The sequence below is a fragment of the Ambystoma mexicanum genome, chromosome 2p (genome assembly GCF_040938575.1).
Source record: "Ambystoma mexicanum isolate Mex_15411 chromosome 2p, UKY_AmexF1_1, whole genome shotgun sequence".
Classification (NCBI taxonomy): Eukaryota; Metazoa; Chordata; class Amphibia; order Caudata; family Ambystomatidae; genus Ambystoma; species Ambystoma mexicanum.
In genome coordinates, this window is record NC_090923.1 from 592807388 (window position 1) to 592879476 (window position 72089).

The 72089-nt window shown below is 46.8% G+C and overlaps 1 protein-coding gene across 1 annotated transcript; it reads left to right on the forward strand.

Annotated features, from left to right (window-relative positions):
* The first annotated feature begins 15787 nt into the window (after positions 1-15787).
* On the forward strand, positions 15788-53444 carry MANF (mesencephalic astrocyte derived neurotrophic factor). Its single transcript, XM_069644101.1, has 4 exons — positions 15788-16047; positions 21497-21624; positions 27742-27883; positions 52935-53444. Exons 1-4 carry the CDS (start codon positions 15954-15956, stop codon positions 53117-53119), a joined length of 549 nt encoding a protein of 182 aa, XP_069500202.1. The 5' UTR covers positions 15788-15953; the 3' UTR covers positions 53120-53444.
* Positions 53445-72089: the final 18645 nt, after the last annotated feature.

Below are 72089 nucleotides of genomic sequence, written 5' to 3' on the forward strand. Positions count from 1 at the left end.
TGCGTGAAAAGGGAGTATTACCAACTGTGGAACAATGCTCAAGCCTCCCACTCCCTTCCAACCCTCCACGATACCTCCTCCACGATTCCCCGTGAAGCCTCACCTTAGGGTTTGGAAGGATGAGCTCTCCATCCTGCTTCTGATGCAGGGGCGCGTTGAAACCCAGTTACTTCACTGGATTGAGGATTGATGGGAGTTCAGGTAAGCTTGACTGTTCAGGTAAGGCGCTGTAAAAGTTCTGTTCAAAAGTTCAAGCTTAATAATAATGTTCGTTGTCTAATTGCAACAAGCGCTAATGCTTATGTCTTTTTCCCCTTAGGGGCCGGGGTTCAGAGTGCCGGAGATATGGCGCCGACCCGAAGTGAAACAGTTCTGGATGAGCGCTCAGGTAATGTCTTTGCATTCGCTCATTCAATGTCTTTGTCTTTTTTCCCCATAGGGGCCGGGGTCCGGAGATGCCAGGAAGCGGCAGGACCCGAAATGCAGTGGGAATAATCCAACAGGTAAGACTTAAAAGGAAACTGAGCTTTCCTTATTCCTTTTCTCCCTCACCTTTGTTCTTGTCTTTTTTCCTCTAGGCGCCGGGGCGTAGCTGAATCCGGAAGATCGCTGCTGAAGATGGAAGCGCCTTGCAAAGGTGAGTAAAATGCAGCGCTGCAGCGATCGAAACGAAATGCCTTTAAAATGATGTCTTCCTTTTCAGGGCCGTTGGAGAAATGACTCCGGGATGCAGATTTAGCAGGTAAGGGCTTTTCTTCTCCTATTCTCTTCCTTTCTCCCCTTGCAGGTGTTCCAGGGTGCTGGCAGGCGTGGCTGAAGTCAGGATGCAGGAGCTGACACGGTGAGCGTCCAGCTGCTAGGTGCAGAACAACGCGAAGCATGTGTGGCTGTTCGGGTGGGGTTTAAATAGCCTTGGAAGAAGTTCCTGGTATGTATCCTTCCACCAATCAGGTATGTATCCTTCCCCGACCACACCCGGGTGGTGAAGTAGTCCTACAGGTTAAGTAGTCCCATTCAGGCCTCAAGAGGGCCTGGATGAAGCAGCAAGGTCTGCATCAGGTAAGTGTGCACCCAAGCACTTAAACACATATCCTCTTCTATGAGCCTGGCGCCTAAGGCGCCAGGACTGAGTCCAAAGGGCCCCGACTTGGGCAAGCTGAGACTTCCCTGGGGAAAATGATGTCTGCCTCTGGGGTTGCTGGGCCCGGCCTGGCTCCTTAGAGGTAGGCATCATGACAGTACCCCCCCTCAAGGCCCCTCCCAAGGTCTTTTCCTCCGGGGGTTTTGGTTTGTGCGGGAATCTTCGATGGAATCTTTGAATTAATTGTGGTGCGTGAACATAGTTACTGGGTTCCCAAGATCTTTCCTGAGGTCCATATCCTTTCCAATCAACAAGATAGAAGAGTTTCGACTTAACTATCTTGGAATCTAAAATGTCTTTCACTTCGAATTCTAATTCTCCATCAATTTGGACAGGGCCTGGGGGCTCAGACAGTCTGGTACCAGGTTGTACTGGTTTTAGAAGAGATGCGTGAAAAACGGGATGAATCCGCACGTTGGATGGTAAATCGAGTTTAAAGGCCACTGGGTTGATAATAGCTTTGATGGGGTAAGGCCCAATGAATCTGGGATTAAAAGTTTGCTGACCCTTGAGGGGTAGATGTTTAGTTGCTAGCCATACCTGATCTCCTAATTGGTAAGGAGGAGTTTTACTTCGGTGCAAATCAGCGTTTTCTTTATACTTTATCTTGGATTGCTGTAAGTGGGTTGTAGCTTCTTTGAAGGCTTGGGTTATTGTGGAATGTAGGTGATTTACTGCAGGCATCTCCAGGGTCAGAGGTGGATCTAGGTCAGAGGTCCGAGGATGGTGACCATACAGGGTATAAAAAGGAGTCTGTCCGGTTCCAGAATGCACTGAATTGTTGTATGCATATTCTGCAATCCAAAGGATGTCCTTCCAATTCAACTCGGATTGGTGTAACATGCACCGCAGATATTGCTCGAGAGTCTGATTGGTTCTCTCGGTTTGTCCGTCGGTCTGGGGGTGGTGGCTGGTGGATAACCGCACGTCTATTTGTGCTAGTTGGCAACATTTCTTCCAAAAGTGGGAGATAAATTGACTTCCACGGTCTGAGACTAATATGGAAGGGAAACCATGTAACCGCACTATATTTTCCATAAATTCCTTGGCCAAGGTGGAAGCTGACGGCAATCCTTTTAAAGGGATAAAATGGGCCATTTTGGAGAATAGATCCACTATTACGAGAATCATGTTGTAACCACCACAAGGAGGCAGGTCAGTTATAAAGTCCATTGACAAGGTGTGCCAAGGTGCTGGTGGAATGTCCAAAGGTTGAAGTAGGCCGGCTGGCCTTTTCTTTTGACTCTTATTTTGGGCACAGATTCCGCAAGACAACACAAATGACTTTATGTCTTTTCTCCAAGAAGGCCACCAGAAGTGGCGTTTGATCTTTTCTTCTGTTTTCGCGATACCGGGGTGTCCTTCCATTAATGATTCATGATGACGGGTAATGACAAGTTCCTGCAATTCTTTACTTGGCAGAAATAACCGCTCTTGGAAGTAGGGTAAATCATCCTTAACGGTGTAGTGAGGACCCTTTTGACTCCATTCCAGTAAGGCAGAAGAGTCAAAAAGCTGTTTTACTTGAGCTTGGATGTCTTCAATGGTTTGCAATGAAGTCAAGCCCAGAATTCTTTGTTCCGGTATGATTGGCACAGGTTCTAAACTCGAATTGGGTTCTTCCATGCCTATCCGGGATAAGGCATCTGTGTCACGGCTCGGGGAGCCTGGAAGCTCTGGAATAGGTGGAAGCGGCGTACGGATATCCCGATCACGCTTCCTCTACCCAGTGCAGCGGTCTAGTCTTTTCAGCAACGTATCCCGACACAGGTTATAGCCCGCCCCTTCCTGTGTTCGGGTGCGTTGCAACGCTCCTGTTTTCGGCTGCTACTTGTCTTTCGTGCTCGTGTCCCCTGCTACCGTTTTGTTTTCCGTACTCTTACCCCCCTTTCCTTGTTAGTTTTCTTGTACCCTCTCCGGTCACCCCGCTCCGGCTCTAGGTACTCTCCTTCCCAGGTTTCTCTTTCCGGAGCTCGCTCCGATTCTTGATTCCTCCCTCTCCCCCTTTCCTCGCTCCCGTTCTCCATTCCCTTCCCGTCCTACTGCCTAACTTACTTCCCTCTATTACTTCGTTCCCGTTTCCTTACCTCCCCTTCCGCCCGCCTTTGTTTACTATTCTTGCCTTTCCGTCTTTTCTATCCTTCCGCCTTTCTTACTTACCTTCCTCCACTCGCCTTTTCTTGTTTATTGGCTCCTTCCGTGTACCGTACCCAGGAATACACTTCGGATTTGCCTTGCCTAGCCCTCTTACCTTGTTGCTGATACTTTGGACTTCCGATTTCTTACCTGCCTCTGCTATTCCTCCTTGGAGGCCTGCTGCCCAGTTCTGGAAGGGTGTGTGCCTCTTCTCCAGCAGATACTCAGCTCCTGCAAGTGTCAAGTGCTTCCTACTACAGACGATTCATCTACAGATCTCTGGGGTTTTTTCAGCCTCTGGCTTTTTTCCCCCCAACTCCGCGGCCGCGGAGGGTCACCACCGCTCACCCTTGGGGTGTCGCGGTGGCGGCCTCCTTCGGCCGCTCTCATCTACAAAAAAGAGGGAAAGCCAAGCCTAAGGAGAACCAGACCCTGAACCTACGCCGGGGAATACGAGGTGAGGAGGAAAGGGAAGTAAGGGAGGCCGAGATCCTACAGGATCAAGAGGAGATTCTCGATACCCTTGACAGTTTGCAACGCCCCAATACCGCCATGGCCTCCCCTCAACAGATCCAAGAACTGATAGCCGCAGTTCAAAACCTCAACCTAGAAGTGCAAAATCTTAAAGGGGCCAATGCTACACTACAGCAACGGATCGCAGAACGAGATCTTCCGTTCACCGACCTGCCTCCCTTACCTCTTGTGTCGGGGAAATTTGATGGAACCCCCAAGAAACTCCAGGAATTTTTGGATGCATGTCATCTGCATTTTTCATTCCGTACACATACTTTCTCCTCTGGTCACGCCAAGGTGGGGTTTATGATTACCCATATGTCCAGTAACGCCTTGGCCTGGGCCACTCCTCTAGTGAACAGATCTGATCCCGTCCTCCTAGATTACGAGGCCTTCAAGACTTTGATGAAACAGACGTTTCTACGTACCGAGAGTACCTACTTGGCATCCGAAGATCTGCTAGACATCAGACAAGGAAACAATGATGTTATGTCATATATCACCTCCTTCAAGCAAATCGCTGCGGAAGCAGGATGGCAAGAACAAGCACAGTATGCCATCTTTAGAAGGGGGCTGCGTGAGGAGTTGAAGGACGAACTAGCCAGGATAGAACGTCCTCTTACCTTTGCTGACCTGATCTCGGCTACTCTCCGGATAGATTTCCGACTGGCAGAACGTCGAGCAGAACGCCGCAAGACTAAGAGCAGTACATCAATACCCCCTGGTCCTTCTCTTTCCTTCCCCCCTACCTCCACTCGTCTCACAAGAGAAGAGCCTATGCAGATCGGAACCACACGTTCCCCTCTCACCGCAGAGGAACGTAGAAGAAGACGAGAAGGGAACCTGTGCATGTATTGCGGATCGCCGCTTCACCTGCTCAGGGATTGCCCCGACGTTCCACCCAGGCGTTCGGGAAACGAACACCCTCGGTAAAGCTGGGGACGCATTACCGAGGGAGCGAAGCTAGTCCCTTTGTCACCCTGTCTGTTACTTCTCCAGAGTGCACCGAAGACCACCGTCTTATGGTTATGGCTGTCACCTTGATCATCAACAAGACTACCATTCAGACACAAGCCCTGTTGGACTGCGGAGCCGCAGGCAACTTCATGGACACTCTCTGGGCCGAAAGGCAAGGCATTTCCCGTGTTGCCAAGGCCGAAGACCAAAAGGTAGAAGGCGTGGACGGAAGGCCTTTGAGCTCGGGTCTCATCACGCACACTACAGAAGTCCTTGCCTTACACATCATGCAACATTCTGAACGTTTGTCTTTCGACTTGATCAGGGCTGCTCACTTCCCATTAATCCTCGGGATTGGGTGGTTACGAAGACACAATCCTACCATTCTCTGGTCCGAGAACGTTTTGAGTTTCCAATCCACCTTTTGCAAGACCAACTGTCTACCTCAAACAGAATTCTCTACAGTACACACCTTTTGTGGTGAAGATCCCAAAACTATCCATTGTTTGCCTGCTTATCTCGCTGAGTATGCCGACGTAGTTACAGAGAAGATCCCCCTGGATCTTCCTCCGCATAGGCCAGAAGACTGTGCCATTGATCTTCATCCAGGGTCCTTGGTTCCGTTTGGTCGCCTGTACCCGCTAACCCTCCAGGAAAAACACCATTTGAAGGAATACCTGGACAAGAACCTAGCCAACGAACTCATTAGACCTTCTAAATCCCCTGCCGGTGCATCATTGTTTTTCATCCCCAAGAAGGACACCAAAGAACTTCGTCCTTGTATTGACTACAGGGGTCTCAACAAGGTCACCATCAAAGATCGCTATCCCATGCCCCTCATCTCCGAGATCATTCAGGCCGTACATTCTGCCACTGTCTTTACTAAACTGGACCTGCGCAATGCGTATCACCTGCTCAGGGTACAAACCGGAGACGAGTGGAAGACGGCTTTTAGGACACCTTTTGGGTTGTACGAGTACCAGGTGATGCCGTTTGGGTTAGTCAACGCTCCATCTATCTTCCAGCGCTTTATGGATAGGCTCTTCTCGGATCTCCTAGGCAACTCGGTCATCGTCTATCTCGATGATATTTTGGTTTACTCTCGCATCCAAGAAGAACACTGTCTACACATAGGGGAAGTTTTTCACAGACTCCAGGACCATCAACTCTCAGTTAAGTTGGAGAAATGTGTTTTCTCAGCATCAACTATACCCTATTTGGGATACATTCTTTCTTCGGCAGGGATAGCCGTTGATCCACGCAAGGTCAGTTCTATTTTGGAGTGGCCATCCCCTGCTTCTGTGAAGGACATTCAGAGATTCTTAGGACTCTCGAACTTTTATCGGAAGTTCGTTCCGAACTTCTCCCAATTGGTGCTCCCGATGACCTCTCTCCTCAAAAAGACCTCTTCGCCATTCCGGTGGACTACCGAAGCAGAAAGAAACTTTCAGCTGCTAAAACAATCCTTCTGTGTGGCTCCTATATTACGTCAACCCAATCAAAACCTTCCCTTTGTGGTGGAAACTGATGCCTCTTCAGCCGCTGTGGGAGCCGTCCTACTTCAGGAATTCCAAGGGAAGGAACACCCGGTATCATACTATTCCAAGACTTTGAATCTCAGTCAACGTAACTACTCTGTGATTGAGAAAGAACTGCTGGCAATGAAATTGGCCTGTATAGAGTGGCGTCATCTACTCCAAGGGGGAATGCACCCGTTCACTCTCCGAACGGACCAAAAGAATCTCCAGGTGTTACGCCAGTTTGAATGCTACAACACCAGACAAGCAAGATGGGCGCATTTCTTCGCGCAGTTTGACTTTAACATCACATACATTCCGGGCAACCAGAATGTTGTAGCCGATGCCCTATCACGACGTAGTGACTATCTTATGGAACTGGAGACCAAGCCTGAGCTAATGTTTCCTGAGTCCCGTACCATAGGAACGTTATCCGCGTTCCTACAACAAGTCAAGGAAGACTCTACTGGAAGGTTTGAGGCCGATACCGGTCTAAAGAAGAAGAAGAACTATGTTATCCAAGACGGCCTATACATTGTGGACAAGAGATTGTATCTACCAACCCCTTCTCTCCGGGAAAAAGCTCTTTCCTGGTGCCACGATGCCAAGGTGGCAGGTCATCGTGGCATCTACAACACTCAGGAACTCCTACTGCGCCATTTCTTCTGGCCTCGAATAAGGGAAGAAGCCAGGCTATACGTCCAGTCATGTATTACCTGCCTACGCAATAAAGCCTCCACTCAAAGACCTTTAGGTCTGCTTGAACCGGATTCTATACCTACCGGTCCATGGACCACTGTCTCTACCGATTTCATCGTAGAGTTACCTGAATCCAGTGGTTGTACCTGTATCATGGTTGTCGTTGACTCATTCACCAAGATGGCCCATTTTTCCCTCTACCAGGCATACCATCCGCTTCAAGTATGGCCGAGGTGTTCCTAAAAGACATTTTCAAACTGCACGGGATTCCTACTAAGATCATCTCTGATCGTGGCAGCCAATATACTTCCCGATTTTGGTCCTCTCTCTGCGAAAGACTAGGCATCGAGAGGGCTTTAACGTCTGGGTACCATCCCCAATCAAACGGCCAGACTGAACGTCTAAATGGTACACTTGAGCAATACCTAAGGTGTTTCGTCAATCAACGCCAAGATAACTGGGTTCAACTGTTGCCGACGGCCGAATTCTCGTACAACAACTCTTGTCATTCAGCCCTCGGTATGAGTCCTTTTTTCTGCACCTACGGTTACCATCCCCGTGCCTTACTTCCTTTGACCGGCATTGAATCCACAGTCCCTTCTGTAGAATCCATTGCGGAAAGCCTCCAAGAAGCTCATCGTAAGGCCAAACTAGGGCTCCAGGAAGCTCAAAACAGACACCGTTACCAGGCGAACAAACATCGGAGATCAGTTCCTGAATGGGACGTGGATTCCAAGGTTCTACTATCAACCAAATATTTGCCAAGGTGGGTGCGCCCTTCTAAGTTGTCTCCCAGATACATAGGGCCTTATAAGATAACCCAGATAATTAATCCAGTGGCCTTCCGCTTACAATTACCCTCTCAATTACATCGTATACATCCCGTTTTCCACTCTTCTCAGCTTAAAGACTTTCATGAGGACAAATGGTCTCGTAGGAAAACTGCCTCTCCTGTGCCAAAGAGTCCAAAGACCGACATCTTTGAAGTCTCTCAGATATGCGATTCACGTTATCACAAGGGTCGTCTAGAGTATCTGGTCCACTGGAAAGGATACCCACGATCTGAAGACTCCTGGGAACCTAAAGGACATCTGGACTCGCCCCTCTTGTTACGCAAATATCATCGTAGTCACCCTGGCAAGCCAGGAGGGGTGGACCATAGGAGGGGGCATACTGTCACGGCTCGGGGAGCCTGGAAGCTCTGGAATAGGTGGAAGCGGCGTACGGATATCCCGATCACGCTTCCTCTACCCAGTGCAGCGGTCTAGTCTTTTCAGCAACGTATCCCGACACAGGTTATAGCCCGCCCCTTCCTGTGTTCGGGTGCGTTGCAACGCTCCTGTTTTCGGCTGCTGCTTGTCTTTCGTGCTCGTGTCCCCTGCTACCGTTTTGTTTTCCGTACTCTTACCCCCCTTTCCTTGTTAGTTTTCTTGTACCCTCTCCGGTCACCCCGCTCCGGCTCTAGGTACTCTCCTTCCCAGGTTTCTCTTTCCGGAGCTCGCTCCGATTCTTGATTCCTCCCTCTCCCCCTTTCCTCGCTCCCGTTCTCCATTCCCTTCCCGTCCTACCGCCTAACTTACTTCCCTCTATTACTTCGTTCCCGTTTCCTTACCTCCCCTTCCGCCCGCCTTTGTTTACTATTCTTGCCTTTCCGTCTTTTCTATCCTTCCGCCTTTCTTACTTACCTTCCTCCACTCGCCTTTTCTTGTTTATTGGCTCCTTCCGTGTACCGTACCCAGGAATACACTTCGGATTTGCCTTGCCTAGCCCTCTTACCTTGTTGCTGATACTTTGGACTTCCGATTTCTTACCTGCCTCTGCTATTCCTCCTTGGAGGCCTGCTGCCCAGTTCTGGAAGGGTGTGTGCCTCTTCTCCAGCAGATACTCAGCTCCTGCAAGTGTCAAGTGCTTCCTACTACAGACGATTCATCTACAGATCTCTGGGGTTTTTTCAGCCTCTGGCTTTTTTCCCCCCAACTCCGCGGCCGCGGAGGGTCACCACCGCTCACCCTTGGGGTGTCGCGGTGGCGGCCTCCTTCGGCCGCTCTCATCTACAAAAAAGAGGGAAAGCCAAGCCTAAGGAGAACCAGACCCTGAACCTACGCCGGGGAATACGAGGTGAGGAGGAAAGGGAAGTAAGGGAGGCCGAGATCCTACAGGATCAAGAGGAGATTCTCGATACCCTTGACAATCTGCCTTACCATTCTTGCAGCCAGGGCGATAGGTAATTACAAAATCAAATTCCGCAAAGAATAAAGCCCATCGGAGTTGTCGCGAAGATTGAGCTTTGGCCGTCTTTAAATACGGCAAATTTCTGTGGTCCGTAATTATGGTGATAGTGTGTCTTGCACCGAGAAGATAGTGACACCAAGCCTTGAAAGCTGATTTAATAGCCAGTAGTTCTTTGTCGGTAATTGCGTAATTGAGTTCAGGTGGAGAGAATTTTCTGGACCAAAAGGCTACAGGGTGTAGTTGGTTAGTTTCTGGGTCTCTTTGCGACAGGACAGCTCCCATGGTCGAACTGGATGCATCGGTTTCCACGATGTAAGGGAGATCTGGGCGCGGGTGCTTCAATACAGGTGCAGAGGTGAATTTGGTTTTCAGGTCCTGAAAGGCTTGTTCAGCCTCAAGAGTCCATTCAAAGCGTTTATTTTTCTTTAGGAGAGCTGTGATGGGTTGAACAGTTCGAGAAAATTCCGGGATGAACCTTCGATAGAAATTGGCAAAGCCAAGCATGCTTTGCACTCCCTTCACAGAGCTAGGAGATGGCCATTTGAGAATGGCGTCCACTTTCCGCGAGTCCATTCGGATTCCTTGAGGTGTCAGGATGAATCCGAGAAACTCCACTTCTGTGGTATGAAAAACGCATTTTTCGAGCTTGGCAAATAATTTGTGCTGGCGCAATTTCTCAAGAACTGCCCTAACATGGTTTCTGTGATCAGATTCTGAGGAGGAATACACCAGGATGTCGTCAACATAAACGATGACACAAACATCGATAAGTTCCCGAAGAACATCATTCATGAAGTACTGAAAGGCGGCAGGTGCGTTGCAGAAACCGAAGGGCATTACTTGATATTCGAAGAGCCCAAATTTGGTGCGGAATGCAGTCTTCCACTCGTCGCCCTCTTTTATACGTACCAGGTGGTAAGCTCCTCGGAGATCTAGCTTGGTGTACACACAAGCATCTTTTACTTGGTCGATAAGCTCAGGTATCAGGGGCAAAGGGTAACGATTCTTAATCGTTATCTGATTTAGGGCGCAGTAGTCAATACAGGCCCTAAGGTCTCCTTCCTTTTTAGGTACGAAGAACAAAGCGGAAGAGACTGGTGACTTTGATGGGCGAATGAAACCATTGGCCAGGTATTGATCCAAATACTGGCGCAAATGCAGGTTCTCAGGTTCAGTAAGAGCATAAATCCTACTACAAGGTAGTTGTGCATTGGGTACCAAGTCGATTTGGAAATCGTAAGATCGATGGGGAGGTAAGGTGTTAGCCTGCTCTTTCTGAAAAACGTCTTGGAATTCTTGGTATTCAGATGGTAGCTGTACAGGGGTGGAAGGTACAGAGGCTAGACCCATAGCTGGATTCCTTGGGTAACAGGTTGGTTCACAATCAGGAAAAGTTATCTTCTTTGCTCGCCAGTCTATTCTCGGATTATGTGTTTCTAACCAAGGGATTCCAAGAAGTACTTGAAATTGTGGGGCCTTGATCACATCAAACACGATTGCTTCCCGATGTCCGTCCTGACCCACCAGAGTGATTTCAACTGTGGAATGCGTTACAGGCCCTGAGGCTATTTCGGTTCCATCAACTGTAGTAATTACATCTTGGGTTACTTTCGGGCGGAGAGGAAGCTTAATCCTGGAAGCCAATTCACGGTCTATGTAATTTCCAATAGCTCCCCTGTCTATGTATGCTTTTATAGCATGCAACTGCTGAGGCTGTTTTGGGTTCACAAGCACCATTGGCATGACAAAATGCGAGGTCAAAGGGTTTGTTTTCAAGCTCGGCAAGCGGACCCCTACGCTTGTCAGGCTAGGTCGTTTCCCGAACCAGGTGTCAATAACTCGTTATCAGTGGCTCCAACCACCTTCTTGGGTGGTTTAACTGGACAACTTTGAAGAAAGTGACCGGAAGTTCCGCAATACAGACAAAGTTGCATTTGTCGCCTTCTCTCTCGTTCCTTCTGCGTTAATGGTCCTTTAACACTGCCAATTTGCATAGGTTCGGAAACGTCAGTACTCTTGGAGTTAACGTGGGTCTTGATAGGTACTCTGGTTTCATACTTGAGCCGATCTGCTTTTCTATTTTGAAGTCTGTGATCAAGTTGAACCACTAAGTCTATGTAGTCTGCGCAGGCCTGGGGTGGATCTACTATCTGAGCTATAACATCTTTAAGCTCTCCGCGCAGGCCTCGATGAAACAATGTGATGCTTATATTTTCAGGCCATCCGGTTTCCACAACTAGTCTATTAAAGGTGGCGATATAGGACAAAAGATCCTGATTACCTTGTCGTAAGGATAGCAGTTTGTTGTCAAGGGCCTGTCCCTGCGAGTGTCGAGCGAACAATCTTTCCATGCTGGCCTGGAAGCCCTGGAAATCCCGGAGGATGGGATCATCCTGATTTACCAATGGAATAGACCAATCGGCAGCACAGCCACTGAGGTAAGATAGTACAAAGGCTACTTTGGTCTGGTCGTTGGGGAAGGCCCCGGGCCTGCATAAAAAGTGTAAACGGCATTGGTTCATAAAAACGGCATATTTCTTGGGATCCCCCGCAAAACGTTCCGGCGGGGCCAAAGGCATGTGTCCAGGTAGATTGATTTGTACCGGGTTATTCGAACCCATTGTTGTAGAAATATCTCCAGAAACAGGTAAAGGAGTGTGCTCTGCCTGGCCCTGCAATAACCTTTTGGCCAGATCATCAGTTCTTTCCTTGGATAGGATTAGTTACCTTCTGAGAGCATTAGTCTCCTGGCGGGCTGAGTGCACTTCTGCCCGTAATTCCCCTAAAAGATGGGCCAGCTGATCTGTCTCGGAAGTCTCCATAGCGCCCAGGTGGGAAATTGTGGTGAGGCTTCGCGTTCTGTAACGCTCACCTGGTTCCCACGGAGGCGCGGCGTCGAAGGTGCAGAACTCTGAAGATGGACAGGAAGGGCCCCTCTATTCTGGCTTCCCTGGCTCGTTGGATACCCTCCTGTGTGTGAAAAGGGAGTATTACCAACTGTGGAACAATGCTCAAGCCTCCCACTCCCTTCCAACCCTCCACAATACCTCCTCCACGATTCCCCGTGAAGCCTCACCTTAGGGTTTGGAAGGATGAGCTCTCCATCCTGCTTCTGATGCAGGGGCGCGTTGAAACCCAGTTACTTCACTGGATTGAGGATTGATGGGAGTTCAGGTAAGCTTGACTGTTCAGGTAAGGCGCTGTAAAAGTTCTGTTCAAAAGTTCAAGCTTAATAATAATGTTCGTTGTCTAATTGCAACAAGCGCTAATACTTATGTCTTTTTCCCCTTAGGGTCCGGGGTTCAGAGTGCCGGAGATATGGCGCCGATCCGAAGTGAAACAGTTCTGGATGAGCGCTCAGGTAATGTCTTTGCATTCGCTCATTCAATGTCTTTGTCTTTTTTCCCCATAGGGGCCGGGGTCTGGAGATGCCAGGAAGCGGCAGGACCCGAAATGCAGTGGGAATAATCCAACAGGTAAGACTTAAAAGGAAACTGAGCTTTCCTTATTCCTTTTCTCCCTCTCACCTTTGTTCTTGTCTTTTTTCCTCTAGGTGCCGGGGAGTAGCTGAATCCGGAAGATTGCTGCTGAAGATGGAAGCGCCTTGCAAAGGTGAGTAAAATGCAGCGCTGCAGCGATCGAAACGAAATGCCTTTAAAATGATGTCTTCCTTTTCAGGGCCGTTGGAGAAATGACTCTGGGATGCAGATTTAGCAGGTAAGGGCTTTTCTTCTCCTATTCTCTTCCTTTCTCCCCTTGCAGGTGTTCCAGGGTGCTGGCAGGCGTGGCTGAAGTCAGGATGCAGGAGCTGACACGGTGAGCGTCCAGCTGCTAGGTGCAGAACAACGCGAAGCATGTGTGGCTGTTCGGGTGGGGTTTAAATAGCCTTGGAAGAAGTTCCTGGTATGTATCCTTCCACCAATCAGGTATGTATCCTTCCCCGACCACACCCGGGTGGTGAAGTAGTCCTACAGGTTAAGTAGTCCCATTCAGGCCTCAAGAGGGCCTGGATGAAGCACCAAGGTCTGCATCAGGTAAGTGTGCACCCAAGCACTTAAACACATATTCTCTTCTATGAGCCTGGCGCCTAAGGCGCCAGGACTGGGGTCCGCTATGAGCCTGGCGCCTAAGGCGCCAGGACTGAGTCCAAAGGGCCACGACTTGGGCAAGCTGAGACTTCCCTGGGGAAAATGATGTCTGCCTCTGGGGTTGCTGGGCCCAGCCTGGCTCCTTAGAGGTAGGCATCATGACAGATGGAGAGTATTTAACCTATCCTTATGGGGGAATGTGAATGCCTTAAAAATGATTTCAACACCCAGGATAAACTACGTGCTTAGTATGCTACCGGTTAAAAAAAACACACGATATTGGAAAGAGTTTGATGGGTTTATGCAGAGTTTTATTTGGGACAACAAGCCTCCGCGACTAAAGCTTTGGAAATTACAATTAACTCCTGAAAAAGGTGGTATGGGGGTCCCCAACTTCTATGCTTACCATTTAGCGTTTATGGCTCTTTTTTTGTTCCATTCTTCTAAAACGAACAAAATGATTGGGTGACAGCAGAAGCTGGTTTTGTGGGACCATTGACGCCAAGGGCTATTTTGTCAACACCACCAAGAACCGGAAGTAAGGTGAATCCTATCGCTGAGTTTTTGCGATGTTCTTGTTTTTAGGTGGGATTAAATGGATTGGAGATTTACAAAAAGATGGGAAATGGTTAACGGTGAATTAAGTAAAGAATAAATGGAACACAGTACATTTTTTGTCCGTGGATTACAGGCGATTAAAAAAAAGCTATAGGAGTAATTGATTTTGAAAATGGGTTGGATTTTGATATCTTTTCAATTAATACCAAGACAGGTGAAAGAGGTTTGGCTAGTCGCATTTATAAACAAATAGTTTCAAGGTATAAGGAGAATGGTTTGCTGAAAGAGGATTGGAGTAGAAGACTCCAATGTGAAATATCTTCAGAACAGTGGTTGACCATGTACAGAAATGTCAATCTGTGCTCGATTAGTCTGAGTGAAAGGTCCCGGCAAGTCAACATTTTAAATAGAGTCTATTGGACCCCAGAGCGCTTACACAAATGGGGTATTTCGGACAGAAATGACTTTTGGGGGTGCATACACCAGATTGGAACTTTAGAACATATGTTATGGAACTGTGTGAGAGGGCACAATTTCTGGCTGAATATTTGAGGAAATCCTTGGAGAAAAGATTATTTATGACTTTAAAACCCTAATCTTGGGGAATGATGAGATATTGGAGGACTTAAACACAAACCAAAAGAAATGCTTATTTAGGGGAGCGGCAATTGGAAAGAAAATGATTTTGTGGGGATGGAAACCTAGGATAACTCCTGATGTGAAAGATTGGATTGAGGAAATGTACAAATTAGCTGAAATGGAGAGAAATATTTATGGTAGAGAAAAGAAAAACTCTTTTTGAGAAGATTTGGGGGAAATTCATGGATTTATATTAGTCTCTGTCAATTACTGTAGATGCATAGGGGAGGTGCAGGTGGGGGATTAGTTGTATATATGATGTTATGTATACAGTTAGGGCAACTGTTTTTGTTATTTGGTTATTTATATATTATTAATTTCAAATGTACTGATTTGTGATTAATTCATGCACTGTATTCATATATTGTAATGTGTGTTGCTAGAGATTGGGCCTTAAGGAGGACACGCAGCCGGAGGGATAATTCCAACCTTCTTTATTCTCTCATAACGGTAACTGGCGCCAACCGCACCTTCCCCCGAACTGCCCCCAACCGTGCGTCACCAGTCCAACCCCTTGTGGGCGGTACCACCTCTTAAGGTGTTGTGGCTGGTAACAATGTGCTATTTTTAAAATGAAAATAAAGAATTTAAAAAAAAAATAACTAGAAGTTTATGCAAAGTAGTGATCAATAGATCCTTCCAGTCTGTACATCTATAGATCTACTGCACTACCATACACTGTAGTTTGCCTCCAGAGGTCGTTTTACTCTATGATTATGATTGCATTATATATTAGCACCTGTGGAAGAGCACTGGACCAACTGTTTTCTGAGCCTTTTATCAAATCTTCTGCCAGGCTTGGGCAGCATGATAAAAGGATAAGGATAAGAAAACTAACAGTGTCGAGGGGACATCCTTCAATATAGAAATTCTCACGTTGTTAATAACCGCAGCTTCTCCTCTCCCCATGGGCCCTCTCCAAATGTGTAGACTTCAAATGGCAAGGACTTGCATTGGTATGTTAGTATTGTTATTTGAGTCTGCAGCTTTCACGGCCTTCCACTCACGTCTCTGCGAGCAAGTAGTACCAATGGTAATGCTTTCTTCTCTCGTCCAATTGGAACCTAATGGCGCCAAAGAGGTGACGAGGCAGGACAGGAGCCTCAGCGTTGTAAAGACAAGAGCGTTAAATTTAAAACTTGACGTTTGCCTGGTCCATTATGGCCCCTTTCAGAAATGTGCCCCATCCTCGCACACTGTCTAGTTTTCGAAATGCTTCTCTCCTCGTCCAACCACTACGCGACAACGAAGCCCGGACTCGACAGCCGGTGTCCAAAACTTGCCAATCTGAGAGCGTGTCGTGGAGTATCCTGAATACGTCAACCAATCGGTGAGCAGATCGTGTAGCTGTCTGGTGACGGCACCCAATGGTAGTTTACGCCGAGGGCGGGTGGTGTGGCCTGCGTGGATGTTGAGGATTCCGAAGCCGGCGTAGAGTTTCACTTTGCGGCAGGTGTGAATGCGTTTAGCAAGATGGTGAACCTACGGTGGATAGTGGCCCTGCTGCCCGCTCTGTTGACTCTGGTGCCTGAAGGAGACTGCGCGCTGAGGACGGGAGACTGCGAAGGTGAGCGGCGGCAATGCATGCTGGAAAGTGCGGTGCGTTGTCTCCTCCTCCCCCCCCCCCCATCCTTGATGGGATCCAACTGCATCGTTTCCCATAGAACCCCCCTACCTCGGTGTTCGCCTGCGGGAGGCCTTCAACACCCCCACACACAGTCATTCACAGTCACCCATTCCTAGCTCTCGGCAGATCCAGACTTACCTGTTGTGAGACTCCTCACAAGCTTACCTTCTACGAGAGGCAACTCCAAATTTCAACTCTAGAGACCCTGTACACAATCCCTCTTATGGCTAGTTACCCCCCTCCTTCCAATCGCACCTGCCGCGACAGACCCACATCCCTGCCACGATAGACCCCCTCTGCCTGCTCTCTCGTCCTGTCTGCCACTGCGCCCGCTCTCTCGTCCGTCCTGCCTGCCATGACGGACTCCGGCCCTCGTCCGGCCTGCCACAACAGATCTCTGCCCCCCCCCTCTCGTGTCTGCCGCGACTGACCTCCATCCTCGTCATGCCTCCCTTATCACATCTGCCACGACGGAACCTCTTCCGTCTTCGTGGGTCATGACAGACGACCTCCACCCCCAATCGAAGCTTCAGATAAGAGTTTGAGATGACGTTTGTTTTGACCCTTATTTTGGGAAGATGGGATTAAGGGATGTTTTTTGGAGTAAAACAATTTGCCTTTCCTGTTTGTGTTTTGAGAGAAGTACACATACGTTTTAATGTTTAATAGGCATATTGCTTTCCTTGTTGCTACAATTAGATGTGAAGCTTTAGATACATGCAGTCTACATATTGACAGCAGTGGCGGGTCTTTTGCAGAGATATGTGTTGTGTAACGTGTACAGGCGTGTTATGAATGTTAAATCATGTGCTGCTATTCAATAAACGAATTAGTACAAGTCGCTTAAAGGGACACACTGACGTGTATTTGTTGCTTCCTATTTGCATTTAGAGTATTGGCCTGGATTTAAGGCGTGAAATATGCAGGCATGCTGCTTGTCCCTGTCCCCTCCTTTCTGCCCCGACAAACCGTATTTCCCTCATGTTTGCAATAGGAGACACTTTGCACTTCTTGCTTTGACCACGTAATGTAAGTGAACCTACCAAGAACACCTGAGGTGACCCTCACCTGCCTCCCTAATCCCCTTAGTACAAGGCATCTTCCAGCTATGCCTGACCACCTGGTACTAGAGATCTTATGCCCCCCTGCCACCTCGCCACCCCAGTTTATGTACTTATCTGATCTGAAGAGCTCTTGCACCTCCATGATGTGAGGCCGCATACTATTTTCTATGAAATATGTCTCCAAGCCTACCTGGCATGAGGCACGCAGCAGTCTTCTGCAGGTTCGGCATTCCTGTCCGTTTTGGCCCCCACAGGCAGAGGTGCTGCATATAGCCAGGACTACACTGGCATTCAAGATGAGTGTTTCCAAGAAAGGGCGCGATCACGCACAAGAAGCATAATGGATATTGCTGGGATAAAAGGTACTTGCAGATATTTAGCTCCGGCTTCAAAGGAGCTTGGTTAGCTTGCCACCAGCAGCTACTTTTCTCTCCAGGCCAAGTAGTGCCATACAAATCTGTGTGACTTAAGTGTTGTGGGATGTCTGTATTAAAAGCTTAATGTATCCTACATAACAGACACAATATTATATTTTGCGCCTCATTTGGGAATTTGCTGCATGATGCATACTGGTTAATTCCCCCCACCCCCATAGGTATCGCCTGATTACTGGGTCATGTGGGTCAGGTGATATTAGTTCCTGCTCGAAAGTATTTATTTTGACCTGACATTGTTTCACTCTGTATTCATAAACCTACTTTCTGCTCCGTAAATCCGCTGTGGAGGACTTGCTGAGTAGTTTCTAGCTATGATGGTGGACATAAGCGAAGTACCACCACTCGCATTTGAAATATTTAGATTTAACTTATTCTACCGAGTTACCACACCATGGGGAGGGTTTAAGTCCCTATTCAAACAACTTTCCAATTAAGATGCTCATGAAGGCGTAATGCTTCCACTAATGTCTCTAGAAAGTGGAGCTGGCTACGTCTGATATCGGCTTTCGTCGTTGTTCATGTGATTCTTGCAGATTGTTGGCATTATAGGTCTGTTTTCTTCCCGACAAAAGTGGATTTATTCAAAATAATTAATTTTGTGTGTTGTAAGTGTTAACCATACGTTTTAATTGGTAGTTGAGACATAAGAGAGGCCTAATGGGTCTATTGAATGTTGTATCACTTACTAGTGGCGATTCGTTGCTTTGAGGGATGGGGCTGTCCCTGGGCACGCAAGCCTGTACTTGTGGCCGCAAATAGGCATTGAGGAGAGGGTGTATTATGACATACAAGGCTGCATGCATATGTGGCTGGGATATATTCTGAGTTCTACATTGGAAACATAAGCAAGCAGCAGTAGCATTATCTCCTCTTCCCCTAGAGTGCAGTCTGTTCTACACACATTTGTCCTTAATTGGGACGCTGAGGAGGAGTTGTGCATCTTGCTCTCCATTGGCTTTTGCCATAAGACCATTGCATGGTCTATGGTCTGTCTGGTCTCTCCTCTTTGTACTTGGCCTTTGCAGGAAGAAAGTTGCAGCTGTCGGTCCTCCAGCTGCGCCCCCTCCTCCCGTTGTCCATGCACTGATATTTGTATGTTCAGACATCATTGGTACAATTGGCTGTTCTTTTAGGTTTATCTGATTTTAAGAGTGCATCCATGGTATTTGAAACAAAACCGATCTTTTTCAGTTGTGGTAAATATTGGCCAGTTATGTATTGGATGCATGGCTTACAATTGCACGCATCGTTTTAGGCCCCTGCTAGTAGCCTAGAAAAAACAAAACTTGACACCAGCAGCTACCAAGCATGGATCCAGACGGGTATATCGTATATCTGTTTATCTTACACCCTAACATCCGGCTAATGCTCTACAAAGTAATGAAAGAAGTCTACTCCTTCTATGAAGTCTATACTGCTCGAGCAATGTCTTCATACCAGTGGTGTAAATGGCATGTTCATCCAAAAAAGACCTCTTCCATAGAGCGGCGTGATGTGAAGAGTCCCTGTATGATAACGTGTTTTTTGTTTACCATAATTGGTTACAAATAGTTTGGGTTGTAAAAAAATGTATATATTGCTACTTACCTATATATGCTCCATGCACTAAGTTGAGTATCCAGTTCCATAGGAAACCCAAAAATGGAGTTGTGCATGATGGATTTGGCTGATATTTTGCAAACAACAATGCTGTCACCGTCTGACTGGAAATGCTGGGAAAGATTTGTTAAAACATAAAACGGTTATTACAAAAGTGAAAAAAAAATGCTGTTTTCAGCCTACCCCCATTTCATTTCCCCATGGAGGAGGGGGCGGCAGGCGAGTGAAGTCCCAAAAACGCTGGACAGAATTGGACCAGGTATGAAACAGATTGGACATGAAGCGTTTGACTCTATTTTCGGGAGAGGTCTTGGTTTATTCCGTCCAGTAGTTGTTAAAATATTTGATGGCTAATGGGGTGCCCATTCTCCCAAATTATAGGTACAGATTTGTCTGAGAATGCCTCAGCGATGCTTTCAGAAATGAAAACGAGAAGTGGAAAAAATGCCATTTGGAGGTGGGAAAAGAATGAAATGACATCCGGTTAGAGGTGGGAGGGGGAAAGAGTACACTGTGTGAAGTTGGGGGTATTAGGCTGGGGATTAAGTTCAGAGCTCAAACGTTTTCGCATAACCTGGGTTATAGTAGAAAATCGGATCTGGGTTGAAAGTGCATCAAATGAAAATAACTGTGGCAGTTTGCAGGCATTTACAGATAACCAGGGCTATTTGTTGTACAATGCAAATATAATCCCGGTTATGGAAAATTTTAAAAGTTGCAAAATTAGCTTAATACAAAAAAGGGGTATTTTACAGCTACAATGAGGTGGGGGGTAATGATTGTGGCTGAAGGGTATGGGTACTGGGTTACTTTAAGGAACCAAATGCTGAAATTTGGAAAGTGGGCACGTCTGAAGGCCATGGCTAGTGGTCCGGCCCTGGCCATTGAGCCTAAAACATGTTTAGTGGCCACGGCCAAATGCAGGGGACACCTTGTGGGTCCAAAAGAAACCTAGTGGGGGAACATGTACAGTGGACATAGCCACTGGCCATGGCTAGTGGGCCAAAAAACCGATATAACAAAACTCTTACAATTCTCAGAAAAATCTTTAAGCTACAGATTTAACACAGCAAATCCCTTGAAATTCACCGGATGTGGGTAGTCATGACCATCTTAACTCTGCATATTCCTGTTGCAAAGCCCATGAGAAGGTACATATTGTAAGAGAAGGGATTCGCAATGACATCCAAAATGGCATTATGGTGGATATCCACGGGAGCATGCCGACTTAAACCGGCCATGGCGTCCCACATCTGCAGATTAATATTTTATTTTTTTGTAGCATTAAATCTGAGCGTCTCAACTGCACCATATCTACAGTGAAAAAATATATATTGGCTAGTGATATTTGACTCTTGGTGAGCAAGAATGGTGTGCTGTGTCTATAACATTGAGGTGGCAAGAGACTTTTATGGCTGGCTAGTAGCTTGCAACTTCAATTTTTGTGTGCGTGTACAACACCCTCCCACACGCTCCCCAAAAGTTATGGTGGGATTAAAAAGGCTTGAAGGAAGAAAAAAAACTTTCACCTAAAATGTGAAAGTAAGATAGTCAGTCCATTTGAGCCAAGTCACACATTTCGGAATGCCACCTAGTGGCCATTGCTGGAAGTTCATCTCCAGTTACAAGCCACATCAGCAAGGCATTGTGGGTATGCTAATTATCCCAAAATGCAACTTTTTATTAATTTTTTTAATTTTTTTTTCTCTCCAGGAAATTGCCTTTGTCTTGGGCAATGCTAATATTTACATAGCTTAATCATCCCTATACGGACAGTTTGCAAGGCTGTCCGGACAACCAACTTCATACCTGGTTTCGCCCTGTATTGCGAATCGTCAGTGCGTATAGTGCTGACAGCCTAACGAATTTGGCAGGGTATTCAGTTAATGAGATTTGTGATTTAAAGAAATTAAGCTTATGTTATAACTAGAAAGGGGTGAACAGTGTATTTGCTTGTTGAATTGGGATAATAAATATTCAAGTTGAATTTGATACATGTTTAATGTAATATACTGCTGACACATGTATATGTATGTATGTAGGTTTATCCATGTAATGGAGAATTCGTATTGTTTAGCAAGTAATGCATACAATGCAGGTGATTTGATGCTTTTCCCATGTAAAATTATTTTAACTAGCACACATAAGAATAACACAAAATCCAACTATAAATTAATTGCCATCTGTTCTGAACGCCAACATTATTTTTACTAGCTCACTGGTTTGTGTTCTGAGGCGTATTGTGCGGAGAGAAGTGCTGATTACTTTTTCTTTTGCTTTCCTTGACAGTATGTGTCTCTTTCCTGACGAGGTTCTATCAGTCCCTGAAGGATAAAGATGTGGAGTTCACCTCAGCCAGTATTGAGAAAGAGCTTCTGAAAGCTTGCAACGAAGCTAAAGGGAAAGAAAACAGACTGGTGAGTACTGCCCAGCTGTAAACTTAATTTAATGTTCATTTGGGAAGCCTAGGCCGATTTTTACTAGACTAACATTTGGGTGCAGGCACTTGAAGTTTGTTGTGTTCTCAAGCCCCTAGTGATTTTATGTAGCAAGGCATGCTGTACTTAGTTTCTGAAAGTAATTGGGGCAATATCTCAGCCTTCCTCATCCCTGTCCTTCCCTTTGAGCGCATAATGAGAAGTTGTCCTTTATTAATATTCAAGGAATACAATTAGCGGTGTTGCATAGCAAATTGCTATGGAAGTGTTCAGATTTGCTAATTAAAGTGTGGCACAGCTAGCTTTTTATATTGACCTGTTCAGTGAAAGCACAGCTTGGCATGCATTCCTCTTGCTCTCGGGACACTCCACCCTTTTTTCTCTATTCACTGGAATGACTTGGGAGTGCTAGACAACAAAAGTTCTTCCTTTTTCAAATAATTGCAAACCAGAAATCATTGGAATAATACTTTTTATTAAGCAAACTGTATCCTCTTTGGCAAAGACCAGTATGTGTTAACTTTTATTTTTTAAGGTAGTTCTGCAATTACATTCCAAAAAATTAAAAAAAAAATTATGCCTGTTTTGCCATAGTAAAACACTGCATTGTTTCCATGTTTTTCAGTAAGGTTTAGTGTATATAGATCCCATTTTGTTGGGAAGGCGCATCATATTGACAAGTGCATACTTTTGAAATGTGCATATTACACAGCAACATGATGTTTTACCTAGTTTATCAAGATTTCTGCCTGCTGCGCCATCTGCCCTGCTTAATCTGTTACTTTATTTCCTTTAACATAACTATTACACAAAGCTAACGAGATGTTTACGCAAAGTAGTGATCAATAGTTTCATCCAGCCTGCACATAGACAGATCTGCAACAATAGCATACACTGTAGCTAGCCTCCATAGTTTGCTTTGCTCTACTATTTATGAATGCATTATATAAGCACCTGGGGGAGGGAACTGGCCAATCCAGAAGCCAGGATCGCAAGTTACTGTCCTAATTTCATACTGGCCAGCTTTGCTTCTGTCCAGCCTTCACCCTTTCCCTTGAGGCGGTGCCCCAGGCCGAGTCTTCACTGGAATGCCACATCTCTAACCCCCTGTCCACTCACCTGTGCACCACCTGACCACCTGCAGGTCCTGAAAGTAGTTATTTCCAATCGCGTAGGTGTGTAGTTACTTTTTAAGGGAAGCATGAATTGTGCAAAGTCTGGTTCTCTTAAAAACAGCACCCGGATTGCAGCTCCCGAGGGCCTATAGTGATAAATGCTGCTTTCATGGATGCACAGAACTGGAAAGCTTCACTTGTGCTTACCTGGCTGGCGGCCCTGCCCTCTCCAGAAACCGGTATTTAACGCTCAATTGAAAACAGTTGGTATCAATTGCAGACGAGGGCCATTGTTTCCACCTGAAGATGACCATTATACTACCTGCTGCAACACCGTACTATGTTATTAGTCTCAGGCTATTACTTACCTTTAACCTTGAACGTTTGGATTTATGAAGCAAATGATGGGTCAAGCATACAGTATATGGGATGTTGTCCTGTGCAACACCGACTGCACCCAGCTACATAGATCCATTTAGTTGCAACTGGTGGTTTGTGTCCATAAATGCAACTGCCCTTTACATTGTATAGGCGTCCACTTCACTGATATCTATCTTCAGTGGTACACAAAAATGCTGTATTCGTTATTTTATGCCTTGGGTACAAATAACTTCTGTTGCCATTAAAAACATTAGTAAACCATTCTTAATCAAATAAGTTTGTTTGCTAAATCCATTTATGTAAACTTATTAATGCCTTGATATCAGACACGTATTACTCCACTAATTTATTGAGGTATGCAGCAAGAAATGCATATATCCAGGAGTGGTCTGCAAAAGTGCAAAACCATGACTAATCAATTTGAATACGTACCAGAAAGGTGAACATGCATAGCTGGAGAAGACTAACTGGAATTTCAGTGAAGCTTCCGGATCTTGGCGCTAGTGTTCGCCACATCCTTAGTCCTGCCTTGTATCAAAACCAGGAGTGTCTGTACTCTTATGCACAAAAACATACGAAAAATGGGTAGCTTCTTCCCATGTGACCTGCCTACGGGTGCGTATCCTTTCCCATCAGACCAGGAAGGGACCATCGCATTGCCCACCCCCAGATCCGCTGTGAGGAGAAGAGTTGATGCAGCCTGCAACAAACGTTAAATATTACAGGAGGGGATGGGCCACACGCTGAGTTTGAGTCCTAAAAACCCCCAACTCTTGGGTTATGTTATTTTAATACGATTTTTATACTGCGCACCGCTGCCATTTTCATGGTATCAAGGTGGCCTGACGGATATGAAAGGAAATGGGGGGGGGGAGGGGCAGGAGGGTGGGCAGTTTTGTTATTGGGAGGAGCGGAAAGGCTAGAGTGCTTTTGATCTGTTGGTAGTTTCAGTTTCGAAAAACCACTCGCTCTGTGATAGTTTGCTTCTAGATGGTATGGGTGGGTGGGTGTTCTGGTGTTTCATGTGATTGTGATGTAATGTTGCAGTCTGGTTATGTTGTGAATGAGTGAGAGGAGGTGTGGGTTTTGCTGTATGATCATTTAAATTTGGTGCTGTGATAGTTGTGTGGAACTTGTTTGGTAAGTGTGCTGTGTGTCTGCAGGGAAATTGAGTTTTAGTAGGGCTGAGGGTTGGAATGGCGAGATCCTTATATGGAGTAGATTGTTTGGTTTAGACTGATTTCTTATGCAGCGGTTAGCAACATTGTTTTCTTTGGCTTTGCCTGCCCTGTTTGAGTTGATCCAGAAGCTAAAAAGGCGATTCCAAGATCCAGAGTGTCTTCGTTTATGGTTTGATGTCGCTCTTAGAGTGTGGTTTGTTTTTTAGGTTAGCAAGTTAAGAATCAGGTTTTTGGTAATTTCCTGAATGGCAGATGTTCTTCTATTGTGCGTATTTCCTTGGGAAGTGAGTTCAGAGTTTTCTTGAGATGTATGAGAAGGCTGCTCGGCCGAATTTCATTTTCGAGCATTGTTTGGCTTCAAAACTTATGTCATAACTGGGTCTAGGGCTTCTTTTAGGTCTTTAGATGGGGGGGATTTATTTTCAGAAATGTTGATCTCTGGCCATTGATTGGTTCGTGTTATGCAGAGTGATTTGAAAGAATCTTTTGGCCGGTGGAGAGTAGGGATGGTGTGATGGCTCTCCTATTTAGTCTGAACAGTAGTCATGCTGCTGCGTCTTGCATCGGATGCAGTTTTCTGTTAAGGTGTTCTGGCATTCCAAGGTAAATGCTTTTGTTGTAGTCCATTCTTGACATGTTGAGCGTTTGTGTGGGAAGCGGAGACTGGGTAGTATCTGTTTGTGTGTAGAAAGAAGCATTTCTTCAATACTGCATTGATTTGGGTTCTAATGTTAGGTCATTCTCCTGAGATTAACTACTTTTGATGCTTCCAATTTTGGTAGGCCATGGTATGTGCTTGTGATTTGAGGAATTGTTGGCCGTGATTATGATTTCTATTTGGTTTGGATTGAGTTTGAGGCTGTTGCTGCTTATCCGTCGGTTTATTTGTGTGAGGCCTTTGTTAAGGGCTTTGTCTATCCAGTGGTGTTGATTTTGGAGATAATGTGCATTTCATCTGCATAGTTGTAGCAAGTCCATGTCTTTGATAGGTTTTTAAATGGGGTAATGTATATGTTGAAGAAAAGTGGTAAGGGGATTGAGCCTTGTGTATCCCCATAGGTTGGTGTGCCTGATGCTGAGCTGATGGGTTCTTTGATGGTTTACAATGACAGAACCTTGAACACTGACCACCAGCACTTGCACCCAGTAAATCTCATACAATAATTCTTGTCTCCTTAGACAATGTCTGCCCCATTTCCGAAGGCTCGAAGAGCGCTCCTGAGACCCAGCTGGGGTGACCCTGCGAGTCAGACAATCCACATAGGGCCTATAACCTCCTTCTAATGACTGCAATCTGCTCGGTAACAGCCGTTTGTTTCTGAACATTCACATTTCTCTTCCAAAACATTAAAATGTTGCCGTTCCCCAGCTTACTTGTTGGGGCTATTTTTGTAATGACCCCTCTACATACCAGATCAAGGCTCTCCTCTCGTTCTGGTGTGGGCGGCAAGCTAGCAGGCCCAGGCTTCAAGGACGCAAGAGCCATCTGGCAATTTCATCCACAGTTCGGGGGTAGTTTCGGTGGAGGCACATCCCTGGCGCAGTACCATCACTCTGCCAAGCTGAAGCAACTGCTAGATTCCCACACTGCTGGCTGGTCATGCTGCCACCTTCAGCGGGCCCTTCTGTGCTCTCGGGCTCTCTGCTTGCCCTTGCGAGTTTGTAACTCCCAGATTCTTGCGTCTCTCTCCGATTCAGTGTACGTGGCTTGGGGAACTCCCCGGCTGGCATACTAGTCTCCCCTCCCCTTTAATCCCCCTCTTTGGTTTTTCCCAGCAGACGTGAGCGAGTGTCTCTCTGTCCTCCCCCGGTTTAGGATTCTCCTAGTATGGAATCACAATTACTGGTATGGTTTCCTCATCACAACATACATATTTCCCAGAATATATCATTAGGAGTAGTCACCCCGAGTGGGACGGGTATGCCCAGAGGTGGGTCTCATGCCTGATGGTCCTAGACACCAACTGCTCCTCGCTGATTCTGCCCAATGAGGCAGAAACATGCCTGGGTCCAAACCCGATTTGCCTATTGTATTTCTCCTTTTGTAATGGCTTGTCAGGCGAAGAACAATGGTCTGGAGGATTGCCCAGAGGTTAAGATTCATTCGAAAACTTCCAGCCATCTACCACAAACGGTTCCTTGTCAACTCCTGCCTGAAAAGTATAGCGGAAAACTATTTTACTTGAAAAGTCTATAATTGAGTGCTAAAATGACAGAGTTCTGCTCTGTTGGCTCAAGAAGCAGGCGTTCTGATGTCACAACTGAAGCGTAATAACTGTTTACTGAGCCGTTAATTTTCTTATTAATCAATTATGTTGTCGGAATTAGCCTGTGAGATTATTTCCAGGCTTTTGTTACCGATATTACAGGCTTTCATGTAATTATCCTGATCATTCTATTAACCTGTTCAGCACAAAGCGTTTGGTTATACTGAGGGGTGGCTCATTAATAATTGCAGCGACCTGCCACCCATCTTTCCATTGAAAAGGAGGCTGCATCCCTGAGAAAAACGCTGCCTTTCCCCTCGGGAATCGTGCATGCCTGATGGGCATTGCTTTGCTTTTGTGCAGCTCTCCCAGATATATTGGGGGCACCAGCATCACAAACCTGATATGAAGTGAGTGATGACATAGTGGTCATTGTCATCAACAAAATGTATTTTTGAAGTATGTTGCATATTGTGTGCAAAGGCATTATGATACCATGTTGTAAAATGGTGTTACGTACTGTTGGTAACCAGCCATCAGTTGAGTTTGTCCTTGTTTTACCTTCTAGAATTCCTTGTCAAAATACATACTACAAACTACCCACTTTTCACATTTAATTACCTCATTCATATGCCTTTTCTCTCTTCCTCCAAGTGTCAAATGTAGGACCAAGTCACTTGCTCTACAGGGCTTCATTCGTGGTCTTTATTTGGGGGAAGGCAGGGCGGTGCAGTATTGTAGTCTCTCTAACAACTGAAAACCTACAGAAAGAACTTTATTTTCTTCTCTTATATTTAATGAGTACACACTTTGAATTTAGTTATTTCGGTGCACAAAACTTGCACTAGCCATTGGTGAGTGTTTTTTGCCTCTTGGCGAGTAAGAAATGGTGTGCTCTGTGTATGTATGGATCAGAGGTGGCGAGTTTAAAAAAACATGTTTTTGTTTTGGCTTGTAGCTTGCAACTTAAATTTTGCCCCCTGGCGATATTGTGGTGTTTTTTGTTTTATATTTTTTTTAAATGATTTTGATCTAGCAAATATCTGGCTTGTGTGCTCAGATACAATAAAGTATATTTCAGCAAGCCTTGCAACTAGTTATGTCAGGCAGGTAAATGGCTGACTTTACCTCCTTTCCATTCCCCTCCCCCACCACTTTCGTGCAACCTTATTTTGTTCTGGGATCAGTAAATTACTTTTTTGTCCCTTTTAGTGCTATTACATTGGTGCCACTGTTGATGCAGCTACCAAAATCACCAACGAAGTGTCCAAGCCTCTGAGTAACCACATCCCGGCTGAAAAAATCTGTGAGAAGCTTAAGAAACAAGATGGTCAGATCTGCGAATTAAAATATGGTGAGTGTTGTACCAGCAGATAAGTTTGTTTGCAAGTGCAATGCTTAGCATGTCTTGTAGGAAGGGTGTGTGCAGATTGTGTAATGTTGGGTTGGCAGGTGTTACATTTTGTGTTGGTTGTCATGCTCTGCAAAGGGGGTGGTTCGGTCTGTAGTGTGGTTGGTAAGAGGGCAGTAGGCTAGATCGCATAAGGGGTTAAAGACCTCCTTAAAGGGGCATGGTGGGTGGGTGGAAATGCTAGTTATTGTGTAGGATGGGTAGTAGTCGTGAAGGGAACTACTGCAGTGTGGTTTGGGGAATAAGACGAGACTTTCAAAGTACTGAGTGATTTTAAAGATGGCCTTCATGTCTGGTTAAAAGACAGACGTGAAAGTAATTTAATTATGGAACAGTTGCGTAAGCAACAATAGTTGTTAAATGAGTTTATCTAGTTAGTTTTGAGTCCTTGTTTCAGGAATTTGTTTCTTAAACTTCAAATTCTTTGTATTGTTTTAGAAGATACATGCAGCAATTGGATCTTATATCAACAGTTACGTAATAAATGCAGTACAAATCCATTACAACAATGCTTAGGCATACGTACAACTGTGGTAACTATTTCAACTACTCTGGGGTCTTCACAGATACTCTGGGGGAGGATCTTCACCTCTTACAGTTCTTTGTGCAGATCCACCACCCATCTTTCCCCTTTACATTCTTAGAAACCGGTCCTGTACAACATCAGATAGTGTGAATCTTTGTGTTTCAAAGCAAACTAGGCTGTATCAGTATATTCCTAGAGCATCTCTGGTATATTTACACCATAACTAATCCTTCCATGGCCATATCATCCATTCTCCCCACCTAAAAGCATACCTCGCAGATCAAGGGTAGACCCGCCTTCCCTCTTGTTGTACCCACTTCCTTTGTAGGGAGCCCCCAATGGATTGGGAGCAGAAAATTAATAAATCAGCGCCGCACTGCATTTGTTTTAGGGAGGTCATGGGTCAGAACGGGCTTGGAGTAGGTCCCTTATTTCATGCCGGGTATTGTATTGGTCGGCTCCCCCTTCAGATGTTCTGGGGTAACAACCCTATCCATGCTTTGCTTTTATCCAATTCCTTATATCCTTTAGCCAGCCATTATAAATCCAAAGAATAAATAAATTTAAATTAGATTTTGCTTGGAGATTTCCACCCCATAGCTATTGTGTGCTTAGTCAGCATTAACCCAATCAGCGCTGCTTTATTTGGCATTTTATTGGGTCTACCCTTTCAAGGTAGAAGTCCCAGTGGACATTGCTTCACTGTATGCTCCCAGCAGTTTCCATGTTGTTGCCCTATCTGCTAAATACAGAGCCTCCATGCCTGATTTGTCTACACTGTACTTGCCCTTCTTTCCAAAGGCGTAACCTGATCTGTTGCAGGAAAGGTTCTTATCTGGAAAGAAGAGGTTTCTGCCCCTTAAGTATTGCCGTTTGCTACCATATCCTTATTGGCGTGGCCTCTTGTATGTAGAATTCTAACCTCAGCCCCCAACTAGTTTAAGCAGCCGACATGGTGCACACTCTACTTTTACCATTTCAGTTATTGTATCTGCTTGTGGTTGGGCAAACCAGTGTTCCACATCTTGAAGCATAGTTGCCTTCTAGTACAACGAAAACATTTGGAACACCAATACCCCCATGGCCTGCAGGTATCTGTAAGGATGCCATGGCAATCCTTGGACTATCCGCCCTCCACCTCCTCCAAATCAGCTTAGTCCGTATTCTGTTCAGTGTGGGAAAGAATTCTGTCAGTATGAGCATTGGCATCACTTGAAAGATGTAGAACTGAGTGAGAGCTATCCTTTTGACGTATGCCACACGCCCCATTACCAAGAGTGGGAATTTCACCCCAAACTCAGTAGTTGTACTAAATGCAGTTACCCCTTGTTCCATATTCATTTGGTAAACCTGTTGCGAGTCAGCGCTTACCAAGATACTTAAATCCCTCAGTGGTAAGCTCCAAGTGTGAAAGGCTAATTCCTATCTCTGCAGGGATGGTATACATAGCAGATTTTGAATAATTTACCCCCAGGACTGAAGAGTTCCCGAATCGTGGCCAAACCTGTCTTTTTAAGTTGTTCGATCAGAGATATAAAGGAGCACATCTTCATACAGTGAAACACAATCCGTCTCCCCTCCTCTAACCAAACCCATTGTCTCATGTGTCTTACGAACCAACCTCACCAATGGTTCTATCACCAGAAAAAAAGTAAATGGCGATGGTGGGCACCCTTATCAGGTCCTTCTGTGTACCTGCCAAGGAGTTGAGATGACCGCATTGACTTTAACCTTCAACGTCGATTTCCCCTCCATATAAAATCAATACCCATCCTGTAAACTGTGAGCCTAGACGATCCTTTCGAACACCAACCATTCAAACTCCCATTTGATAGTCCAAAGCTCTAGTAGGAATCAAGGCTGACTACTGCTAGTTTTTCGGCAGAGTCCTTCGATTTAATATCAAAAATAGTCTCCTCTGATTGTGAGTGATACTCTTGTCTGGGTTAGATCCAGTTTGGCCGGGGTGTACCAAATTAAGTATTACCGGATTCAGCCGACCAGCTAGGATTTTTGATGGGATTTTCATTAACATTTTGTGGTCTGTAGGAACCACAATTGCTGCCGTCCCTTCCTTACAGCGCACCACCACCAAGGCCTCCGCATGGACCTGGGGAGCATACCTCACGTACTAGCCTCCAAGAAGACCTCTACTAGTTTAGGAGCAAGCACTTCCTTGTATGCCCTGTATACTTCCACAGGTAGCGCATCTATCCTGGGAGTAGTTTTACCCAATCTTAGATGCTCCATCACTGATTCAACCTCATGTAGTCCAATATCCCCTCTCAGGATCTCCCCATGTTCTGATAATCTGTGTAGATCAGCGATTTATAGGGCCCATACCAAGCCCAGTGTAAAAATTGCATATGCCATACGGCTCTGTGATCAACAGACCATTTCTGTCCCTACCACTTTCACATAGTTGCTACCCTCTCTCCGACTAGCCGGGCTAGAAGTCTACGAGTGTCATCCTCGAGTGATTTTTGCCATATATCCAGCATAATTATTTAGCCTCTCTGTGCTCCATGTAACCCATCTCTAACCTCATCCACCACTTCTTTCACAGGCTTCCCTCTGGCCTCCCTATGCTTGTCAGCCATCCTGTTCCAGATTCGTTGAGATTTAAACCTCTCAATGTCCCCAAGTTCTGAGAGGGACCCCAATTCTGATCCAGAAACCATTGTATCTGGACTCTTAAGGTGGATCTCAAGGCCGTATATGTCTGCGTATTGCTATTAAGCCTCCACGCTGGGAAACGCGCATCCCCCAAAATGAATGGTACCTGATCGGTTATGGACCTATTACTAAAATCTCTGCTTATAACACCCAATCAGTATGCTGTTTGGCCATAAGGCTATGCATGGTTTCAAAAGTCTGCCTTCGGCACATAAGTGCTGAGGAGCAATATGGATCGTCCCATCAAACTGCCCACTGCGCCTACATCACTTCTCAACATTCACCAAAGTCTGTATTACACTAAATCCATATGAGTAACCCTATATGCCCTAGTTCTTTCATTCAGCTTCTTTAGTTCTTACCTGGTTAAATGTCTCCTGTAGAATGGCCAATTCAGCTCCTCTTAGCTGTGTCCTTAGCATTGTTGAAACATCATTCCCTTTGTGAGTTAAATCCAGGCTGCTATGTGTTCCAAACCATCTATAATAGCAAAAACAATGATCTCCTCCCCAACCCCACCACCCCATGTCCATAATTCACAACCAAAGACTCAGTTCCACAAACCACCCCAAAGGATGCAACATGCCCACCATACAAAATTCAAACAAAGGTTCCTCCACTCCCCCTTGTAACCCAGGTCCTGTTACCCGCAGGGCCAGGAGATAAGAATGGAGGAGAAACACTACGGTAGGTAAGCTCTGTTTGAGCTGAGCATAGGGTCCGACTGCCTAGCCACCCCCACAATAAGGGACATCAGTCCCCTCTGCATCAAAGGACGTTGTCCCATGCGCTCACCGGAGCCATAATGCCCCTCCAGCCCAATAATGGATACAATAATTGCTATGACAGAAGTCAAGCCGTTTCCCTGTCTTCCTCACCCTCCTTCCCCCTGAGAACTTCAGTTCAGTGAGACTTGAGTGCAACAACTCATAATCTGATCAAGCCGTTTAGCCAGAAGGTCCCCATTCCCAAATCTCACACATTGTCAATCTCGCAAGTTGTCTATGGATGAGGTGTATGATGCACAGGGAAGCTCCCTGGACAAAGTACCATCTATGTCTGCAGTTATTTTCCCCAGGTACAGTGCCAGAAGATGCACTTGAGCCTATCCATGCTGAACCCATGTATTGGTCAATGAGCACTCCTGTTAGATTTCCTCAACCCAAGTCCTCTTGATGATTTATACTCCAGCCGGTTCCATGTTTCAATTGGGGGTATTGAAGAAAAGGGACATTCGCCAACATCTTTTAGCTTGACTGGAAAAAACATCATGTATTTGCCATTATACTCCCTAAGTTGCTTCTTCACAGTATCGTACAATTTGAGCAGTCTTTCTACTTCCGGAGTAAAGCCCAGGAAGATTCAAATTTCCCACTGTGTTAGGCTGCGCACTTCTTGGCATCCTGTAATACAGCATCACTATCTCGGAAGTTGAGACATTTTGCAAAATGGCTCGATTGGGTGCACCAACAAGCGGTTTCCTTCCAGGCTCCCTACGCGCCCTCAACTGTGAACCACTTCAAGAGACCCTTAACACCCAGGGTATCCACAATGAGCTTCTCTAGGAACAGCTTTATGCTGTTCCTAGAGAAGCTTTCTCATCCCCTCTGCCACTAAAATAATTCTTGCATTGCACCCCCTCGAGTGAGACTCTCTCGCCTTGTCTTCCAGTAATCTGGCAGCAGTTGTACAGTTGTAAGAGCATTGATCCAAGCTTGTAGCACCTACAGAATCGTCCATCCCACTCAACATTCGTGAAACGTTCACCTTCTATGCTCAATACCCACTGATTTTTGCTTTTTGTTTTCAATGGACGATCTAGAATCCTGTATGACCTCCAGTCATTACTCCACAGTACCTTTTTGAAATGCCGTTTTATCACACTGCAACCAATGTATTCCACACCATGTTGCCAGTCCGTCGGCACCAAGCCTCAAGTTCATGATCGCCATATGCAGTGCCACCCTCTGCATATAAAAATTGTCTTTCAGGCAGCCTCCAGCGTCCCACAAAGAGGGAGCCCTTTTCCCGGTTCATTCAAACACAGTGGCATGGAAACGTGGGTAAATGGGGTGTCCCGCTCCTTCTAGAGTACTTCCGAAGGCTTCTCGTCTTCAGTCCACTTTCCAGGTCTTGGGTATCTGGATATAAACTGAATACATGCAGTGTAGGGACAGCCCCTCTGCATTGAAGGATGTGTATATTTCTGAGTTCTATTTTATAGTCTCTGCTATAGAGCTTCTCACCCGGTGTTTTTCTTCCACATTTTTATCCCATATTTGTATCTAAATTAAGCTTCTGTCTAGCAATAAGTCCACCCATTTTCAAAAGGGTTTCTACTATTACTCTTCTTGAGTAAGGAAGATGTTCAAGGGTATTAATGGATGGCATTATATTCAATGGTATGGTAACCCGTAGTACAATTTATGGTTCACCTAAACCTGATCTTTAGCAGTTGAAGTAGAGAAATGCTGGTGGTCAGTGCTGATGCTTTGTATCTTGCAGACGGTCGAGTCTGGTTGGTGAGTTTAAGGAATGCATAAGTCACGAACACTGATTTGCATTGGCTTATTTGGGTACTCGCTATTTGGAGCCTGGATTATGTACACTGATGCGCTATTATCTTTGTATGTGAGTTTTATGCTGAAACATAATGGCAAGATTGTGTGGAATGTTTGTGTAATTGGAAAAACGCTTCTGTTTTTGATGCTTATTTATGTACATATAGGCCATTAAGTGGTCCTTTCAACTCTGCCACTTAAAGAAAGTGACTTGAACATTCCCATCCTTTCAATAGACTTGGGGAGACAAGGCCCTAAACCTTGCCAGATGGCTGCAGCACAACCTTTTTTTTCACCCTTGCAGGAAAGCATCACACCCATAATATTTACTCCTTGTACAGCAGTTGCGTTCTGTTGCTGCTGCAGAGCCATATTGGCAAGGGCCTGAGGTATTGCTACCCACCCTCTGGGAAGAGAACTAGCTTAGAAGAGAAGATCTCCTTCCACCAGGGCCCTTCCCCATCTGCTTAACACCACAAGGGTAGTTCAGCACTAAGAACCATGCTGTAGATTCTGGCTAAACGTTGCTCTGCCTTTTCGCCCTGAACTGCATCTTGAGGCTGCATGGCAGAACTCCTTGATCCCTGGATTACTATTCGTGCATTACGCCCTCCCTGATTGTGTGTTTGGAGGAGTTATCCTTGCAGCATCACCACTGCACAGATCACGTTCAAGTCTTGGCAGCACTGCAACTCTTAAGGGGCTCCCCTAGGACTTTACCCAAAGGGGTTAATTCTGACATTTGCTCTGTATATGCTTCACATGGTTTATTGTGATAACCGCACAGTGATGGGTGCACGGAAAAGGAGCTACTCTTAAGCTGCACACTAATGTTGACAGTAGAACACCTCTGGCAAAGGGGTTAAGCTTGGTCCTGAAGCCTGTTGAGAGGGAGTTGAGACTGAGCCTGTAATTCGATGTCTGTTGTGCAAACATGCTTCTCCAGCATTGGATCTTTCATAGATTCACATTCTGTGAATATTCCCAGTCAGGCTTGGAATCCTCTGTTTAAACTTAAACTGAAAACGTCAGTCACTTTAGTGCTCAGGTACAGTAATTTAGTGTCATACTGCCCACAGCCAATAGGAAAGGCTTCCTTTGCTCCAACCCTGAGTGCCATCTTCAGATATTTTTTTACTGCACTTGTTTTTTTGTATTTTTTTTATTGAATATCTATTTTCCAAAAATAAAAATTTACATATACAGAAAAAACATGCCGGCCAACATCTGATCTTACAAGTTGCCATATATACACATTATTTGGCAATGAATACATAAAGTCCCCAATTCTTCTCCACCCCCTCCCATTCCTCACCCATCAACCTTAGCACATACAAATTAAAATCCTGAAGTCTAGTACAACAATAGAAACCTCCCCAGATCTTCTCAAACAGGGATTGCTTCTCCCTCCTACATGACTTTCTCAATGTCTGCCAATTCATGCATCTCTTTCATCCACGCATTCATTTCCACATGTGGTTTAGACTTCAACTTGCTAAAATTAGTTTCTTTCCAACCATCGCACCACGGAATAACAATCTCTTCTGGCATTTTGATCTGGCGTGACCATTCACCTAGGCCTGACCAGCATAATCTGATATTCTGACATATATTCAACCATTCCTCAGTTGAGATTTCACACACGATTCTACTGCTCTAATCTTCTCTCAGATCGACATTTCCCTTGTACCCTGAAACAATCATGATAAATTCTGCTAGCTAAACCTCCCTCTCCAGGTTTGGGGTCGCTGGCAAAAAGATCTTTTGTCTAGTGTGGTTTCCAGCACTGCCACACCCGCTGCTTTCCTTAGTCTTCGATAATCAGTCGTTGTGAAAATCTGTAACATTCCAATTTTCCTGAAACTCTCTGGCCGTCAGCCATTTTCCATCCTTAAAAAGATCCGCGATCCACCTTACTCCACTTAAGAACCAGTCCGGCCAGAAGATGGATTTTCCTGCGATCTTGATTCTACGATTCATCCAACTCGGACGTTGGATCCATTAAGGCATCCATCTTCAACAACTCGTACAATTTCCTCCACAAAAATCTTAAAAGCTTCAGTCAATAGATACTTTACTCTTCCTGGGCCACATGCCATCGACAAAACCACTCTAGGCGTTTGAGGACCAATCATCTGATCCATCCTTAAGGAACAGTACAAAAATGTGCAAGATGAAGACAAATGGTAAGCCCTAAAACTGGGAACTCCTAGCCCCCCCCCCTTCTCTAGTGGAAGTTGCAATTTCCGTAGCTTTAATCTGGGCAGCTGATGCAAGTTCCTTCCAGTATTTGGGATTAATGGTCAGCAGGAGCATGCTTAACACATAGTTGAACTTTGGAGTCGCGGTCATCTTCAAAGCGTTGACCTTTCCCCACATCGAGAGATTCAACAATCCCCATATCTCCAAGTCAACCTCAAAATCTGAACACATTTCCCTCAAATTTTCACTTGCATAATCCATAATATTGGGTGTCAACCAAACCCCCAGGTACCTTCTGCACACCATTTGAAACCATAAGAATTCACATAAGATAAGATGCCTATCGCAGGAGTCATTCACGTCAACACCTCCGACTTGGACCAATTTACTTTGTAACCTGACGATTGATGAATCTCAGTCAAAATCTCCATAAGCGCGGGTAATGAGGCTTCCAAATTCCTGAGTACCAGAAGCAAATCATCGGCATACAACCACAATCGTTGCACCAAGCCCCAGCATGTCGCACAACAATCTGCCATCTTGCCTTAAAGCCTCCGCTAAAGGGCTCTATAGCAATAACAAGTGAGAGTGGACAGCCTTGTCTCGTGCCCCTTTTTAGCGTGGAAGGTCCTGACCTCCAACCATTTGTATTAATAGCCGCAGTAGGGTCGGCATATAGTAATTTTATCCAAGACACAAATCTCCCCAAATCCCATATTTCGAAGCACCAACACTTTTTCTGCGTCTAGCAAAAGCACTGCAATGTCATCTGGAGAGTCTCTTGCATTAGATTTGGTTTGGATCAAATACCTGATATTACTTGAAGTCCTCCTGGCCTTAACAATACCTGATTGATTCCAATGAATCAAATTAGTAAGTAGATTCTCCATTCTCAGGTCCAACACTTTTGCCAGTATTTTATTGTCTGTATTGATCAAGCCAATTGGCCTATAGCTCGATGACAGTCTTATCTTTACCCTTCATCTTTACCCTTCTTTAAGAAAACAGAAATCGTATGTCTAGTAGTGGGTGGTAAAAAGCCGTAGATCAATGTAGCCTAAAACATATCCTTGAGCAGTATTAAAGCTGAATCGGGCAATAGTCTATAAAATTCCATCGGGAGCCCATCCGGTCCCAGTGACTTCCTGGAATTCAGTTTACCAATCGCACTTTTAATCTCTGCTGAGATGTCCCGCTCAAGCTTCAAAGAGTTCAATCCGACTTAATTCTGCAATCTGTAGACCCCGTAGAAACTGTGCACCATCTCCATGGACACCCTGCTCATTTTGATAGAGGTCACTATTAAAGTTATGAAAGATTTCATTGATTCTTGCCGGATGATAAGAGCGTAAGCCATCCCCATCTCGAATTGCAGATATATTATAGATCTTTCTGCGTTCCTCTTCCTTAACCTGTAAGGCAGCCATCGATGGCACTTCTCGCCCTTTTCATAATAAGTACATTTTTTATGGTATACATTCTTTTCCGCCCTATCGGCAATCGGGGGCCTTAAGGTCGTTTTTTTTTGTTTTTTTTTTTAGTTTCTGCAAAACTTTTCACTTTCAATCTGTCCAGGATTCGTCATGACTTCTGTGATCAAGCCCAAATCTAAGAGTCTAATTCCAATATTTCCCTCTTATCTTTTCTTCTGCCGGCATGACAAACCGATAGGAATCCCTCTTATGGTGCATTTAAACGCTGCCCACACTGTTTGTGCTCGTACTCCGCCCCCCCCCCCCCCTTCCAATTCTCTTTCATGAAGAAATCTATCTCTGCCGTGAGTTTCTCCATCAAACCATCTGGAAGTTAGTATTCACCCTCCAACTAGAAGTTCTGTGCATCACAAAATCCAACTTCAAGTGCATCATGACATGCGCATGATCAGACAAGCGAATGCGACCAATCCTACTCGTTGTGTAATTTTCAGCCATCTTCCCAGCCGTCAACAGCATGTCGATCCTAGAATAAAGATCATGCGCCCCAGTGTAGAATCTATACTCTTAGCAGTCGGATGCTCCAGCCTCCAATTGTCTTTCAAATTGTGTTCCATTAGCAAGTCGCTCAGAGACGTTGTTATCTCTTTCCCTGCAGTCTGCAGTTACTTTTGTCCAAACCTTGATCCAACACCACATTAGTCTCCTCCCTGGACAATGCCATTATAACCCAAGTCCTGTATGGTTTGTGCCACTTTTCTAAAGAAAATTTCATCGTCCACCAATGGTGCATAGATGTTGCATAAAATTACTCTAGTTCCTTGAATATTAATCAATAGAGCAACCATCCGACCCTCCTGATCCGATTTCACTCTTTAGAAATTGCAATGGAGCATTCTGACTTATTAAGATTGCCACATCTCTGGATTTCGAAGAAGAACCGTACACCATTCCAACCCAACCTTTTCCTAGTTTTTCAAGATTGCCATTTACTTTTAATCATATTGTTCAGACCATTCATTTCATGTGACCACACTCAAATCATTCATCCTTATATTTGCCCAATTTAAATCTTGCACACCAAATTCAACACATCCAAAACTTGTACTAGACTCAAATTAAAATATGTACAAACAAACCCCAAACCTCTCCCTCTGAAGTAGAAGCTGTAGAACCTGAGAGAAACAATACATAGTAAGAGGTCCCATGTCCTATGCACCTCTCCTAAATAACTTGAACTAAAAAAAGAATTTGAATTTGAATACATATCTGCGTCCCACACCCCTCTTCCTCCCCTCCCACCCCCACTAGTACAATAGTCGTCCTATCCCTTCAAAAATGCAGATGAACCACCCCAACTCTATAAGTCTAGACCACATGTGCACCTGAGCGCTATTCATATCCTCAAGGCCTTGATACAGTCTGTTAGTGCCCAATATAACCCAATCGAGTACCTGGAACCAAGCCAACCCAACATCATCTTAAATCCCAGCTACAGCATACCCCTTTGAAATATAGTGCTCCCACCACGAGCCATCCAACCGTAAACCACTAGTTCTATCCGAATTGCATACCTACTCGCTATATCTTTCAGCAAAATGAATTGGCTAGCGATCACACATAAGCCTTTCAACTAGTGTTAATCCCTGTCTCACAGCACTCATTAATCAAATCGCACACTGCACTAATTAACCAAAAGTATTCTAACCTAAAATTAAAGGCGGCCTGTGCGTTCTATGTGAATTCCAAGGTCTTTGCCACTCTGAACTGCCAGAATAAAGGAAGTGAGGGATGAAAACTGACATTTCAATGCACACCACTTGATCTCAACTTGGTAGCTATGTCTGCATATCGGCACTCGCCTGAATTAGCCACGTTCCATCAGCAGTGTGTGCTGCATCCACAGTGAATAAAGACGCCAAGTAAATTGGGAAAAGCGGGCCCCACCCAGCATCTAGACAGTTACCTGACTCGGCCCAGACAACTTGAACAAGCCTGCGCTGCTAAAACGGGCCTTCCCAACCCAGGCTTAACAGCTGCATGTTAAAATGAATCCTGAGGCATGCAGCTGCGGGCCAGGAATTGGTTTTCTGCTCCCAGAAAAAGTAACACAATACATTTACGAAGGCCGGCGAACGTCGCAGTTGAGAATACGGTGTACTTGTATTGAAAAGTGTAAACTCTACTGCCTGGCCGCAGCAAAAAGGTTTTGTGTGAACTCACAGGGCCCCTTTGTCATCCGCGCACACCTATTGAGCTAATCTTCCACAGTCTATACACAGGGTTGGAAGAGGACAATGGGCAGCCTGGAGCGATGCCATAAGGGGAGGCAGTTCACAGGCCACTAACAGATGTGTGAAGAAGGAAGAACACTCGCCCAGGATCCTAACCAGTAATTGCTTTCATTGGCGGGTCTGTAAAATCTGCAGAAATGTCGCAATTTAAATGATACTCGTAGCTGGATGGTAATTCTCCCAATTTGTCAGAAATTGTGACTACAGCTAAACTCGTTTTACCCCCAATAATGAAATCCAGCCAGGTTTTCAGACTATCCCTAATATTTTGGGGGTTTTATATGCATATTCTCGCCATTCATCTATTTTTGACAACAAATTAGCCCAAAATAATGAATTATAACATGGCATACCCATCTTTACCTTTTCTATGCAGCACAGTGTTATTGCTGGTGCCCACCTTTTCTGTACAAAAGATGCATCTAAATGAGTCAACCTATACTTTAATTCCGGGAGAATTTGATAAACCCGCACCTGGCATGTTCTTATTAGTCGATAGGGGATCAACCGCCTCCTCGCAAGTTATTGTGCATATATGGTCAACCAAGAACATTGTTCCCTTAACCTGTCAGTTCCTTGAAATTGCAACACATAAGATAAAGAACAGCCTTGGAAATGGTTAAGAAAATCAAACCCCCCACCCTCCTTGATCATTGTTATACAAAGCAGCTAGTGAACGAACCACTGCCCAAGTAACTAAAGATTAAATATATTGGTACAACCAGTATTACCAACACAAACAAGTCACCACTTAACATATCACAATAAGTTGCATGCCTCCGCGTTCAGGCTATCAGCAAAAATATTCTGGAGCTTATTATAGTTTGATCATAGTCCATAGCTCATATTAAAGTGCATTTCCAACAAGCTCCATAGATCAGATGCAAGATAAAGATGGCTATGCCCAGTAATTATTATAGTGGGCTACTCGACGCCCGCTCCCACTGCTCGCTTCTTTGCCCAGCTGAGCGTGGGAGAGCGGTCGCCGGTAGCCCTTGGGGGAACTGCTGGCCTTGGATGCCCTTCCTGGCCCATCGGGCCTCCGTGAGTTAAATCTGCACCTTTTTGTTATTGCTTCCGCGCTCTGAGCGCGTTGCATGTTCCTGCTTCCCCCTCCCACTTCCTGGTCCTCCTCGTGCTCCCGCCCACACCCCCCCCTCCCTCCCTGCCCCCTCTCATGCTTCTTCACCTCCTTCTACACCTCCGCAGGGCGTACCTCTGATCTGTACCCCTCCCCGGAAGTCCTTCAAGGTTGGCAACCGCCTCCACATTGCCACTCTTAGCTCTCACTCTGCCATCAAGCAGTCCTCTGATATCTGTCGCCTTCTTGAGGAACGGGACCTTGACGTCCTCGGTCTCACTGAGACATGGTTCACAGCCAGCTCTGTCACTAGCTTTGACACACTCCTACCTGATGGTTACATGATCCTCTCCGTGCCCAGGCCTAACCGTGCTGGGGGGTGTTGCCCTTATCTTCCCTGAGTGGATTCCTGCCACTGTCATTCCTACGCAGACCTACTCCTCTTTTGAATGTCTTGTCTGCCGACTCTCTCTCTCTCTCCCAGCCATTCCCTTACTGTGGCTATCTATCGGCCACCTGGTCAAATTTCCTCCTTCCTCTCCGAGTGGGATGACCTCTCCTCCTCACTCCTGTCCGCTACCACTCAACTCCTCTTTCTTGGTGACTTCAACATCCTCCTGGATGCCTCCTGTCCCCCCCACTGGACTCTTTTGTGACCTCTGCGACTCTCTCTCTCTCGCTCTATTCTCCCATCTGGGCCTACTCATTCTGCAGGGCACACTCTTGATGCTCTGATCTCTTCTGACCTTCCCCTCTCCGTCCCTCTCTACATTCCTCTCTCCTGGAGTGATCACTTTCTCCTATTCTCCCACCTCACCCTCCCTACCCCTCAGGCAAAGCCACCCTCATCATCGCCACCCACCTTCTCGGCCATCCGACCCATGAAGCGCGTGTCAGTTGAGGCTTTCGCTGCCACCTTCTCGCCCCCCGTCCCCCTTCGGCTGACTCCCACCCTGACACAGCCCTCTCCATGCTCCACTCTGCTATATCTGATACTCTTGATATCCTTGCCCCTGTCATGAGAATCCGCCTGAAGCCCAAAGCCAAATGTAACTCTTGGAATGACTCGTATCTTGTCACCCTTAAACGCAAGTGCAGGGTGGCAGAGAGGAAATGACCTGCTTCGTGTTCATCCTCTGACAAACTGGCTTGCTGCCTGCTCCAAATGCAATACCGTCTCTCCGTTCGCATCAAGAAGAGAGCCCTTATCCAAGCCTTCATCTCTGCGGCATCTAACAACTCGGCTGAACTCTTTAAAGTCTGCAAGGAGCTTGCCAACCCTGCTGCAGTCTCTACCTCTCCTGTCCCCTCCCAGGCCCTCTGCATGGCACTGGCCTCTCACTTAATCTCTAAAACTCAGGACATCCTGTCCTCACTCTCCTCCTATCACCTCCCTCCCTCTCTTCCCGGCTCTTCCTCTGGCCCTTCTGCAGCCACCCCCTCCTCCCACCTTCTCTGCCTTTCCCCTTTTTTCTGCTGACGAGGTCTCCAGACAAGTCCGATCTATGAAAGTCTCGTCTAAACAGGTTCACCCCTGTTCCTCCAAAACTATCAAGGACCACATCAACGTCCTGGCTGTCTTTTGCAACCACTCCTTCGCCTCTGGAGTCTTCCCATCCTCCCCTCAAGCACTCCCTTGTGCACCCTCTTCTTAAGAAACCCTCTTCCGACCCCTCCTGCCAGGCTAACTATCGCCCAATATCCATCACTCCCTTCTTGGGCAAGCTCCTGGAGAAACTGGCCATCTCCCAGATTAACCTCCATGCTGAATCTGTTGGTAGCCTTCATGACCATCAGTCTGGCTTCAGAGCTGCCAGAAGCACAGAAACTGCTCTCCTGAACATCCGTGAAGACTTGCTGTCCAACCTTGACTCTAACACTCCTTGTGTTCTCATTTTGCTCGATCTCTCTTCTGCCTTTGATACTGTCAACCATGCCATCCTGCTCAACCGTGAGAACTGCCATCAATACTGAAGGCAGGAAGACGAGTCTCTTCAAGGCCTGCCTTAGATGTGGCCTTAAGAACGTGTTCGTGGAAGAACTCCATGACACTGCCTTTACTGCTTCCATCCACATCATATTATACAAGAATGTAAATATGCCAGTCATCTTTAAATAAAACTGAGAACGCCACAGACGAAGGTGGCATGGCTCGACGATAAAAGATTGCATGAGGAGGCGTCCAGGAGTAAGAAGGCGGCACATATTGCACCCTCTAAAGGGTACTTATCAGAGATGACAAATTACAGCAAAAGCGACGGAAAAATCCCCTAGACATCCACGTCTGCCACGCAGATCAGATCTTCCTGTTTATTTTTTCAAGGATGAAGAGCTGGCTAGCTCACCCTCAGCACAACAACGTCCAAGTCATTGTCTATGACCCCTGTCGACGAGTGCCAAGACCTCGGCGGGGACCACCTTGACGCCTACGATACCTACCTTGTTGACAAACCACTAGAATCTTGTTGACCACGAGAACATTGTTGACCATGAATACTTTCTCGACTCGTATTCAGCTAGCCGGTCGTTGACCCTGTCAACACCACAACAGTCTGCATTAACAGCGCTGCCCAGGCCTGTTTGTCCACTCTCCCTGGAGATCTACCCAGACAAGGCTAATTGCTGCCACACAGTAGGGCTTCCCTCATACAAGATTAGAGGTGACGGACCCTTTCTCTGGAGTTAATACAGTCCAGCCCTAAGGACATGCCTCCTCCTAGGCAACACCTGCTCATGGGGCATAAAGTAACACATCACTTGGTTTGGTACCCTTACCAGCACCTAGAGACTTGATCTTTAGACATTTTACCCACCTTGAAAGCTCTGGTAACAGAGCTACACTACAGGTTGCCAGACCCCTCTACACCACGTCCTCCCCAGGGACCTCCGGAGCCCCAATAGGCACCAGGCAGAAGTGGAACAGCAGTCCCCCCTAGCCCACGTAAACCAAGGGTATGGTCATCTTTAAAGGCTTCTGCAGCTCACTAACAGTCACAAGAGGAGGCCGCAGACAACCAAGTCTTTCCACGCACCAACACATCAGTTGAATTTGATGTCCTCATCCTGGCAGATTACTCAGTTCCACCTGATCAGGAAGGAAAACGCCTAGATGCCTTTGGGAAAAGGTCTATCACTACAGCTGCCACTACCAACAAGGCAGCTAATGCCATGGCCATCATATGAAAGTATGACTGAGATGTGTGTTTTAAGATGGGTCCCGTCCTTGAGTTACTGCCGGAGGATAAGAAGGAGGAAGTGTTTGTGCTCCTGACCGCACAATCTAAGTTTCCATGGACATCGCTGACACTGGATTTGGCCAACTGGCAAATGGTGTCTGCAATGCTGGTTAAAAGCTATCAACCTCCGGCCAGAGGTGCAAGCAAAGGTGATCGACGTGCCCTTTTTGGCACAGATAGTTTTGGCAAGAAGGTCAATGAGACACTACAGTCCATTAAGACAATATGGTCAACTCCCAGGGCACATTACAACCAAGGTGACATTCCTTTTGTTCGGGGAAGTCTCATCTGCTTCAACAGGAGGTCCAGTCGTTATCAAAGGATAGAAAGGGTGCCAACCGCACAACGGGAAGACTGTCTGATGCTTCCTAGTAAGAAAGACCAGAGGGTTGGTGGCCCATTTTAGATCTTCGTATACTGAATACGTTTCTAAAGGCCCAGATGCTAAGGATGGTTAAACTGCACCAGGTGCACAACTACAGCAAGGGATTTCCTAGCATCTCTAGATTTAGAGGAGGCATACTTTGACAGCCCTACTCGCCAAAAAACGCCACTGATCCCTGTGCTTTGTCATGACAGGCTGCTACTATCAGTTTAAAGCACTACCCATTGGCCTGCTGTCAGCTCCGCGAGTTCACCAAGTACCTAGCCCCAGTCGTGGCCCTTTTACGGCAGGCAGTCATGTCTAGGTGCAGGTAGACAACTGGTTGCTGACAGCACCATTGGACACCATGGCGGAACCAGCACTACACATACACTAGTGATTTACAATCCCCAGGCTTCTAGATCAACTATCCAAAGTCTTGTCTCCTACCAGCTCACCAAGCTGGGAGCCTGCCTCAACATGCTCTCTTGCACAACAACCCTATCGGAAGAAAGTTTGTGTGCTCTTCGCCAGGGTATAGCAGCTGTCTACACTACCAGCTGTCTCTGTCCGCAGCTACAAATCCTTTCTGGGCATGATGTCCTCATGAATCCCGCTGCTACAGCAATGCAGGCTTTGCATGCAAACCCTGCAGGATTTCCTCTGCTCGTTGGATGCAGGTGTTGGGCTTGTGGGACGACACGATTGCGCTCCGTTCAGCAAGGCGTTGCTTTGGTGGTCAGTTCAAGTGCATCTAGATTATGGCGCTCTTTCGGCTACCCCCGCCCTCTCATCTGGTTAGTCACGAGAGATGCTTCTCTTGAGGGCTGTGGGATGCATTCAGTAGACATACATGCCAGAGGCCTCTGGACATACTAGGAGAAAGCTCAGCATAGCCATCTCCTAGAGCTGTGTGGGTGCTCAAGTCATTCCTCCCAAGAGTCGTCATTTGGGTGGTGCGGATGTTTACAGACAACACCACCATGTTTTCCACACGTAAGCAGGGTGGAACGAGATCTCCCTCCCTGTCAGCGGAGGCACAAGCCCTGTGGCACTATAGCATCAGATGTCCCTCCATTCCCTTTCACGGGTTAAAAATGCAATGGCTGATTCCCTCCGTAGGGAACTCCGCTCTTGTCATGAGTTAAAGATGCAGGAAGTTCAACTTCGTCATATTTTCTGCTGTGGGTTAACGCCAGAAATTGACCTGCCACCTACGAGAAGAAGTGGTGTATAGCTTTCGCCAGCAGTTTCCTGCATCGGGAGAGCTTAGGCAATGCCTTCATATTACCATTTGGGGGGTGGGGGAGGTTCTTCTGCTTCCAACATCCTGCCCCCTGGATTCCACTTCTACTGCTAGCACGGGTAGTAAGTATTTTCAGACTACAGCGGTGCGGACTGATCTTAGTAACACATGCTTGGCTGAGACAGTTCTGGTACTCGGACCTCCTGGCCCTCTCCTGCGCATAGACTTCATCCTTGGCACAACCTGCTGCACAGGAACAACAAAGCAATTCTCCATCCCCTCTCATCTTGACAGCATGGCTCATTTGCTCCTAGAATTTGCCTCAATTCCACTACCGCAAGACTGCCTGAACATTCTAAAATGGGCCTGCTCCACTCTACGATCACCTGCTATAAGAGCAAATGGAGGAGTTTTTACTATATGGTGTGCTTTAGAGTCTAGACCCCTTTACCATTCAGCCGAAAGACTTCCTGCTTTACCGGTCCCCTCTAGAGCAGGCTGGTTTGGCGCACTCCTCTGTTAAAGTAAATCTGGCAGGTATATCCCGTTACTCCCATTCTTTTTGTTCTCTCAGACTGTTCAAGGAGTTACTAAAGAAACCTTTTTTCGTTTGTTTTCTCCCTCAGTCCAGCGCCGGCGTGGGAATAAAATATGGTCCTATCCAGGCTTATGAGACTGCCCTTCAAGCCCATGCATAAGGTCTCACTCTGGGTCGTCTCTTGGGAGACGGTTTCTGGTGGCCAGGTGTAGCGAAATACAAGCCCTTTCCTGCAAGACACCCTACCTGACATTCCACAAGTCCAAGGTTGCATCTCATTCCGTCTCAATTAAACGGTGGTGTTACCTGTGTTCTTTGGGTCGCCGTTTGCTCAGTGGAGCCTTCATTGCACTCCTTGGAATTTGTGCAAGCTTTAAAATAATACGTCGCTCGTGCCAAGTAATCTCAGCTTTTTGTAACGTTTGGCCCCCACTGGTATTGGCAAGGCGCTCTCAAAACCTTCAATTGCCAGATGGATTTCTTCTTGCGTGCGTTCTGTCAGCCAGCTGGCAGGCGTCTCCCTGGTAAGCCTAGGGCTCATTCAGCCAGAGCAGTAGCTGCCACCACAGCATTCCTCTCTGGGGTTCCCCTACCAGACATCTGCATAGCCGCAAACTGGAGGTCAGTGCACACGTTTACTAGATTCTGTGTCGACAGGGTTTCTTCAGTAGAGTCCAAAGTCGGCCAGGTGGATCTACGTAACCTGTTTGTGGAAGGTCAGTGTCTCCTGTGTTTAAAGGAGCTTGCCTCCGCCCTTTACAATGCAGTACCATAATATAACCATAATCTATTCATTGCATGTGACTCTATGAAAGATCCAATGCTGGAGAAGGAATAAGTTACTGGTCTCCAGCATTGGTATCCTACCGCCTACCCCGATTGGCTCATTCTGCACTCTACATGCGTGATGCTGAAATGAAGATGGCCTCCAGGGTTGGAGCTAAGGGAGCCTTTCCTATTGGCTCTGGGCAGTATGACCCAAAAAAATGGCTGTACTAGAATTCTAAAAAGACTTTCTTCAGTTTACGCTGCTTTAGGTTACTGAGGCTTCCCAGCCTGACAATGTGTACTATTCACAGCATGTCAATCTATGCAGGATATCCATGCTGGAGAAGTGTTACATGTAAGTAATGTATTCCTTACTTCTAGGTGCGATCACTGGTGGTGCTACTCATAAGATGCTTACTGTAATGTCGCCACTATAGCACTTGTCCCCACTGAAGGTACACTGGGACTTGTTCCTTGCTGGTCCATGGGGATATCTGCATAGGATCCAGGGGGCGCCAAGCAGGATATGCACATGAATGCCTGCCTTTGGGTGGGGGAGTGGGGGCAGTCAGTCAACTGTGGTTCCTTCGCCTGGATCAGTTATTTGTTCCCGAGGAGTGTTGATGCATGCTCCTTTCTATGTCCTTGATGATATTCCCACTTTGGTGTCTGTGCTGAGTGTCCTTACAGATGACTGCACAGTGGTGTTGGTCAGGATGCTTTGAATACACAGCATCTAGACCGTATGCCTCCCTTTTTTAATCTGCTCAAATTAATTTTTGAGGGACTAGTTCCACTGACTCGCAAAATTTGTTTGCAATACAATGCTAAATCTAGGACTTTACTTTGTGCCTTTTGGCTTCAACTCTGAAGACTAGGAAAAGCTTGTCTCTGTATTGAGAAGCTGTGTTTGCCAAATAGAGACTGCATTTATTCTGCCCTAGGTGCAACACGTAATTTCCATGGAAGGACACACAATGTGTAATAACTTCCTTTCAGGGGACACTGGCTTCTTAGACCAAAAACACAAAGGGCATCGAACGAAGAGGTGGGTAACTTTATGCCATGCAGGCTGAAAAAGATTTGCTGAATCTGCCGCTAGCTCGAGTGCAACGCCAAAGAGCAAGAAACGGAGGAAACCCAAACATTTTCCTCACAGCCAGCCCCAGGCTCTGACGTCCAGAATTGGAGAGTAAATCCAATTTCAAGAGTAAAAATGAGTTTCCTCCTTATAGAGTTAAAAACTGCCTGACAACTATCCAATTTGTAAGTAAAATTAAAACTGTTCGAGGTATTTGTACCGCGCACCGTCACCAACAGAGTTGGTCCCCAGGCGCTCTGGCGGATCTGCAAACGAGAAGGCGGGATGGGTTCGTAAGGTGAAGAGGGAGTAGGATAGTGAGAGGAATGGTGTTCTTTTGGCAGCTTCAACTCTGTATGTACCGGGTGCTGAGCTTTGGTGCGTGTATCGGATCGATTGTCGGTCCTCGTGTGCTGTTGGTGTGGCTTATGTGTTGTTGCAGTGTTGTGAAGTGCGTGCCTGCTGTTGTGCGAGAGATGGTTGTGAGTTTTTTAGTGAAATAAGTATGCAGAGGTGTTCAGAATTTTTGGTTAGTGGGTTATGATATTTAACATGCAACATTCACAATTCTTTCTAGATGCAGCGCAGGCTGATGTTCACAATTTTAAGTGTGGCATTTGCTAATCTTCACAATTCCATCTAAGTGTGGCAGATGCTAACATTCACAATCCTGTCTAGATGTGACGCAGGCTAATCTTCGGTTTTCTATAGGTGTGGCACATGATCGCATTGGCAATATTAATGTTAATGTAATGTATGTAATGCAAGGCAACATGTACAATCCAGCCATGAGTAGATTTCGGCTAGTGGTCACAAATCTCTCTAAATATGCATGGTGTAAGTCTATGGCAGTCTACGTTCTGGAAAGGTAAGGTAAGGTAGAGTGGCAGGGGCTTTTTGGAGTAGAGTAATGCTCTACACCCCACCCATGCCACACTTAGTTTTTGTTGGTGTCTGTTAGCTGCTGGGTTCCCCTGCAGACACCTGCAGACACATCTTGGAGCCGCCAATGTAGGAGCCGCCCTTGGCCTTGGGGCCCTTAGCAGCAGAAGCTGCTGGGCAGAGGGGTGCCCAGGACTCATCCAGGATAAAGTGGAAATTGTACAATCCGGGCCTGGGGGAGGTCTAGGGAGGCGGGAATACAGATGGGAAGCAGCCGAGGGAGTCGGGGAGACCGCAAGGGTTACACTCACTGTGCAGGTGGATTAAGGGGCAGAGAGCACCAGCAATGAACGCTTACCTGTTGCCTTGGATTGAAATGGCACAGGAAGTGTTGCTGCAGAGGGTTAGGCCCTTACAATCGAAACAAACTATTGGCCAATCGGGGCCTGGGGCAGGGCTAGGGAGGCGGGAATACAGATGGGAAGCAGCCAAGGGAGCCGGGGAGGCCGCAAGGGATACGCTCACTGTGCAGTGACAAATCTTGTAGGTGCGTACTACCCAGCTTCATTATACTTGGACACCAAAACTCTTAAGAACTACTACAGATGCCATCTAGTTACATCATATATCAAGTCCCTCACTCTACTAGCATCCCTTCTCTGCCTCTCGGGCCAACTGTTTTGCTGCTTGGTTTGCCCAGCTCTGGCTCTCATCGTTTTTGAGGTCTGTTGCGCCGCCACTCGGTTTTTCCAAACCTTGTTCTCCTGTATTGCTTCAGTTCACAGTGGCTCTTCCTCTCCTGTTTTTCTGTTTGTCTTTTGACCTAGCAACAATAAATATCCCAAAAGCTGAAAATGCCTTTTCTAATCTAGTGCATCTTATTGGGTGCACCATCTAGATGTGTGCAAACATGTTGGCAATTAGGCTTGGAATTTGTCTCACCAGATGCAGCATGTGTAGTGCAGCTGCTTTACCAGCACTATATGAACATTACAAGCATAGGGGCTCTCATGGGATGTACGTGTTCTACTTCTGAGCCATTACAGGTATAGCAGCCCTGATGAAATGTGTGTTCTGAATCACTGAACCTTTAGTAGTCCTTTTGGTAAGTCAAACGCTAAATCAGTTCTATTACAATTGAATGTTTTATGCATCCTTAACACATCCCTTTGATGCAGACTCATTAACTCAAATCAACAAGATTTGAACTATCAGGTTACACAAAGATCTCTGCAGCAGGGTTATTGACCCAATGAGCTAGGTTTCTCAACGGGCTGTTGTCTCTGAAAGGCACGTAGGGTTAGGGCACTGGCAGTTCATGCCAGGTTTGCCTGGCATAACTGGCTTGTCAAAAGCTCTAAGCCTGTTTGGACTATCCTACATGTGAGTCAGGAGATTCATGAGGCTTTGAAATGTGCTAGATTTCTCGCAATTGAACTTTTCATCGGACATGGAAGAAACAGAAGTTATGAAAGCGCAAGACATGGATTGAAGTATGACAGCAATGCATGAATGGAAAGAGGGGTATGGATTACCAAGTGCTCATACAAGCACAGAAGCAAAGTGCCAAAGCGTACCAAACTGGGAGGCCACTCGCTACCTGCTGGAGCAGAGGAGTGCAAGGGCATGGTACACATCTGCCAGACTGTAGACTCGCAAGGGGAGTTCTGAAGAGGGTGGTGTGAGGGGCACTAGATATAGGGCCTGTAACTTTTGAGGTTCATGATGGACCAGGCCACTAGTCTCAGTGGCATGAGTTAGCAGGGATGGGGTTAAGTAAAACCGACACAAGTGGGAGTTTTCAGAAGTTTCTGGGACTTGCGGAAGTCCAGCTAAGTATAGGAGGAGCAGGAATGCTGTTCCAGACGCGAGCACTGGCTGAAAACGGACATGCCTCCCGCTCTCTTTTTCAAAAGCGATTGACAAGCAAACTATTGGAGTTACAGCAGCGGAGGGCTCTAGCAGGGCAGTAGTTGGGGGAATAATGTTGGACATATTGTACTCCTTGCAATTAGCAAGAGGCAATGTACACATTTTACGGCTGCAGTGATGAGATCCCTGGGATTGAGGCCAGGGATAAGTCTTGCAGCCCTATTAAACATTAGCCAAGGGGGGGGGGCATAGACAACAAAGGAGGAGGTTAAGGAAGAGGCTGTTGCAGTAGTCCAGTATACAGGGCTCTACAGATGTTCAGCTTTTGGATGAAGGTGAGCAACGGTACAATGCCTGTAAAGTGGTCAAGCTCAAAGCATGAGCTGTCTTTACAAGCTCCAAAATGTAAGGAGTAAATAAGGGAGAGGACTTGAACATAACCCCAAGGTTTCTGGCTTCACATGATGGTGAGAGTATAGGGCCCAAAGACGGCAGCCAGAGGGTAGGAGAAAAACTGGGCATAGGTCACGGTAAACAATATCTCCATCTTGCTGGCATTAAGACGTGGATTGTTACCTGCACACGATGCCTCAATGGCGGTCAGACAATTGGGCATAGAAACAAGGTAATTAGTTCAGGGAAGTTTAAAGAAACCCGTGTTTCATTAACATAACACTAAAAATGAGAAAACAAGAAGTACATCGGGTGAGCCAGAAGGACGAAATGGATGAGGAAAAACCACAATTATAGGATAAAACCCCAGGGTACTCCTCAGGTACACAGTGGGGTGGTGGAGCACAAACAGCCCAGTTGCAGCCAGTAAAGGTGGTTAGAGAGGAAAATAAATGAGCCAGTCCAACGCGCGGTCCATGACGCTAAAGGCAGCATCATTTCATCAGGATACAATAGTTCTCGGTGTAAAAGGTGAAGCCCTCAAGGAGCACTGTCTTCAATTGCATAATCATAAATACCATATACAGTTCAATAATATCATTCCACCATATTACACCCCCACTATGTTACCTATTAAACCATATAACAAGTACGTACAAAGCACCTTCAAACAACAAAACTCGCCCTGAACCCCCTCCCGTCCAGACAGTAAGAAGTGACTGCGGCATCTGCAAACCTGTTTTACCTATACAAACAGCTCCATATCATCTTTATTCTCCCCCCGCCCCCTCGTTCAGCCATCAAATAACCCCAAATATGTGTTCCAAGCTGTTAGCACATGGCGCTGTCTGTAGACTACTGCAGTGTCTGGTCTGGGCGGCGCCCATACCCACTTTTTTACTTCTTAAAAAAAGCCACATAACCCATCTCCCCACCCTTTTGAGCCCCTATTTTGACCACCAAATAACTTAAATGTGTTTTCCAGACTTCCCCCACCGCGCTATCCATGTGACACCAGCCGATGTCCGCGGATCCAACATAGCGACAATTTCCAAAAATGATTTGCCTCATTCTTTTCACCATCCATTCAGCGGGTACCTCTGATGTCTGTGGACATCACGCCAGGGCCTGATTGGTCCTGCAGGGAGGGGGCAAAGGGGTGGGGGTGTCCGCGGATGAATAGGTAAGTGAGTCTGTGGACTGGACATCACTAATATTTTCATACCTACTTTGGGCTCTTATTAAAAAAAACTACTGGAGGGATTTGCACCAAATTTACTACAGCACTCTTTCATGGCCAAGCTGCCGCTCCTGCTGCAAATTTGCTGGAAATCCGTCCAGCGGTTTGGGCTGTAGGCATGAGCAAACATGCTTTTGCATTGCATCCAAGTATTTCCATACATTTTGGGTCCCACCGCTCCTGGATTTAAACTGCAGCTTTAGTTGTGACTCAAAGTTGAAAATGAATGGCTTTTGCTCCGATTGCTTTACTGGTCTTACTATCTGTTTCCGTGAAGTGTCTGCCACAATCAGTTGATGCCCATGGTTAAGTGAGAGGTTGGAATCCACCCTCTGAGAGAAGAAAGGTATAGAGTTAGCAAACGGGCCCAATTCTGGGACAGTCCTGGCAAAACCGGGACATCTGGTCACCCTATTTCTTTAAGCATCTTTAAATTTGGCAATACAGTAGGCGCATAGTTATCATGCACCCTATTAATGAATCCTGTCTGAACAAGCAGTTCCTTGTTGCCGGTAGTAGAAGAATAATCAAGCTTTTAATGTAGTCCTTGTACATGTCTCGTGATATCCTTTGTCATATGGCTTTTGTTTTTCTTCCTCAGATAAACAGATTGACCTGAGTACTGTAGAACTGAAGAAGCTGCGTGTCAAGGACTTGAAAAAGATCCTGGATGACTGGGGTGAGACTTGCAAAGGATGTGCTGAAAAATCTGACTACATCCGAAAAATCAATGAATTGATGCCGAAATATGCACCAAATGCAGCCAACGCACGGACTGACCTCTAATGAACTGCCTCCACACTTAACGGAGCTGCATTGTTCTGGACCTTTGCAGTGTTGTCAACACCTCACGCATCACTCAATGCAAGGCTAAACATGGACATGGATTTGTTCTGTAATATCATTGAAGTTCTTTCCCTGCATATGTTTTTTCTGTTGTAACTTATTTTAAGAGGACCATGGACCACATCCAAACTTATTCCCCAAAGCTGCACTTTTCTTCTGCCATTGCTCCGATGGTGAACTGTTTTTTATGCCTCTGGTGTCTTTACAGTTTAGTGTGTACAGTAAGGGATATTTTTTTTCTATTAAAAGGAATAAGTTCACACTACTTTGAGATGGAACTTTCATGGACTATCCTTCCAGAAGGGAAGTGCCTTCTGCTGTGTCGTGGTCAGTGTAGAAGAGTAGATTCATTGGACACATCTGTCGGGTTCCATAAGTTAGTTTTATTCCAGTCACATTAAGATTCATTAAGATGACAAGTTATGAGCCACTGGCTCACATCACCCAGGCTCGGGCTCTCCAACTGACATACAGTGGCAACTTCACTACAGGAATTCCTACAGCTATCGGGCACACCAACATTCTCTCATACATTGCCAAATGCCTGCATTCACACCAAGCACAATACAACAGTCGGTCTCATTATTTGTGAGAACAAGAGGAGTTGGGTGCCTTGTTTGTGGGTTTAGTGCTGGGTAAAACTTTTAACTACAGTAACCCACTTAATTTTAGTGTTTTGCTTCCTTAAATTGTAAAATTGTGCGTCTTCCTATTTGTCAATACCAGACTTGAACCCAATGCTATCATAGAACTTGGGACGCTTGAGAGTGGTAGCCTGGCAAGCTTGCTGTTCAGGCCACCATCCTCCATTTTGCACTTCAATCCCTCTTACCCATCAATCATCCTGAATTTCAGGCATTTCTCCTGAAAGGCACTACTTGAGGCCAACTGCTGCAGTCGGTAACTGCATATGAATCCACTCACCCCATGGCTCCTAACTTGATTTTCTGGAGCAACTTATCTTGGATTCTGTAGCCTAAAGCATGGAAGCATACCAGTGCTTGCACACTGTAGCATTGGTGTCTGATGGGTACCGGGTAACTGTGGCATTAGCACCAACCAGTGTTCTGTAAGCTGTCACAATGGACCACCTGTGTGTAAGCTGCAACATGGAAGTGCAACAGTGCTTTTTTTGATGTAGTATCATAGGTTCACTTGGTACCCTTAAGTTCTAGAATGTGAACCAGGCAATTTCTGCAAGCTGTAGCAATGGTACCCACAAATGTTTGTAACCTCTAACATTGATCATCCCCTGACATGGCCTCCCTACTGACTCCTGAAGTTCATGCCCTGTATAAACTGTTGGGCCTACCACCACGCAAGTGCCTTCTTGTACACATCCCCTTTTCCTTCTATTAGGATTCCATGCCTCTCTGTATCAACAACAAACATGGGGTCTCGTGAGGATCAATGGACACACCAAACTGATACATATTTTTTATTTCTCTAAGGCTTGTGGATTTGCTTAGATCACAAGCTATGCATAGGCCGACATCTAGTGTTAGTCGCAGAGTATTATGGTATTCCTTTTCAAAACTCGAAGGGCCGTTGACGGGGCGTGTCAGTAATACTATCCCTAGTGCGACGTTCACTGTACCCATAGTCCTTCATGTGTCGACATCCCTCAGATTGTTGTTTTTTTTTCCCCCGCCATCATAGTTGGACGCAAGTTGCAGAGTTCCTTTTTCCTAGTCTGCCGCGGCCGTATCACCATAAGGCCTTCGGCGACTGCTTGCAAGGACAGATTCTTCGATGACTACTTGGACCGTCTCAACAAACTTTGACTGTGGCCTACTTGGGCCTCGGCCCTTCACAGTAGGGGGGGGGGGATATTTATTTCTTTAAAAAATCCTTTTTCCCGATTTTTCTTTTTCATCGCTCAGCTGCCATTTTTCCATACTATGGAAAACACACCATTTTAAGTTTCCGTAGAAGGACTCTCATAGGGTGTGTAACCTCTGCCTCCCCAGCGATTACCTAGAATGGCGTTGCAAGTTCAAACTTTTTCGCCCCAAGACACTAAAGGACCATAAGAGTAAGTGCTGGGCCTTCACGCCATGCAGGCTTTTGCAGCTATGGACGGGAAGGGAGACTACAGCGAAGGCAGTGTCCTAAGTGATGCCAAGGGAGATCGGGACTAGACCTTTCCCGCGTGCGAACCCCCGACTTCATCAGGCAGGCTGGCAGTTCGGCTATGGCGACGACACCTGGCGGCTCAGGCACCCACACTGAAAGTCACACAAAGCACACCCCATGTCCGACAGTTGACTTCTTCATGCTGTGTCGAAGGGAAGGTCCGAAAAATCCCTGTCCTCTGACCATCGCGTTTGTAACATGGCATGCCCCCAAAACAGATGCTGAAGTCTGTTCCCGACACCGCAAATAAACCAGACAAACCCTTGGGTACTGGTGAACTTGCGTCAAAAGATGCTTCGATGGCCCTTTCCAATAGTTCTAAAATGAGAGGGCTTATTAAGTAACCTGTCCCAGACACACTCCACACACGTCCAAAGTGTTGAAAAACTCTCCCCTACTCTCTAAATCCCGATTTTAAAGGCTAAAGAACCCTCTCTCGTTCCACCATTTCAGGGGCCATGCAGCATAAATAACCCTCTACATCGGAGAGTATCTCCACCCCTGTTCCCACAGGTATTCCAAGCTCCACCCAATGGACCCCTGAAAAATTTGACTAAGAATGTCCTGCTTGGTTGGCTTCTTTGATAGTCACCCTGATCAACTGCCCAACCTCCAAGGGTCCTCACATGTGGAGGCAGCTAAAGACCAACCTACTGCCAAAAGACCACAACTAGACACTGCCCAGCCACATAATTTGCAGGACATGTCCCAAGACCTCTACTACATTGACACTTCTGGCTCTCGCGATCCTGGTCCAATAGCAGACCAAGGGGACCTATTTTACACAGGACAGTATTATGATGTCTACATCATACAATCTCGGGACCATCATGACCAACACGTGGCTGACTCCCCTGTGGATAATCGGTGGCAGTATGAGCTCCTCCTAAAGGCTGCCGAATATTTCAAAATCTATTTCAAAGAAGCACAAGTTGACAAATATTTTGTAGAGGACATCCTTGGGGATAAGAGGTCTGCAGCACAGTTTATACCACTCCTGCAGTCCATCAAGAGGTGCCATTCAACCAGCTCTACCACCAACCATGCAAGGGCGGTTAACCCCCGTATTGAAAAGATGTTCAGGCCAGCACCCTCCGATCCATTATACATCAGGGGGTTAATTAAAGCCGGGCTCTTATTGCAACTGCCACAAGAAAAAGGCAGCCATGCCCTTAGCCTCTGCTGAAGCCCCTAATGACAAGGAGAGCAAAAAGGTGTATATACTGGGCGGGAAAGTAGCTACCAAATAAGAATATCTAACGCCACTCTCTTGGCAAGTTACAGTTGCCATAAATGGGACCAGATTAGGCAAGTTACAGCTGCCATAAATGGGACCAGATTATACAACACATTGACTGTCCCAGAGCCCTTAAGAACAGTGGCTAAGGGTAGCAGGTGGCCAACTGCATCCTTAAAAATAATCAGGATGCAGCAGATGATGCAGGCCGTATACTAGCAGAGGGTACTCTTTTTAAGCGCCATGCATTGTCCCGTTTTAAGCTGGAAACCCAAGCCACCCTACTTAATATGCCTATCAAACCGCATGCCTTATTTGGGATAGCAGTCGAGGATGCACTGAAAAGTGCTAAAGAGTGTGACACCCTTAAGTCCCTGGGACACCTTACTAACAAACCTTTTGTGCAAAGAGGCACGTCTAATACCCAACGATTTCAAGGACAAAACTCCCAACAGTCCTCTTAACTACAATCAGAGTGGACAATATTCATCTTGGGGTTGCTCTCGGGGACAGTCCTCCCAGCAAAATATTTAAAGGGGCCACAGAAGGTCTAGGAGTAGAGGCAGAACCACCTCAACCAGAGGCTTCCCCCTCTGTGCCCCCCGCAATGGCCACCCGCTCAAGGTCCAATCCCATGCGTTTCCAGTAGGTCACATTTGTCAATTTACCCATACATGGGAGGGGGAATCGCATCCGATAAGTGGGTGGTAGGCTATTGCATAGAACTCGTACAGAGACCCTCCAACCATCTGCCAAGAGAGACAAACGATTCAGGAGGAGCAACGCTTTCTGCTAGAGGTCAAAGCACTGCTGGAAAAGGGCGCTATGGACATCGTCCCAGAAAGCTAGGTATTCAACGTGCTTCATGTGCCAAAGAAAGACCTTCCAATGCGCCCTGTCCTAGACCTGTGTCCTGCAAACACATGTCAAGCCACAAAATGACTGCATGACCATGCTACAAAAAGTAATCTCGCTGCTAAATCGGAGGGACTACATGGCAACATTGGATATGAAAGATGCATACGTTCATATTTCAATGTTCCTAGCGCACGGAAAATTCTTGCGCTTCAAAATAGCAAATCAACACTACCAGTTCAAGGTGCTCTCCTTCGGGATAGCTGCAGCTCCAAGGGTATTCACCAAAATTATTAGCAGTAGTGGCGGCACAAAGTTAGAGCAACTATTCCAGTGTACCGGTATCTGGACGACTGGCTGATAGGGGAATCCCCTCAAATTTGCAAGTAGAATACCCAAAGAACAATTAAAAGCAAGCCCCTGAATGCTCACACCAGAGATAATACAACCCGCTAGGGAAGAAAGGCCCAAGTCCATCTTGTTAAGGATAACCAGTTTGTCTCCTGCACAGATGAGAGCAACAGCAAAGAACTCTGCTGCCAAGAAAGAGGTACAAGCAGAAACATTTAAGGCAAAAACATTGTTGTAACGATGCAAAACATAGTGACAACCATGTGGCTCATTGGATGAACCCTATACAGGTGCTACCTTTATCCATATGGGATGGCAGTTTATTGGTACTAGTCCGCCTGTCTTCCGTCACGTGGGCCCTGCAGGGCTCGACTTCTTCTCACGTCGAAGGTCAGACAACAAATTAATTGTACTCCCTACTATTCTGCTTGTTTATGACTCGTACCATGGCAGGCTTCAAAACGAGCTCAAAGGAGGTTTCATGGCACTCTAACCTTCACCTGCATATTTCACTCACTCCCTCCATGCCATCCGGCTCCAAGGCCTCTGCCTTCGCTTTGAACTATAATTTATCCCTCCTAGCACCTCGCAATACAAATCACACTATTGTCGCTGCAACGATACATCCTGTGCATCTTCTTTGAACATTTCAGGACTTGTTACTTTGGGTTGATGGTTAAAGGGCACGTGGTGTCATGGAATTCGGGGATCTTCTGGTTTAATGGTTTATAACTTGTGGTCACTCGGGAAGGGCCGGGTCATGCTTTGGCCAGAGTGAGATCACATGGCCACCAAGCGCCGGCCTGATTGCAGCCTTGTAGGGCACATTTCTCATTGGTGAAAGGTACATCTTTGCAACACTTTCAAGAACAATGGACAAACAGTGTGGCAGGTGGGTGTGCAAAGTGTCCTCATGGGGGCTCAGGCATGACTAGAAATTTCGGTTGCCACATGGATTTGGGCCTAGTGCATGTAATGCCTCCTTTATCGTGCTTACTGCACATGCCTTCGCTTCCACCTAGGAATATTAATATCCACACAAAATAGCGATGCCCCCCCGCACCATCTGAATATGCTATAATTGATGTTAGCATGGGGTCCTGCTTGAAAGGGGGGGGGCGTCCCTTTCACTCACTGACCTCCCCGCCCCCCCCTCCACCTGGTTCAATACAGTGCCTCAAATGCATCTTGCCTTACTTTAAAGCACCTAGGAGTTGTTGGGGGGTGGGGGGGAGAAGGAGGGGAGAAGCTATCCCCTTCCCAACATTTCACCCTCCCTCCCCCCCCCCTTTCGTTACTCCAGTTTCTACATCCACATATGGCTTCTTTTTTACTGGCACCCACGCCCTACACGCTGATCGCAAACTCCATCTGGGATGTGGCACATTTCATACTTTGGCCACCTAGTGGAACATTGGTTTGTTCCAGGTTTTCCGTTTCGAGAGGTGCTTTTGAACCCACATTTAATATCATCATGTGTGCGCCATCAGGTGGCACAGCATCAAAGAGCCTGCTGACACGTGCAGAAAATGACCAGGCTGAACCCAATGATGGGCATTAACAGCTTCACGATTGCTCCTAGCCACGATGGGGCCCTGTTGAGACATGCTCAGCCAATCATTGTCCTGAATTTCTCCCCCTTCACCCGAAAACCTATGCCATGTACAGCTGCAATGATGTGGGATAATGATGCATTTAAGTTTTAATGCTCGTAACTCCACCTTCACGTTGAAACCAGTCTCGGTGTCGTTGGTGAGCTGAATCAGATCTCCATGCACGATCTGCAGCCATTTGGCATTGGCCGTTGCCTGTACCCCTGGCAAGAGTAGGGAAGCAATGGACTCTTCTGAGCTGAAAAGCCAATGTTGTTCTGGTATTTCAGCGAGCAAAGTGGAAGAGTCTTTAGAAATGTAACTATGCTTTCATTCTCTGCGCTTGCTGGAATTTTCCTAGCTGGATGTGAGGCTCTTGTGTGGGCACCAAGCTCTTATCTTCAGGTTGTATTGTGGGGAAACTTGTTGGCCCCTCGGCAGGCAGCACTCCTACATTTAGGTGCTGTTCTGGGATTTCCAATAGCGCTGAATACAATGTGGCCAGTGAACAACAGCCCCTCCATAACACTGGGAGGTGCAAGTAAGCTTGTTGACCACAGATCCAGTAGTAATCCATCAGAGCTGCAGTTCCTTGTCCGCTATCGGAGACTTGTTACAATGTTCGTTTGTGCCAACAGAGACTGTACGCTTACTGCGTAAACTGAGCTTTTATTCTTCTCGGCTTTTCCATCCTTGCAATCCACGTTCACTTTGTGATATGCTCTGTCCAGATTTGTGCACAGAAGTTGACCATTCATGCTATTCTGCCCTTGCCAAGCAAGGTAGTGTGCTGTCCTGCTAGTTTACATATTTCCACCCCTTCACCATCAGATAGGGTAACTCCACACACTTGATGTTTCCTTGGTCGTCGGGACACTTTTCAAAATCTGGCCCCGCCATTTGCAATTCCACACTGTGCCTGGAACTTCCCTTTTTATTCTGCCTAGCGCAAGATGAACCAGGCATTTTGCCACTATAATTGGGACTGCTTGCGGTGCTAACGCCTTGGGAGCCCCTGACGTTTGCAGGATGAGCGAAAGCACATAACTGTGCCCATTTACAGCATTTCTCCCATACTCATTTCAGAGTATCAGGGATACGAGAATGTGGGGTAATGGATATCCTCTAACATCAAAACAACTCTTGATGTGTCATACATTTGTTGTACTTCTCTTTTCATTCTCTTTTCATTCTTCAATGCACATTTTCAAGGATATTCACTCGAGTAATACTTTCAGAAATGCCATTATACCCTGCCATAGTGGTAGATGATTCCTTACTTATTGTAAACGCCTTGTTCTTCATAGACGGAACTTGCGTATTGGAGTCATTGAATCTATTACCATTGTTATTCGTATTCACATTAGTACTAATATATGTAACTCCACTTGCGTTATTGACATTTATATGCATCGTTCCGTTCATATAATATACAATCCTATTTTCCCCCCACATCCCTCCCTTTATAGGTTTGTAGGTTCCCCTATGGGTCCCTCCCCAATACACCCCCAATAGTATTAGCAATATCGCACACAATCCTCCAGTGCTAACCAACAACAATAATAATGGATATAGTTCCATAGTCTTTGATTTGCGTCTCTACGCATCGGGTCCCTTCTTAACCTATGTGCATGATTTGCGTCCATCTTCTCACCTGTAATTGAAGCACAGGACAACAAAAAGGTGGGACGTGCTTGACGAACACTAAGCACGACAAACGGCACGAGAAGAAACACAGGAGAGGAGGATGAAGGGAGAAACTGCGTGAGAGCTTCTAGAAGAAAAGTATGGGGCTGGCAGCTGAACTTTGGCCTGCCACCTGAGTGTGCCACCACACCTGTCTACTTCAGGCAGGCTGGTAAGGTGCTCGTGGTAAAGGTACTGTTGCACATGTTCTTAAAACTGATGCACCACTGTACTTTCTGGAGGTGCCCAACAAATGCCAGAGAGGTGGACCCAGAATTGCAACTCCACTTTAACTGCAAGGTAGAGTACAAAATGCCACCTTGTATGCTCCCTGGAACCGGGGATTGTTCCAGTGGCGCACAAAGTTGCGGATGTAGACGCAATCCCCTGGCAGCAGTGGTCTAGCTGTTATATGCTCAGGAACTGTTCCCGCTGTCTGTGCAGCATCAGGTGTCTCTGTAATCACGGTTCTGGGAGGTGGAATCTGTCGGGAGACATATTTAATGGCCTGAGTAGTGCCAAATACCTGAATTCCTCTCCTAACACTTCTGCAGTCCTATGCACATCAGAAACCCTTCTCACGGGGGACATGGGGTGGGAGGGGTTATGCATGTACCGACCAGTAACCACCCCGTGAGGCAACAGTGCTGGCTTTGCTTGGCTGTGTGCATAAGTACACCCAGTTTTTCTTCAATGTGGTGCACAAGTTAGGTAACTTACTCTTGAGGAGTCATTTATCCTCTCCACAACACCAATGGCCTGTGGGTGATAAATCTAACACATCTGATGTTTGATACCAAGTAGTGCTGTAACATGCTGGAATAACGCATTGAAGAAATGTGTGCCATTGTCTGATCTCAAAACCTCGTACACACCCCACCGCGGGAACACTTAGCACACCAAAAACCTTACAGCACACTTGGCATCTGGGTGTGCACATGGCCCTGCTTCCACTCACCTTGAGAAGGGACAGACCACCACAATGAGGTTCATTGATCCATTAAAACTTTCCCCCATATTGGCGTAATCTATGTGTAACTCTTTGAATGGCCCAATCATGGAATGGCCCAATAGGGTTGAGAAATGTGCCCCGTAATGTCCGTAGTGTCATCCCTGTGCTAAAACCTTGACATGTGGTACAATGAATGACCACATCAGTGATGCTCTCCTGGATATCTGGTGTGAACCAGTCCTCTTGTATGCCTTTTGAAATAGGAGATGGCGTAGTGGAATTGTTCAAATGCTACCACTGGCAATTCCCGGGGCATCACCGTTTTCCCAGAGCTCTCCTGTCTCCACAATAAATCTGTCTGCTTACATCCTCTCTGTAACCACAACTCCTCCTCCCACTCAGATGCCCTTCCATGAGGCTCAATAATCTGGGAAATGGGCAATGCAGTATAAGGCACTGGATGCTCGTCTGTTGGTAGGGGCAGTCATAACCTACTCAGTGGATATTTCACTTGACTGATATGCTTGCATTTTGGCTGCAGCATCGGTGGCTGAGTTCCCCCTTGAGATTTTGTCAGTCCTGTGAGTATGGTTGGTGCACTTGACGACCGCCACAACAGATTGCTGTGATAATGCTTCTATCAGCATCTCTAAAAGCACAGCATGCTGTACTGGAGATTCATCCGCCCTCCTGAATCCCCCCTCCTCATCTGCACTCGTGAATCCCCCCCCCCTCATCCAACGGGAGAGACACGTGTGTCCCATTGTAACGTAGGCAGAGTCGGAATATATTGTAACATTACACCCTTGTGACGCTCGCAGTGCTTCGATGAGTGCTGCGAGTTCTGCTGCTTGTGCAGAATAATGTTTAGCCAAACTTCATAAACACTATGTTGTGCTCCTCTCAAGTCGTACCACTGCTGCCCCTGTCTGCCTCTGCCCGTCGGCCTGGTCAATTGTGGATGATGCGTCAACGAAAAGTACCATACCTTCTTTCAACGCACAATCCCTTGCTCTAGGAGTATCATCCTCCTCCACCTTGTATGTGGCACAGTTGTGTACTGTCGAGTCCTCTGCCGTAGGCATGTCTGTTAAAAAGGTGGCAGGAGTCACCGTCTTGCACCTAACCACGTGAATGTGCGCTTTCGAGATGATCTCATACGCCGATGACCTTTGCATAGTCAGGGTGGACTTTGGTGAACAGAGAATGTTCTACATACGCTACTAAACACCCCATTATGATTGGAGAGCTTCTCTCTATAATGAAGGCAGCAGCTGCTAATGCCTGATTGTACGCAAACTGCCCTTGCAACACTGCATCCAGAATACCTCTATAATAGGCCAGTGGTTTGTGGCCTATAGTGCTCTTCTGTGTCAATACTGCTGTTGTAAGATGACCATCAGAATGTGAAAAAAATAGAATTCCTGTCTATAGTCTGGGGTGGCCAGTACGGGTGCCGAACTGATACCTTCCTTAAGTCGTCAAATTGTCTAATCATCTCTGCGGTCCACAACAACTTGTGGTACTTTGTTTTCTGTGCTTCCCTTAGGGCTGGCAAAAGTGGTGTGGTGTATGCTGTGTAATTGAGGATCCAGGCCCTGCAGTAACTGCACAGGCCCAGGAACTTCTGCATCTCCTTAACTGAGGCAGGTCTGAGGGTGGTGCATATCGATGCTGCCCTGTTGGGTAGTATCCGGTTCCCATTCACTGATATAAACTGCCACAAATAAATGAATTCCTGCTGGCAATATTGCAATTTGGCCTTGTCAACCTTGTACCCTTTACGAGCTAGCAACTGTAACAATGCAACCGAGGCTCTGGCACTGCTGTTCATTGTCACTACACACTAGCCAATTGTCTACATATTGGATAATCGTGCTGGGCACCTAAATATTCCCTAAATCAGCGTGCAGTATTCTGTTAAATATACTCTGGCTCTCACAGTACCCTTGAGGTAATCTAGTATGTTTGAACCTCACCTGACCCTTCGTGAATGCCGTAAGGTACCTCGACTCTGGATGAAGTAGAATCGAGGAAAAGTGCATTCTACAAGTCCACCACAGTGAAATATGTGGTCTCCTTGTGGATGCTGCATTAAATCGTTGCAGGATTTGGAACCACTAGGAACTTTCTGTACCACATCATTTAGGCGGCGCTTGGATCATTCTCCAGTTGCCCCCTGTGGATTTCTTAACCGGGTATATTGCCGTATTAGACGGGGACATAGATGGCACGATAATCCCCTGGTCCAGGACAGCCTGTATGGTCTTTCTAATGCCTTCCTCTGCTTCTCTTGACAGTGGATATTTTTCCCGGGGCAGCACCGCACCTGCTTTTAGGGTAATACGCACAGGTGTTACATCTTTCAACAGCCCTACATCATGTGGGTTCGTAGTCCACAACTGCGGGCACACTAAATCATCTTCAAAAATAGGGATGGATTTACTACTACCATTAAGGGACACTGCGCTCTATGGTACTGTACCATTTTATATTGCAAGGAATGCACATTTGTAGAACTATTTCCTCCTCTTTGTCGTTTTCCTCAAACAATTCATCATCTATCACCTCCTTTAGCTGCACTGTTGGGTCTACACAGAGCACTGTGCGCCACTCGCACCAGTCCCCATCTTCCCCTAATAGGACAATCCTCCTGTCTGACACTACCTGCAGGTCCAGCGATAGTATTGTTCCTGCCACCACCTTTGGCGACACAGCTGGATGAAAAATTAAATCCGTTGGCACTCACCAGCACTGTGTGGCAATCTGGGGCACCGCTCTCGCAAGCACTGTGAAACCCTAAATAAACATGTCTGCGTCTATGGGAATACTGCGGACCACCACCACCTCCCTTGCCATTGTGTGGATTATCACCATCGCCCTCACTGCGCACATCCCAGGCGTAGAACATACTACTCCATGATCTGTAAAGAAATATAGTACTGTTTAACTTACTGAGCAAGTCCCTGCCCAGTGGGTTGACAGCGGAACTCTCAGAATATAGTAGGGGCACCCACACTATCTTCCTTCCCACCTTTACATTCAACTCCTCAGTGTGTGGAACCTTGAAATGGGCCCAGGGAACCAGATATTTTCCAGATAGTGCAAAGTTGTCTTCCATAACACACGATTTAGTTGCACCAGAATCCACCATTTTATTTAAAGTGTTTTTATTGAGATTTTCAAAACAAATTACATACTAGATAGTCAGAATATGATTAGCATATATCAGTGGAAAGGAGGAAAGAGGGGAAAGATGAAGGGAGAAGAAAGGGGAAACGTAACAAAAAACAAAACTTAAACAGCGCAGGTCATCACAGTCCCATGTCTGCTTCTAGAGCTACTGTGAACGGGGGCGGGGCAGGTGCCCCATCCACTTCGGGGAGATGTTGGGTTTTCTGGGTGGGGCAAATCGGGTTATCATGGGATTTAGAGCCAAACTTGTAACCAGGGTTTGTGGGTAGATGACTTTAGTTCACAGGGGTTTGTCATCGGACGGGTGAAACATGTTCCATATCAAAGATTTCCAGGCTTCATAGGCCATGACCGGGCCTTCCCCGGTCTTATATTCCTTCCCACCCCCCATAGTATAGTTTCCGCTTCTGACCAATGTTCTAGATCCTTAAGCCATTTGGTATAGCGGGGGCCGGTCGGAGTTTTCCATGTCATAGCAATTGCTCTTTTGGCCAGTATACAGCCCATGTCCATGAATTTGATGCTGTGCCTGATTTTGCTTATCTGCGGGTAGGATCCCAGCAAACATTCCTTCGGTGTCCACTCGTAGCAGGTCAGGCCTGCTCTTCTGCACGCTTGTTTAATTTTGGCCCAAAAGAGCTGTATCTTTGGGCAGCCCCAGAACATATGTGCCATTCCTGCGTCCTCTGAATTGCATCGGGGGCATAGCGGGGTCGGGGGTCTACTGAATTTGGCGATTCTGCTGGGGGTCATGTATGCTCTGTGGAGAACATTTAGTTGGATTAATCTGAATCTCGCATTTCTTGATGCTTCTCTGCGATACTGTAGGATTCTCACCCATTCCCGTTCTGTAAGGCTTGTTCCCAAGTCTGTTTTCCATGAGCTCTTTAGAGTGTCGCTCTTGGGATTAGGTCTGTCTGTGAGTTGGGCATATATACTGGAGGTTGGCTTCCAGCTGTCTCCAAGGTTGTGCAACAGGGTCAGGGTTCGGGTTCGCTTCTGGTTCCTCCGGCCATTTGCTCCATTTTTGTTTTGCCACTTCTCTGATTTTTTTTCAGTTACAAAGGTATTGGCTTTTGGGGAGTCCTTCATTGAGTTCTAGGGAGTCGAACTCTCGGAAGGAGTCACTGGCGTACATATCTCCCCAGGTATAGATGCTGTGCCTTTCCCATAGCCTTATGAGCGCCAGTTCATCTTTGTTGGAGCAGACGTCAGTGTTTCTGGGGAGTATGGATTCTCAGTCCTGCAGCTTCAGTGCTCTGTCCCATATTTTACGGCCCAATTGAACAAGCAGGGGAACTTTAGCTGAGTGTTTCCATCGGACCCATAGGATCTCTTTCAGTCGCACCAGAGCTATTAGCTGGGTTAGATCAGTCTCTGAGGTGGTCATCTGCGAGCCATTTGGCCACGAAAGGAAGTTGGGCAGCCAGGAAGTATCGCTCCAAATCTGGGAGCTGAACCCCTCCTGCATTGTATGGTAGCATTAGTGTTCCTAGGGCGATCTTGTGTCTGGAGCTCCCCCCATACCAGGTCTTTCAGCAATGAGCCCAGCAGCCGGAAGAAAGCAGCCGGGATGTAGTAGTGAATATTTTGGAAGAAGTAAAGGAAGCGTGGTAGCACTATCATTTTAGAGATGGTCACTTGGCACTAAATTGACGTTGGGAGCCTGGTCCAGAACTTCATGGATTTCTTGGGCCTATGTACTGCCACCAGGGTGTTACCCCCTTGCGTCTGTTCAGGGGTGTGCCAGATGTTGATGCCTAGGTATCGAAATGTGTGTGTGTGTGTGTGTGTGTGTGGTTCCCAACTTATCCTGACTTCTAGGAGTGCTGATTTTATGGTCCCTGTCAGTCCCGCTAGTGGGAATATGCAAGACTTCTCCGGGTTGAATGATATCCCTGATACTTTTGCGAAGTTCCTTAGTACCTCCAGGTTTGTGGGTATGTTGAGTTGTGGGTCCCTTAGGTAAAGTAAGACGTCATCTGTGTATAGCAAGATCATGTGGTATAGGCCTCCAATTTTTATGCCTGTGTTGGAAAAAAAAGTCCTTATATATTTTGCTAGCGGTTCCAGCCCAAGGATGTATAACATTGGAGAGAGGGGACATCCCTGCCTGGTGCCCCTCTGTATGTCCCATGGTGCCGACACCGTCCTTCCGGTTTTCACCCTGGCCACCGGTGCCTTGTAGAGGATCTCAATCCAGCGGATGAAATATCTGCCCAGGCCGAATTGTTTCAGGGTAGCCAGGAGCCATTCCCAGTAAATGGAATGTAACGCTTTAATGGCGTCCAGGGAGACTACTGCATAGGATTCCTGCAAGCCTGTGGTTTGTGCTATGATATGCTGCAGTCTGCGTAAATTCGCTGCTGTGTTACGGCCCGGGACAAACCCATTCTGATCTTAGTGTATTATGGTCCCAATAAATCTTGATGATCTTTTAGCAAGTATGGTAGTGAGGATTTTTATATCATAATTAAGGATGGCTATGGGCCTGTAGGAACCACACTCGGATGTTGGTTTCCCAGGTTTGGGTATGGGGATCACTAGGGTCTCATTCATGCTGCTTGGTAATACCCCAGTCTCTAAGGCTTCCTTGTAGACCTCATGTAGAATCGGAGTTAGCTCAGCTGTGAATGATTTGTAGAACTCTGGGGGTAGCCTGTCGCTCCCAGGGGTTTTACAGGTGGACAGTGTTCTGACTGCCTCCTGAATGTCCTCGGTTGTTAGCTCTTGGTTGAGTGTGTCTCGCTGGGCTTCATCTATTGTGGGGAGGCCTATTTCCTCTAGCGTGTCGTAGATATCGTCCTGGGGTACGATGGAGTCATGGCTGTACAGATTGGAGTAAAAGCTTTTAAATGTTTCGTTAATCCCCGTTTGCGTTGTGTGTGTGATGCCTGTCTGATCTTTGATTTCAAGGATCAGGAGTCTCGGGTTCTCTTTTTTACACCGCCATGAAAGTAACCTGCCTGGTTTATCCCCTTCTGAGTGAGCCCTGGTGGTTTTTGCGATCTAGTTGAATTTAGCTAATCTGGCCCAGGCTTCCTGGCAATCTTTCCTCGTTGTGGACATTTCCCTTTCAAGTTCTTTAGTCCTGGTTGCCGCGGCCTCCAGTCATTTGATCTTCTCCTCACCGTCCTCCAGTTCCTTCTTGAGTGTTTTCCGGATCCCACCAGCACTGGCTATGACCCCCTCCCAGCCCTCCCCCCCCCTTACTACTACCTTCAGGGCTTCCCAAATGATGCTCCATTTGTTCACACTTCCCGTGTTATCCATGTATTCCCATTATTTTGTCGCAGAGCCCTTCCGTGAATGCACCATCGGTCAGGGCATCATTCGGATATGGTACTGCCCAGGTAGGAGGCGGAGTCTATCATTAGGTAGTCTATATGGGTGTATACCTCATGTGGGGCTGAGTAGTATGAACATTCCCTACCTTCTGGATGCAGATCCCTCCACACCTCCGACAGGTCCAGTTCTTGTATGACTTTTCGTAAGGTGGAGGAAGGTTGGTTGCGTTGGATCTGTCGGTAGGATCATGAAGGCAATTGAAGTCGCCTCCCCATATGAAAAAGCAGTCTCTATAGGGGACTAGCTTCAGTTGTAGTTTGGCAAGATATGCCGCAGTGCCACAATTGGGGTGGTATGTGTTGATTAGGCACACTTCACATTGTTTAATGCTTCCTTGGAGTATGAGGTATCTGCCCTCGGGGTCCACCTCTTTGGACCAGAAGTTGAAGGGTACATTCCCGCTTATCCATGTGTGCACTCCTTGGCCATACTTGAGTATGTTGCTCCGAAGCCCTGACAGCCCCCCCCCCACCAATCTGGGATCCGAGAGTCTATCTCAGCGACGAGGTGCGTTTCCTGAAGCATCGCAATAGATATGTTTTCTTCTCAGGAAGGATTTTATTCTGTTCCTTCACATATATGTGTCCATCTCCCTGACATTCCATGTCAGCACCTTGATATCAGCTGCTATATATCTGGATTGGCCCCCTGGCCCGTTGTAATGTGCCTTTCGGCTCCGCCGAGTGGTTATACCGAGGGCTGTGGGACCTTGCAACCAAGAACAAAAAATAAAACTAACCAAACTTGTCCAAGTGGACCAACTGCACCCAGTAGTTAAACAGATTCTGCGTTGCTCAGGGGTCCCCGATCTGTTAAGACCCTTCCAGGTCATCTTGAGCGGATGTGAGGCGTCAGCAGTGTGCTGATGTGTGTTCCTTTGCGGGGGGTGCTGTAGGTCGAACTGAAGGGCTGGCTCCCTCCTGCCCTTTATTGTGCGATCAATGATTGGATCAATGCCTTCTGTTTGTCATCGGGTGGTCCTGCCACGTGGGCTCGGGACCAGGGTCATGATGCCTTTTCCTCCCCATCCGCCAAGTTATTGTGTTCTAGCCACATGATAGCCGCCGCTGGTGATTCCAAAAATATAGCTCTGCCTTTATGTATTATCTTAAGTCTTGAGGGATACATTAGCATGTATTTAATGTTCAGCTGGTGTAGTCTGGCCTTGATGGGGATGAGAGTTCCTCGCCCTTTGTACCAGGGGCGTGTAGTCCAGGTAGATGGCAATCTTGGCGTTGCCTCTTTTAATTTCCCCTCCCTCATGCGAGTAGTGCAGAACGGTTTCCCTATCTTGGAAATTGAGGATTCTGGCTATCATTGGGCGTGGGTGGGAGCCAGGTGGATGTTTCTTCTGTAAGGATCTATGTGCTCGCTCTACCGCAAAGCCTTGCGAAAGCTGGGCAGTGCCTATTTCTTGTTGTATGAGAGTATCTATGAAGTTGGTAGGGTCGGCCGAGTAGGCGCACATTGTTGCGTCTGGAGCGCCCCTCTGCGTCTTCAGCCCTCTCATCTACGAACTTGTTCCGTTTCTTGAGTTCTTGGACTGTACCTTGCATATCTTTGAGGATCTCGGTTGACTCCTTCTGCGCTGTCTCTGTGGTGGTCACGCGGTCTGTAAGGTTGCGTAAGTTTTGACGCATCAGCATCATGTCTGCCTTCACCCCCCCGATCTTGGTGTCTATAAAGACGCGTAGCCCGCTGATGGCCTCTAATAAATGATTGTCCTTATCATTCTCACCAGATGTAGTGGGTCCTGGGCTGGGTTCTTTGGCCTGCTGGTCCGGTTCTTTGGACTTGCCTGCGGAGAATGACTCCATGATAGTGTTTTTAGTTTTATTTTTGGAATTTGGCATGGTTGTTTGTGATGTGCCGGCCCGCCTGGAGGAAGGGGCTATGCTGCTTGTTTGCCGGGGTCCAATCGGGGTCCGGTCTCCTGACGTGGGTCACAGATGGCTGCCCCAGCGAGAGCACTTTAGTGCGCTGGGGGACTGACACCGGATGCTTGTGGAGCTTGGAGTGGGAGGCAGCCGGTGTGTAGTGGCAATCACTGACTGGCGTTCCCCAGCCGCAGCGCAGCCCCCTATCCCCTTGTGCAAGGTGCTTGTCTCAGCAACTCTGACCCGGGGCCCTCTGTTACAGGAGGCAACATGCCGCTGTATACGGTTGTGGTCCCTGGTGCGGCTTGCCAAGGGTGCCTCAGAGGTCGCTGTTAGAAGCAGGTGGTCTGAGTGTTTGGGATGGGCTTGTCTCCCGGTACGGTGACCTCATGGGGGTTAGAATTTGCACGTGCCTCCAAGATAGTCGCCGGGCGGTGGGAACATCCAGCGCTGTGATGTTGCTTGCGGCTCCTGCATGGCGGCTGGAGACAGACGCAAGGTCTCCCCTGGTAGGCTAGGGCCAGTGGCGGACTCCGTACACTTTCAGGTGCTCTGGCGGTGGGTGGGGGTGGTCCCCTTGCAAGGTCCTGGGGATAGGTTATGGCAGGATACTGGTTTTATGTCCCCCTGATTTATTGCACTCGGGACCAACCTCGTCCCCCACTGTGCGTGGAGGTTGGGGGATATGGGTGCCCCCAAACCGGGCTCTGGGCTGCAGTAGAAAGGTTCAGATGCTCCTGTATCACCAAGTGATTCTGCACAGAAAAGGAGGAAGGGCGCCGGGGTCACTCCTCCGGCCAGGGATTGGTGGTTGCTCAACACTTTATTCCGTGGTGCTGGTGAGGGCCCCCCTACAGGAATACTGGAGTAGTTTGTGGTGAGTTGTGGGCCTCCTGACCAATCGTCCTGCCTTCCTTGTCACTGTTGGAAGGCGTGTGTCTGTAGGCCGGTCCTCCTAGTCGAGCGGGTGGGGGCTGTCGCAGCGGGCTGCAGCGGAGGTTCCCTTGTTGCCAGGGAAGCGGTGTGGCTCCCCGCTGCTGGGGGACGGTGCGTTATTGGGCCGGCGCACTGTCGCGGCACGCAGCACATTAACTGCAGGGGCCAGGTAACAGTCACAGCCTGCCCATGTGAGGGTGCTGGTGGGCCCGCCGGAGCCTGGGTATACTTGACGGGCCTTGCACTGCCCCTGGGGAGTCTGTCGTCCCCCCCTCCTCGCTTCTTTCACGGTCCGTCCTGGGGTTCACCCCAGGTCGGGTCCCTGGCTCCTCCTCCACCTCAGGTCACCCAGCCTCGGCAGATGTAGGTAGGTGGTGTCCACCGCGTATGACCACTGCAGGAAGGGGCAGGGACAGGAGCCCAGAGGCTGGGTATCAAAGTCACAGCAGCTGCTGAGGGGTATTGGATACTCGGCGGAGCGTAACTCAGCGTGCCCCCCCCTCCTCTGGATCAGCTCGCTGTCACGGCCGCCATCTTGGTCCCAGGGGGGCTCGGGTTCGGAGGCCTCGTTCAACGAGACGCCGGCTCAGTTTCTTGCCGGACTGGGGCACCGAGTGTGCAGGATCGGTTGTTGGCAATCGATTTTTTATTTATTTATTTATTTTAATTAAATTAGGTGGCTTGGATCTGGATGCATTATTAGAGGATCAGTAAAAGGATCAGGGCAGGAGCTTGGAGGAGTCAC

What these genes read in the sequence shown, in the direction of transcription:
- MANF (XM_069644101.1), top strand. Translation starts at nt 15,954, where the DNA reads ATGGTGAACCTACGGTGGATAGTGGCCCTGCTGCCCGCTCTGTTGACT. An exon ending in GAGGACGGGAGACTGCGAAG is followed by an intron (nt 16,048 to 21,496) that starts GTGAGCGGCGGC and finishes TTTCCTTGACAG; the next exon opens with TATGTGTCTCTTTCCTGACG. An exon ending in AAGGGAAAGAAAACAGACTG is followed by an intron (nt 21,625 to 27,741) that starts GTGAGTACTGCC and finishes TGTCCCTTTTAG; the next exon opens with TGCTATTACATTGGTGCCAC.